This window comes from Euleptes europaea, chromosome 6, assembly GCF_029931775.1.
Source record: "Euleptes europaea isolate rEulEur1 chromosome 6, rEulEur1.hap1, whole genome shotgun sequence".
Lineage (NCBI taxonomy): Eukaryota > Metazoa > Chordata > Lepidosauria > Squamata > Sphaerodactylidae > Euleptes > Euleptes europaea.
In genome coordinates this window covers 100,120,056-100,192,144 of record NC_079317.1, presented here as the reverse complement: position 1 = coordinate 100,192,144, position 72,089 = coordinate 100,120,056, and the positions used below count along the sequence as shown (strand labels likewise).

Below are 72,089 nucleotides of genomic sequence, written 5' to 3'. Positions count from 1 at the left end.
TGGCTTTGTGTGAATTTTCATTGGGAATGTGTCCCCAGGCTGATGCCCGGCGTCGAACCTCGGGACTAAACCCCGCCCCCTCTGCTGAAGCAGAACCCCACTTACTGGAATCACCCGGAGAACGCCGAGGGGGGACTGGAGCGACGAGTCCGGGCGGGAGGCGCAGCGGCCGCGTCTGGCCAGTGCGGCTGGAACTTGGCCGAGAGATGGGCGGGTTCGGTGCAAAGGCGCCCGGCACTGGCCTCTCCCTGGTGACGGAGGCACGCCGGGAGCGTTCGGAGGGGGCCGGCTCCAAGCCCAAGGCGGAGACGCCCCAGGCCAGCGGCCTCCCGGGGGGGGGGCTGGCATGGCCGGGACCCGGTGTTCCCCCGAAGGCGTGACGGCCCGCCGCAGTGAGCGCGGGTGCCACAGTGAGCGTGCGGGCGGAGGGAAACTGCCCGCCCAACAGCTGATCGGCAGGTGGGCCTGGAGCCGGAACTGCCGCGCTCCACGCTCGTCAACCTGGGCCGAGCCAAAGGCGGAGGCTTTCGCCTCCCAAAGACTTGGGGGGAACTTCCGGGAAGGGAGTTGGGGCAGGGCAGGACCTCATGGTCTGGGAGGATAAGAGGGGGAGAGAGGGAAAACGCCAGGGAGGATTCGACTCTCTCTCGCTCTCTCTCGCTCTCAGGCGCAAAGGGAGCAAGCGCATCCCGGCTGCCGGTGCGAGCGAGCGCGAGAGCAGGGGCTCCAAACCAAGTGGCAGAGCCGCACTCAAGGGGCCAAAGAGCCACATGCGGCTCGCGAGCCGCAGTTTGCTGACCTCTGATCTAGGCTAGTGCCAACATGCCAGAAGGGGGGAAATCCCTTTTCTGCCCACAATGGGCGACCAGCTCATGCCCACTCTGAAATAAAGGGAGGGAGGATGGGTGTCTCCCTCACTGATGGTCAAAAAGAGGAGGGGGTAGACATGCTCTTATATAGGCTTCATCCCCCTCTCCCAAACCCATCACAAAGAAAGCAGCGTCCTGCTATTTGGCTCATCCTTCTGTTGTATGTGTAAAGTGCCGTCAAGTCGCAGCCGATTTATGGCAGCCCCTTTTCGGGTTTTCATGGCAAGAGACTAACAGAGGTGGTTTGCCAGTGCCTTCCTCTGCACAGCAACCCTGGTATTCCTTGGTGGTCTCCCATCCAAATACTAACCAGGGCTGACCCTGCTTAGCTTCTGAGATCTGATGAGATCAGGCTAGCCTGGGCCATCCAGGTCAGGGCTCATCCTTCTGTTACTGTGGCAAATTGTGCTCCTCCAGCCTCTCCGAGTTGCGGATTCAGGAGCTGCCTTTGAGCCCAAACAAGATCTCTTTTATCTTTTGACAGCCATTGCCTACAGCTGCTGCGTTGCTGCGGGGAATCCAGGTTGGAGAACCCAGATCCTATTATTTAAAAACAATCACATCTAATATGGCCCTAATAGCAACAGGAAGAGCACTGAGTTGAGAAAGTTTCCTTGAGAACTTCTAATGATACGGAATAAGTTTTATTAGTATCAGATGTACTCATGATACCAAATTCTTCCTCAATCCTCTTTCTGTTGTAGTTATTCCCTAATTGTGAGCTCTAGCCCTGCGGCGAACCCATAAACAGATTTCAGCAGACGGCAAATCCACGAAAGCAGTTTTATTGGTTAGAATCGACAGGTTTCAGAAGCCATATTCAAAAGGACACTAGTAAGGGGCAAAGGCAAGGTGCACAGCATATATGGAAAAGCAAAAGGAGATAACTGGTAACCTAGGCAACCCCCCTCCCAGAGGCAGGAAGGAGCACTTGGCGATTCCCACAGTATGGGAATCTATGAAGACTAAACACGGGGCACAGACTGGCCTTGGACAGAACAGCACAACAGCACCTGGGAGCAGCACAATCGCACTACCGCACACCATCCTCATGGCTTGCTCCTGACACTAATACATAATTGTTCTGTCTGGAAGTAATAGCCATATATCTTGAAACATCTTTGCTGGATTTAAACTCAGTCTAAACATTGCTGATCTTCATGTGCATTTTTTCCCACTGTCAGATGGTGCTGAGAGTTAATAACACATTAACTGACTAGTTCTGTGAAACATGTTGCCAACATTACATTAATAAGTATACTGTTAATGTTTTAACAAGGGGTCCCTCCTTTCTAGCTAGGGTTGCCAACCTCCAGGTACTAGCTGGAGATCTCCTGCTATTACAACTGATCTCCAGTCGATAGAGATCAGTTCACCTGGAGAAAATGGCCACTTTGGCAATTGGACTCTATGGCATTGAAGTCCCTCCCCTCCCCAAACCCCACCCTCCTCAGGTTCCGCCCCAAAAATCACCAGGTATTTCCCAACCTAGAGCTGGCAAGCCAACCCTATTTCCAGCCCTTCCTGCCTCCCTTCTGTTTGGATCTTTTTGGTGTTCACAAAGAGGGCAGGGAACCAGGGTTTCTGAGCCCTTGTTTTCCATTTATTTATTTATTTATATGTGTGCATGCATGTATGTATATATTCATAAGCATAATTGAAACTACAGACCATATCATTCGGAAACAAATCTATTAAGTTAAATTGCTGGGAATGTTAAACTGTTTTATTTCCGAAAAATATGCTATTGATAATATAGCACTCCATTCAGATTGTGTAATATGCAGAGGAGGCTAGTCAGGGCATTATTGACATGTGTGTGTGTCTGGGGATGTCCTCTCACAGAAGAAAAATATGAAAATGCTTATTGCCATCTGGTGTATTTTTTGGTGTCTATGAATTTAACAGGAATGAGACAAAAGTATTCATCAGAGATGGGGATGGCACATTAGGCTTTGTGGGAATTTGGTAGAACCTCTGAAAGTTCCTATGTTGTCTGTGATGAAGTATACAGAATTTCAGATTACAGTGAAATTCCAACATCCGAATATAGATCAGGAGTAATATTTTTCATTCTACATCGATGCTTTCTCTCAGCACTGAATGCACTAAGGAAGGAATGTAAAGAGGAACAGACATAAAGGCCTCTGTCTTAAAATTGCATTTCCATTATTACTTGTGTAATCCATGTAAATAACAATGTGCAAGGGTTTGAGAAAAATGGGGGTTTGGTTCAGGAGAATGTGCCAAAGTGACTATGGGGCAAAGTGGAATTGGTTAGGCAGAAAGACCTTGATGAAGCTAATTTGGTCGCATTAGAGCCATCCTACTTCGTGAGACCTTGGGCTGGCTGAGTGGGCTGCTTATCATTATTCTCCTATCCTATTTTCCTGGCCCCTACAGATCCAGGTGCAACCCCATGTGGGGTGGTTTGAAGGAGAGACAAGAGGTTGTTTGAATCCCCTGCAATTTGATCCCCCCTTCCTCTGTTATGACTGTGAGCTGTGCACAGGTAGGCATCCCATTTTAGAAATAGATATTTCCAGTCCACTTTCTGCAAAGAAAGCAGTCATCTGGAGAAGCCTTAACAACAGTAACCCATTAGCCAGTGTGCATGTTTCTCACCAGTTCCATAGTGTTGGGAAACATATTGTGTTGCAGGTCTTTTCCAGGCTTGAGTGGACCACTTGCATTAGAAGACTTTCTTCTGCTGCTGAATTTGCTTCTCTTCTGGTTCTTCCTGAAAGTATCACTAATGGCCATGGGCATGCTGAGCAAGCTAATAAATTAACAGCACAGCTTCATTTCATAGTGGCATCCTTTCAGAATATATTCTGTTAGATTTGTTCAGGGTTAAAAAAAAACAATCACTTTATTTTTGTGAGCAGCCATAGGCTACATAGCCCTCCCTAACAAACTGAAGACATTTCCTAAAGATGAAATCACATCCTCCAAGGAAGAACAGTCTCCAGATTGTGAAGATCCATCTTCTGAGACAGAAAGAGACCCATTTATAGGCTTTAAAATAGCAACCTGGGGATGAATGATGTTTTTATACGTATTCTAATTGCTGATTACCACTTGAATTGGGTATGGAAAGTGCATACCATCTGGTGTACATGTGAGTAAAAGTGACAATTTGTAACTGTAGTCAGGGTAATATAGTTTGGAGGATTCTGCAGCGAATGTGTCTTACCTGCCTTATCTGAAAGGGTAGAGGGCAGTGGTCACAGAATGAACAAAACATTTCTGGCAAAAACTAGATCCTATCTGTTAACATGTGGCTTGTAGGGGTTAAGAAGATATTGTATTTATACATTTCTTCTTGTTTTACTGAGACTGTTTTACAGAATCTGCATATCAGAAATGAGTACCACAACAGGCTTTAGACGTGGGCACTTGTTTGTTTAAAAGTTTTGGTAAAGTGAAGCCTGACTTGACATTGCTAATTTCAGATGGGGGACAGCACTTAATTTCACCAGAGATTGGTTTGAGGTTAAGAGATTCTTCCAGGCATAAGCCTCAGAAGCATTGAAGTCTCTGATACCTGCTGCGGCTGGATGGCACCACAGGGTAAATGGTAGGGGTGTACGTGGAAGTATTTTGAAATTTGCGGGGCAGTTTTGAGCTACATGAATTGCTAGGATTGCTTTGTGAATAGTGTGACCATTCTTTTACATTTCTTAAAATGTGGCCAGAAAATGTGCACATGTCTGTGTGTATAACTGGGACTCTTAGAACCAACTAAATTAAGGAAGTTGATAAAAGGATTGGTCTGCTGATATTTATCTGAAAACTGTTATGGAACCTTCTCGTTGTATGTATTGCCATCAAAACAATGTTGCTGGCCATTCCAAAAGTTAGCAGGTGGTCCAACCATCACAGAGTTGACAGAGATGTCAGTTTGTAATGCCTTGAAATATGTAGCATTCAGCCTACTGTCTGATCTGTGGGTGGAAATGGCAAATGCATGAGGAGAGCAGATCACTTAAAACCACAGATGTCCCTAGCATGCTGTCACTTCACAGCCTTGTGTAACTGTTGGCACCACAAGGTAAAATAGGTTTGGACACTTTGGATTGGCTTTCTGCGTGCTGTTTTGTGGAGGAGGATAAAAAACACTGTAAATTTCAAAGGGTTAAGAGTAAATCTCAGTTCCGTACATTGGCCCTGAACTAGCTCCATGCATATGGAGCAGCTGAATCAGATAATTAGTGATAGTACCAGTCTGAATCCAGGCCTCTCCCATACTCTCTGCCCAAACAGCCGATCAGGACTATTGCCAGTTTTCTAATCAGAACGGTGTGCACACCGCATGGTCCTTGGATCAGGGAAGGATTCAGATGTACAGCACCTGTTAGATGCATGGTTGTTTAACTGGCTAGGAATGTGTATGCTGAATCCCTCTTCCACCCACACCTACCCTCTAACTGGACTAAGGCAATTATTGCACTTCAATTAACATGAAGAAATGGGACAGTCTATAACTTAGCCTGTGTCCTGTCCCGGATTGTCCCTGATCATCTTGCTGGTAGATTTGCACCATCTTTTAAAAGAAATACCAGCATTCTTACAAGGCTGAATCACAGCCTTAAGCTGGATCAATTATTGTGGCCAGGTAGAGGGGGAGGAAGACTCTGGGCAGTTGTGCCCAGCATTGGCTCAGCTGGTGGGCTCTCACATGGCTTTCTGCAACCCATGTCTATTGGGACAGCTATACATCATGGAGGGGGCAGAGCCAGCAGATCTGATGGTCAGACCCCAACGTGGCCTGTGCTGCATATTTAAAAGAAGAGGGCTGGAGGCAAGCTGGACATTTGGGGCAGTCTGCTGGCATCCCTTCATTTGCTGCTCCTGGCTGACAGCATCTCCCATGACCCCAGAGAGATGAGATGAGGCCTCATGTACAATGCACCCAGCAGGGTTTATATCCAGTGTGTGTGGGTGGGTGGGGATTCTGTCTCATTGGCTAGCAAACAAAATCCAGCTGCTTCCCAGGGGTGAAGTTTTGGAGGCAGGATCTCTTGCTCTGCATTAGAGGGAGTTGCTTTGATGGGGTGGGGAAGCAGCAACACATCACAGTAAGTTTGAGGAGGTGTGTGATAGCGCCTCCTTCCAGCTCCTTCCAATTACATTGTTGAACTTCGACAGCCAGCTGCACATTGGGCAGCACAGCCAGAGGGGTACAGTTGGCTTCACAGCATGCAAAAAAGTGAGCTGTAGTGGCCAGATCCCATTTCTGTCAGTGAGGGAGTGGGAAGAGTCCATGTATATCAAGCAGATTTACTCTGTGTATGCATGCACACACACACATTATAGCAGTCAGATGTGGCTTCCCTCATTAAACCCAGAAGCTGGGCACTGTAGGGGGTTCAGTACTGGGCAAGGTTGGTCCCATCGGCTCAAAACAAATGCAAGTGGCAAATGCTAAAGAGAGAGAAAGGGGAAGAAAAAATCAGGGCAGAGTGGGAAATTGAAATGCCCCTGAAAATAACTGCCCAAGTGGCCCTCATGCCTGTCTCTGGTAAGGTTGAAGGTACAGATCCCAAGCAGATTAAAGGGTACAGTCTTGCGGTGTTCCTTACTTATAGTTAAATAAGATGCCACCAGATCCATCAACCTGCCTGTTCTCCAGTTGGTCCTCTATTTTAAGAAGAAGAGCTGGTTTTTATACCCCAGTTTTCTTTACCTTAAGGAGTCTCAAACCAGTTTACAATCATCTTCCCTTCCTCTCCCCACAGCAGACACCTGGTGAGGTAGGTGGGGCTGAGTGAGTTCAGAGAGAACTGTGACTAGCCCAAGGTCACCCAGCTGGCTTTGTGTGTAGGAGTGGGGAAACAAATCCAGTTCACCAGATTAGCGACAGCCGCTCATGTAGAGGAGTGGGGAATCAAACCCAGTTCTCCAGATTAGAGTCCACTGCTCTTAACCACTACACCATGTTGGTGTCTTTTCATCTCCTTTTAATGCTGAATTTGCTTATAGATATCCATTGACAGTACTTCTCTGTTGTAGCCTGAATAGTCTAATATTTCTAAAGGGTCTAGCACAGACAAAAGTGGCCCTATGATGTTTTTGTCTTAAGAGAAATCAGAAAGCGCAACAGGCCTGCATATGTACATACATTGCATGCTGGGTGTGATGGTAGAGGGTTCAGCAGATAGATAGATAGATAGTTTATTTGCAGCCCTTGGCCAGATAAAACAAGATACATGGACTAAAATGGTCTTACCGACAAAGGCTTACAGTCCGAGTCTTAAGTCACTTTAAAAAATTAAAAAAAATAAAATAAATAACATTCAAGTTACATCTGCCATTTGGACTAAGAGACTACTCTGTGGCAATGAATTTTCATTGCAGCCGTACAAAATTTTGCTACCTGAGAGGTGATTGAGGGATTATCTCCTTGTAGGAGCTTTTCTATCTTTTCTCTTTCCCTGTCGGGTCCCATTCTCAGTATGAGGGGCTCAATAAACTTAGAACAGGGTATAGTGTAAAAGTTATAGTTCAGGAGAACATGTTGAGTGGTTTCTAAATCCCCGGATTTGCAGGGGCATAGTCTCTCTGCCCTGCGTATCTTCTTGAATTTTCCCTCTAACTTAGCAGAGGGTAAAGCTGCTCACCTAGCCAAGGTAAAAGCCCTCCTATATTGGTTTATCTCTAAGTAACGGAGATAGGCTGCCGGTGCAAGGATAAATTTGAAGTTGGGGGGAGAGGGTTCAGTATATTTCTGGCTCTGTTTTCTTCAGAGGCTATAAGACCCTGAATGGAGGGAACCCAGTGACTCAGGGCAGCTGGGTCCCTTTGCACAAGGTTATTACCTGTATCCTTTCTCTCCTTCTTTGTATGTTCATCCACCCACACCATAAGCTGTCTTTAATACAGTCTAACATTTTACTGCCACAATATTCTCTCTCCTCTCATGAATACACAAACACACAAATGCCACCTGTTCTTTCTTCCATGTGCACTTATTCAACATTCTTGTAAAAGAATCTTATGAACATCGCTGGCATTGTGATATAAACCCTATAAACCCAGAGGACAAAGAAGCGCAGGTCATTTTCAGAATGTTTTTTTGCAACAAAATGACTAGTAAGGGGAGCCTCAAAATTCCTTGCCCTAATCCGAGACCTGTGTTCACCTATACGAAGGCGAATTTGTCTCATTGTGGAGCCAATATAAAGTAGAGAGCACCCACAAGAGATTGCGTACACGACCCAGCTCGTGGAGCAGTTGGAAAAATGCCTGAGTTGAAAGTGAAAATTAGAAGAAGGGGAATGAAATTCTTTGACAGGTAAGGAAAGGGGACAAACGGAACAACCACTGCATTTGTAATGACCATATACTGAAGGGCGAATGCTCATTCTAATAGGATCAGACCGAACTAAAGTGTCTTTTAAAGAGGCAGTGCAGCGCAAGCCAAATGTGGGCGGCTGGCTGCAACCGGGGATAGTACTCAGTAAATGCCAGTGTTTTGTAATGCTTTGCTGAATAGCATAGGAATGTTGACTGTAAGTGAAAGAACAAAAGATCTTTTGACTGGCATTCTGATGTTGTTTCTTAAATAAATCTTGACGGTCTTTTCATTCCACACGCTGTCTGGCATTTTTGATAACATGGTATGGGTAACCTCTCTTAATTAATGTTTTTTCCAATTGATTAATGGACCGAGCAAAGTCTTGCTCGCGTGTAGAATTGCGTTTTAGCCTGAGCATTTGACTGAATGGAAGGCTGTTTTTTAAGTGCAGGGGATGATTGGATGTGTAGTGTAAGCCAACATCTTTGGCTAAAGGTTTTTTATAAGATTTGACAGCAAGGGTACGATCATTTTGGATAAATATTTCCAGGCCAAGAAAAGCAATGTGATCAGGGTGACAATGTCCGGTAAATGTAAGATGTTCATTCAAAGTATTAATCCAACAATTGAAATTAGTGAAGGATTCCATGGAGTCAAAAATGAGTAGCAAGTCATCTACAAACCGTTTGAAAAATAATAATTGATGGGAAGAAGGATTATTATTGAAAATAAAAAGGTGCTCGAAATGATTCATATAAAGGTTGGCGATGGAAGGGGCGCAGGATGCGCCCATAGCCACACCTTTAACCTGAAGAAAGAAATCAGACTCATAACGAAAAAATTATGTTCAAAAATCAAATCAATGAGTTGTAATAAAAAATGTGTAGGTGGGGTAAGATCATTCCGAGAGTCCAGAAGTTGGGAAATAACAGATCTGGCTTCATCTAGACACACGTTTGTATAGAGTGCCGTCACATCCAGCATTGCCAAAACGGCATTGGGTGGCATTGTGAAGCCCTCAATATATTTGATAAGATCTTGGGAATCCAGAATATATGAAGGAGTCAACGGAACAAACTTTTGCAAAAAGGAATCCAAAAATTTGGTTATGGGTTCAATGAGAGAACCACATAAAGAAACAATAGGGCGACCTGGAGGATGAGTAGAATTTTATGTATTTTTGGAAGTGTGTAGAATGTAGGGACTTTTGGAAATTTTACAGTAAAATAGTCAGCAACATTTTGATTTATATACCCCAATTGTAAACCTTCCTGTACTACAATGTGGATCAATTTGGAAATCTTAGCAGTAGGATTATTAGGTAATTTACGGTAGAATTTTGATCAGAGAGTTGTCTTAGGTTTTCAGTGCGGTAAGAGGTGGCATTTAGAATGACAATAGCACCTCCTTTATCCGCAGGGCGGATAGAGATGTTGGGATGATTAGCAAGGTCGTGGAGAGTTTGTTTTTGTTGAGGCGAAAAGTTAGAATTAGGGGTCCATCTGCGCTTCTCAATTTTTTCTATGTCCTGGGAAACTAAAGATTGGAAAGTATTAATGAAGTGGTTAGAAGAATAGGGGTTGAAGGTAGATTTTGGTTTAAAGGGACAAGGAGTAGAAGGTGTAGAGTTGTCAATTTAAAAAAATTCTTTTAACTTGATAGTGCGAAAGAGTTTGAATAATTCCAGCCGAGTTTGAAAGGGAGAATAAGGAGAGGAGGGGACATAGCCTTAGCCTAGGTTAAGAACCTCCAATTCATCTTGGGAGAGATGACGTGAGGAAAGATTTACAACTAGTGTTTCTTCCGTTGGTTTGTCTTTGGATAAGCGCCATGGGAAACATTCTTATCTTGTCCATAAGACCGCAGTTGATATGATTTGGAAGAATAATTAAAACCATAGGACCCAATACTGACCTGGTCAGAACCAGCTGAGTCAGTACGGGATTCATATTGTCTTCTATTTCTATTTTGGTTAATGTTAGTGTAATCCTTCCATTCCCAATTGTACACCCTGTTCTTTTGGTAATCTTCCTTATCTCTATTATATTTGCGCAATTTAAAAGTTTTAATGTTGGAAACATATGCATTCAGATCTTTCTCTAGTTGTTCAACTTGCATTTTAAAGTCACTCTCAGACATCTCTTTTTTCAAATCATTTTTAGTTTTGTCAATATCCTTAGTCAAACCTTCAATTTCTATCATAGCTTGTTCAATAACAAGCAGCATAAGGTCCATGGAGCAGCGATTCAGAACCGCCGCCCATTTTTCTTTAAAAGAGTTGTTATCAAAAAACAATGCCGGACCTTTTTGAATGCGAAGACCCCTCGGTATAATACTGGTATGTGCATATTCAGTGAGAGATGAGCCATGCAGCTCAATGCGAGCTTTCTTTTTTAGTAAATTGTACAATCTATCACAGTCTACCATGTCAGTAGTTTCAGTATTGCTTAGCGGTGGTAAGGCTGGCCCCTGGCCTGCCCAGTATCTCTGGGTGTTGTGGTGAGTTGGGAAGCTGCTCCTGCGGCCTCAGGTCAGGCTTCCATCTCCTTGGAAGTAAGTGGGGGTGGGGGGGTTGACCCCAGACAGCCCATGAGCAGTGCAAGAAGGCAACAGACCTTGCTCCCCATCAATTAGTATTCAGTCGGCAAACTGTCTCTGAATCTTGGAAGTTTAATTTATCTGTCTTGGCTGATAGCCACTGATACACTTGATGTAAAACTCCTTTAAATCCTCAGACTTGGTAGCCAAGATCCTTCTAACTAGAGATGCCATGAATCTAAGGGTGAATTCGCATGATAAAAAATCCTTGTGGTCACCGCCAGAATTTTGTATCTCACATCCATCAGAAGTTCCATGCCTCCTGGTCACATGGGGGCTGCATTACAATCATGACCATGGTATATTTGAGGAAGGGGCTTGAGCCCCCCCCCCCCCACACACACACACCATTTCTGCAAACTGAAACAGCCATGGCAAACTGCTATTTGTTTTTTTGGGAAACATATGAGTAATGACGGCTGTATGTAATTTTCCAGTTGGAGCAAATAGCAGCTCTCTAGGAGCCCTGTGCCGCAGAGTGGTAAGCTGCAGTACTGCAGTCCAAGCTCTGCTCACGACCTGAGTTCGATCCCGACGGAAGTTGGTTTCAGGTAGCTGGCTCAAGGTCGACTCAGCCTTCCATCCTTCCAAGGTCGGTAAAATGAGTACCCAGCTTGCTGGAGGTAAAGGGAAGATGACTGGGGAAGGCACTGGCAAACCACCCCGTAAACAAAGTCTGCCTAGTAAACGTCGGGATGTGACGTCACCCCATGGGTCAGGAATGACCCGGTGTTTGCACAGGGGACCTTTACCTTTTTTTAGGCTGCTTCACTTATCAAAAATGGTAATGGAGGAGGAAAAGGCTGAAGCTCCTTCTCCATATGTGCTGCAGTCATGACCACAATATGGCCCTTGTATATGCAGGAGGCACATAATTCCTGGTTCATGTAAGATGCAAAGTTCTTGTGATGGCCATGAGGCCTTTTATTGTGAGAATTGGCTTTAAGACTATATATTTCTCAACACCCTGTGCCTGAGATCTTTTAACTGGAGATGCCAGGACTGAACCCAGGACCTTCAGCATAGCATATGTGCTACCACTGAGCCATGGTCCCTCTCTTTTTTAAACTAAACATGTAATTTATTTATTTCTGCATTTAAATTGTTGGGAATGAGTAACTTAGGGATAATGGCACAGCAGTGCTAGTACTGCACATGGCATCTCTCACGTCTAATGGGATATGTGTAAGCCAATTTCTACAACTTGTGTTCAGCTTTTGTATTTATTTGAGTACTTCTGCCACTAATGCCTGATCTAGTAGCAGGCTGGATTTAACTAAATCTCCTGGATTGATCTTTATGTCACTTAAGCAGGCCTCATTTGTTGCTGTTTACTCTAAGCCTCCACCCTGCAGTACTGCCCCCTCCTCCACTTTCTGCTGTACCCCAGATAACACCTCATAGAGTATCAGTGGCTGAAAAGGCCTGGGAGACACTGCTTCTTTTGAAAGGCCATTTCCTCTTTTACCAAGAAAATGGCCCCTTCTGCGTGTTCTTTTGTTTTCACGGTGCTGAAAAAGGACTGATGGCCCAGAGCCCTTCCAGTCTTTGCTCCAGCACTGCTGTGTCTGATAACAATCCATTGCCAAGAAAAGAGGATTTCTGATACTTATGGAGGATCTTGGGTACTCTGAAGTCACCCTGCTTCACTGCATTTAGTTGCTCTGATTTTCCAGTGGAGGAGATAAGGTAGCTTATATGCTGGGGCTGGACTTGTTGTCTGAGAGCTCCTTTCTCAGCCTTTTTGTGTCACTGAGTGACACCATTGCACAGTCTTACTCTCAGTCCTTCTTCCCATAATTCATAAACAGTCTCCCAGGAGCCGGGAATGAGGTCATTCCCTTCTAGATAGCAATGAAGATGTGAAAAAGTATGGAGAAGTCATGATCCCTGATTTTTTTCAGAGTACCCCCCTGTTGAATCAGTGAAAGTTCTGTCCCGGAGGGAGGGAGTTACAGGGCTGGTGGTGGTGATGATGACTGGCTTTGTCAGCAGACAGTTACCATGTGTTCTTTCCTCTTCTGCCTGGGGTTTTCAGTGGCTACAACAAGATTATGCTGATTCCTTCTTCACTCATGAAGTCTGCGCCCATGGACATACAGATTTTCCCAAGACGCCTTCTTGGGCCAGAAGAATGTGCTTCTACTGGACTGCATGCTATGTAAGCATTTCTTATTCTCATTGCTCACCTTTTACTGTGTCACCCTGAGAACCAAGTTTTCTGTTTAAACACATTTCAGCGTGTTTTTTTCCCTTTTAAACACGTGGATTTTATCCCTGGCACTGTGTAAATAGAAACCTTTCTATGACTTCCTCTGTTGTTGTTCATGATCTAATCTGGGTGCAAAGTCCCTCTGACATGTGATTCGCTTTCACTGTTCTAAATCTCAGGGCACATACTCATGATCATTTAACAGATTAGTTAACCCTTGAGATAATTTAACCACACTGTTATATTCACAGCCAGGGTGGTTAAAGTGTGAAGTGAGCGAATGCAGGCATATAGGTGAATTTGGATTGTAATCTGGTTGTGAGTACAGAACCAGAGGCGATGGCTTTCAAGTTTAATTAATTTGAATTTTTATGTTTTTATTTGCTTCATTTATACTCCACTTTTCTACCCAATGGGAACCCAAAGTATCTTACAACATTCTCCCTTTTTCCATTTTATCCTCACAGCAGCTCTGTAAAGTAGGTTAAATTGAGCTTGTGTTTGTGGATGAAAAACTGTGTAATGTGAAAGTATTCTTACTGCTCCTTGTTTTCTTACAGGATTTATAATTCTAGATAGCTGCCGGCTCACTAAATTTTTAGCACATTCCTAGGTTCCCAAATCATTGGATTCTTCACATATAAAACATGATTTGACACTTCCTTGAACTTTGTGTTATATTTTAACAAGTCTTTTTCATTTAGCTTTCCTGCTGTCTGTATGCTGAGGAAACCAGAAACTTCTTTGCTGAAAGATCAGATTGCCAGTTGCAAGTGGAACTACTCTTTCCTGTTCATTTTCATGTTATGTTTAATAATTTAACCCAGAACAGGAGTCGGGATATTAGCCTTATTGTGAATATTATACTTGCTAAAGTTAAACGGATATCCTATCTCAAAAGGCTACTTTTATCCCTGCACGCAAATGTTAGCAGGGCTCAAAGTTGCTGTGAAATATCATTGCTGGATATTATGAATGGTGACAAAATTCAGGGCAATTACTTGCTCAGGTAGGACGGTCATGAAAAGGTAGCTACTACATGTATGTTTACAAAGCTAGGGCGGTTGAGCTGAACAAATGCTGATCTTCAATAGATGGGAAGGAAAGGGCTAAGAATACTTGCCATCTTCTTTGGTGGGAAGGGATAACATGATGTAGAAAGAAAATAATAAAAAAAATGCCAGAATGTTAATAATGAACAGCATGGTAGGTAGTAATTGTTATTTCTCAAAACATCAGCAGTTCAATGGGTTACATAAGTTATTTTCCAAAGTCATTATAGAGTATAGAATCAAAGATGATTTATAGAAGAGCCTCCAAGAATGTCTGAAAATGCTATTGTTAAAGCCATAGCCTTCTTATTACTGTAGTAATGTATGAGGTATTTTATTCTTGGTTTCTGTTAGCCTAAATAATGTGCCTGTATATGAGAACTCAATGGTCATTAATGCAGGGGAAATTTGTGTTTGGTTTGCTGCACAGTTTTCTATTCCAAATTCTCAAACATTATATGCATGAGGGATTCTCCCCCCCCCCCAATTCCAGGAGTACCTTGTGAATCATGGAGCTTCTGAGTCCCTCCCTCTGAAAACTGAGCCTTGTTGCACTTTAATTGGAGGGGGCGGGTCAGCTGTTAAAGTGGTTGCGTGTGCTTTTGCTGGGTATTCCTCCCCACCTTTCTTCAACAGCTCCCTCCAGCCTGGGAGCTTCCTTCCAACCTTTGCAGCCTTCTTCAGCTTCTTCCTGCACATTTCATGAAGGTTTAACTCCCTCTTTTGTGCTTTGCTTTGAGGAAAGGGGTTGGATGGGACAGACATGTGGGAGGAAAAAGCCAAAATGGGCGAGGGGAGAGAAATCTGAAGTTAAGCATGGAAATAGAGGGAATTTGCATTGCTCTTGCCTCGAAGCAGTATTTAAATTTGTCCTAAAACAGGATTCTAGAACTGCGGGGGAAGAACGAGGCCAGAGCGAAGTCACGTCTGAAGGTTGGTAAAATCATGAATAATGCAAAAGAAGCCTCGAAGCAGTCCAGCAGGGACTGCGAACTAAATACCCCTACATAAATGGCCAATGAATGCCAATCTGACCATCATAATTTGGTTTATACAAGGAGTAGATCCATTAAATGCAAGAGAAAAGAGGCAGGACAACTTGCTTAGATTCAGTGGAGTTGCTGTTTGTGTCTTGCAACTATACCCCCGAATGTTTTTCTGTTTCCCTTTGAGGAGGTGAATTTGGGCTTGGGTGCACTGGAAAACACATCAGCTTTAAGTATTGGAGTGATGCTTTAAACTGCATTGATACGTTGGGAAAGGAATTCTCCCAGTACAATTCCTCCTTTTAGAACTCAGGCTGAAGGGAAGCCAATGGCAAGGGGACAAGATTTGCATCTGTACTGAACTGTGCATGGGGACAATTCACAAGTACAGGCCAAGGTCTTCACTAGTTTGTCTGCAGGGCAAGGAGACCCAGGGAATTTCAGCACACCATAGATGTTTCTCCTGTCTCTAGGGTCCCCTTCCAGCCCTGTCTCTTCTTCATTTGTGGTTCCCAGCACATCCATACAAGCACTTTGCAAATAGAAGCTGGGATGCTGAAAGACATTGTAGGGAGGGAGCAGTTTAGTTTTTGTAAGCTCTCAGGGGCTTGAACAAGCTAGTTTCCCCTCTCTTCTTTTCCCCTTTAACATCTTTTCACCTGCTGTCAACATTCTGTGCTTCCTGGAGCACAGTCATTCCTCCTCGGGCCATTGGAGAGGGTACGTTTTGGTTAATTTACAAAATCAGATTTTTCTGCATGCCTCAGAAGTTCCCTGAATGTGTAGCTAATCCTGCCTTGTATACAGATGGCCCTGTGGTGCTGTTTTTTGTTTGTTTTGTTTTTTATCATAACACATCAAGCCAGATTACTATTTGAAGGAGTAATGGTATCTATGGATAATTTTAGGTAGGATTTTTAAAACTAAAAGACTGTGGTTATAGTTTTAAGTGATATGCTGCTTTAAAAAACCACTTCTTTCTCTTTCTCTGGCTTGTTTACCATCTGGCTGTCCTGGGTTTCTCTTCTCTTCTTACAGTTTTTTCTTCTGATCTCTTCCCTTTTCTTTCTTTTTGCTATTTTGCTTCTTAGCACATGCATACTTTGTACTCTCTTTAATCATTTCACACATGCCCATCTTCAGAACCAAACACATAAGCATTCTGCACTTGCTATTCATATGTTTGCAATCATAGAAAAATATGTATAAACATTCACATTCCTCATATAAGCTCAGGTATATGTGAATTTATCATAGTAGGGACCAATGCACTCGCTCCATTAGTATTATTATTATTGGCCTTACTCTGAATGCCTCCACTTCCACTGATACTTTGTTCTTTTAGAATCATAGAGTTGGAAGGGACCACCAGGGTCATCTAGTCCAACCCCCTGCACAGTGCAGGAAATTAACAACTACCTCCCCCACACATCTCCAGTGACCCCAACCCTCCCCCCGCCATGCAGGATCCCACAATCAAAGCACTCCTGACAGATGGCCATCCAGCCTCTGCTTAAAGACTTCCATTGCTCATTACTTATTCATATCTTATTGCCAAGTTTGCTCCACTCCCTACCAGTGGGGAATTTCTTGGTTGCCTATCCTTAATTGATGCTCTGTTCAATGACTAACCATACTGCAACTAGCTTTCAGCACTGGCTGGAACATTCCAAGAAATTGAGCAGATGTGTGAAAGAGGATAAGAAAGCATTGGGATGTGGCCAGTGGAATGCCTTCAGGATGTACCACATCATCCTTAGCAACCGCTTCCACCTTCACAGGGAGGCATGCCTCACAATTGAAAAACTGCTGTTTAGGCTATCCTATGCTTACCAAATCACTGATAAATTCTGTCATGTGCAAATATAAATCTAAATATAATTAAGTTACTTTTTACGTTATTATGCAGAGTGAAGAATGCAGTGATAATTTTACTGTAGTGAGTAACACTAGAATGAAACTATCATATTAAGTGAGATTTTCGAGAGAAAATTTTGTTTAGTCATTCCCTGCTGGGTGGGTATGTGTACACTAAATCACATCCAACTAGTACATGTTGGGAACAGGGCTTAGTGAAGAGCAGAAAGGGGGAAAGGAAATACTTTTTCTGGGAGGAGCCTTAAGTTTAAAATTAATAAATACTATTATTTGCTATGTAGTATTAGCAGTGGAACTCAGAGTACCAGCAATTTTTTAAATACAGTGTTTGTATTATCTGATATAAGTTAATTTGAGTGTCTGTAGTATGGCTGTTGGAAGATTCTGGTTATCCTTAGCTTTCAGGTCATTTTACCAGGAGTGTTTGAACTCTTGAAAGCTCATAAGGATTTTAATTATAATTTATGTTATAATTTATATTTTAATCTTAATATATTTTGGTTGTTAGCTGCCCAGATTCTGACTTTAATCAGGAAAGGGTGGGATAGAAATCTAAAACAAACAAACAAACTGGAATTTGAACCTACGGTAAAAAAAACCCAACGCATTCAATAATATAAAGAGTATAAAATATATATTGCCAATTATCGCAGGAATATTTTATAATGGAAGTTCTGAAATGGAAATCGTGATTATAATGCAGGTAATATAAATTAGGTGGGATGTGGAATGGTATAGTATAGCCTAATCTTGTCAGATCTCAGAAGCTAAGCAGGTTCAGTACTTGGATAGGAGACCACCAAGGAAGACTTTGCAGAAGAAAGCAATGACCTCTGCTTAATCACTTGCCTTGAAAACCCTCCGGGGTTGCCATAAGTCAGTTGTAATTTGACAGCACTTTACACACAATAGGAATAGATGGTTTAGGTTTTAGCTTGCTGGGGGTAAAGGGAAGATGTCTGGGGAAAACCCTGCAAACAAAGTCTGCCTAGTAAACGTCGGGATGTGACATCACCTATGGGTCAGGAATGACTCAGTGCTTGCACAGGGGACCTTTACCATTGTATGAAATGGTTGAGACATCAATGAAAGCAACTGGGGATCAGCGCGGAGGGTCATTGATACCCGAAGTAGACCATAAAGACAGAATTCTGATGGAATTCTGCAGGGCAGTAAGAAAATCAAGACGAGGCAAGGAAGCTGGGAATAAGGTACAGGGCAAGAAAATAATGTATCTCAAGATTGACAAAAAGGGTGGCCACCCAGACCATGTTCAGGTACCTGTTGAAAGTTATTGTTAGAGCTGTTTGAGGATATTTGAGTTAGTTTTAAAAGGAAATCTTGCTAGGCAGAAGCGCTGAGCTGCCTTGTGGATCTAATAGTGATCAGAAGGCAAGATGTAATGCTTAAAATGAATAAAATATGGGTTGTGTGCATCAGGGTCATTTTTACTTGGAGGAAAATGGGCAAGTAACCCCTCCTTGTTCCTCCCCCCCCCCAAATATTTCTGCTGCTGCTCTTTGTGCACATATAGTTCACAATTGGCACTCATAAGCAAGTAGCCAGCCTGCAACTTGCTCTCTGAAGCAAAAAGCTGGGCTTCTTGTTCGTGAGAAGATCTGCTGGCTGGGAGGACTCCAGCATCCTCTTTGAAATGGAGCCATCTTTAGCTGGCAGATGGGCTGCATAGCTTTCAACTGTAAAAGGGGGAGGCTAGAGCTCTCTCTGTAGCAGACGTAGTTAGGAATAAGCAGCCTCTTCAGAGTGGTTGAACTCAATGTAAGGCAGCAGCCTGCCAGCCAATCTGATGTTCTCACTGAGTCTTTTCAGACATTGCAGGAAACAATGTAGGCAAGCGATGTTCCTTTTTTAAAAGGAATTTTCTTTCTCCACAACCAGCCTGGAAGTGTAGTGCAGATTAACGACTTCACCTGAGATATAATGCAAACACCACCAGATATTACCGGGTCATACAGAGGGAAGGAACTTGATACAGACAAGAATAACCTTCTCTGACGTCTGAAGTATTATAGCAATCATGTCCCAGGACAGAATTTGAAATCCATTGGCCGAACTGTAGGAAAGACTACTTGTACAGGAGTTGATGGCCTTGAAAAAAGGGAAGCAGGAGGGAAATAACTGGTTCCAGTGATATTCGGGGCCAAAAGCTGAAAAGGAATCATACTTTTTCTGGGAGGAGCCTTAAGTTTAAAATTAATAAATACTATTATTTGCTATGTAGTATTAGCAGTGGAACTTAGAGTACCAGCAATTTTTTAAATACAGTGTTTGTATTATCTGATATGAGTTAATTTGAGTGTCTGTAGTATGGCTGTTGGAAGATTCTGGTTATCCTTAGCTTTCAGGTCATTTTACCAGGAGTGTTTGAACTCTTGAAAGCTCATAAGGATTTTAATTATAATTTATGTTATAATTTATATTTTAATCTTAATATATTTTGACTTTAGCATATACATTGAGCATATATGCCCATGGCAGCTGTGCCTGTAAGTAAGCAGGAGGGACTGAAAACCACAGCTGCTGTTTGTTGTAAGAGCATTGAGAATAGGTCCCTTAGACACTGAAATTAAATGAATGGCGCTGCTATGCAAACTGTATTTGGGCCTGATTAATAGAGCGGTCTCTTACATCATCTCTACAGTTACACAGTGGGTTGCAGGGGAAAAAAACGTTTTTTTAATTGAGAAAAGGAATATATGCACAACTTCCGTACTGATGTGACTTTCATATCACAGGTAGAATTTTTGAACTTTTTCTTTAGTCACCAAAGAAGACACTTTGGAGAAAAATATTGTATGATTGCTGTACTTGGGGCAGTGAACCATTCAATCTTTCCCTATGTCTGGTTGAATCTGGTTAAACAGCAGTCCTTACAGAAGCAGCAATAATAGCCTTTGAGTTTCATACTAACGTCTGTCCATGAGGTATTCCCACTAGTCATTCTCCTAGCCCTTTACAAACCCCAGTAAAAAACTAAAAACAAAACCTCTTGCTCTCTGAGGCTTCCATGGCAAATCCTTCCTGCAAGCCTGGGATTTTAGGTATGACAGAAATGTCCTACCTTAATTTTCTGATTGTTTGTTCTCTATATGGCTTGGTGCAGACATAACACAACACTATGGTTTATTTCAGCTATGGTTACAGTGCATTCCTGAGCTGTATGCCTGCGCCAGGCTTAGGAGGCAACGCAGGCTGCACTGCCTCCAAAGGAGGTTTCGGTGCAAAAAATCCGTGCAACCCTCATATGCCACCTTTTATCTCGCCAAAAATAAAAAGGGGTGTTCCTGGCCTGAAAGGGCTTTGGAGGCTGCCTAAAGGTGGCCCCGCCCCAGGCCAGCGGCGGAACACCCCGGGAATGCCTCCCAGAACGCTGGTGCGGCCTTTGCTGCCATTTGGATGCCGCCGGAAGGCCCGTCAGCGTCCCGGGGCAGTGCTGCCATGGCAGCAGCTGCGACCAGCATCCAGGCCTTCCAGCTGGCATGTGGGCTTCTAATGGCGGCATAAGTTGCCTGGACATCGGTGTGGGGGGGGGGGGACGCCAGTGCGGGCCCTTCCCGGCCTCCTAAAGGGTTTTTGCTCTGGATGCCGGCGCGGCTCAGGAATGCATTGTTAGCTTGTGAAAGTAGGATTTGGTTCGCAAACAGTCTTTCAAGAAATGCAGACTTCATTGGCTTTGCTGTTTTCTCTGCCTCCCCCCACAGACACACTGATATTCCAGCTTGCATTGTGGGAAAGGCACAGTCAAGGAACAAACAAGTATTAATCCAGGATGTCCACATTTATACATCATGTGACACTAAAGTTGAAACTAACTTCAGTTAATTATCCAAGAATACCCTAACAAACCATCGTTAGTGGAGTGGCCTGAGTTTGGTTAGTATTTCTAAACATAGTTAAATGAAACCATGATTTTGCATGACGTGCACCGAGCCTGTATAACTTTCTGATCTTCTGAGCATATAGAGGAACATGAATTGTTTGTAGATCGGGCTCTTCTGTCCTGGACTTTATATGCATCATACAAGATGGGTATCAAATACATATCAGAGATATAAAATCATTACCCATTTCAATCGTGGAGGATCTTCAGAATGAATCATAAACAAGATTACTAAATGCAAATAAACTGGCAAAGGCAAAGCTGTCTCAGATTATAGAAACTGAACCCTTGCACGGAAAACAGCACAAACTAGGGGCCAACCGACATGTTTTTAATTAGTCGTGTCCAGTATCTCCTGACCCAGCTCACTTTTCCTGTAGCCATACAGCAGCTATGGGGAACATCCATTTAAAACTCTTGAGGAATCCAGTTTGGCTTGGGTTCATGGAGGGGAGTTATTTGGAACTGCATGTGCACTACTGTGTTCACGTACTACAGTAGAAAGGGAGAAATAACTCCACCCCGACATATTAAAAAGTCTTGTGTAGTTTGTCCCTTAATACTTGACAACCAGAACTCTGCTAAACAGTGAATTGCTAACTATGCAAGCTGGAAGAGATAGGCAAAAACATTCTTCTGGATTTCCTGAAGAATGTAATTGAAAATAACATATAGTGTATTCTTGGGGCTATCAAAACAGCACCACTGTTCGTTCTCTCTCTATCAAAGCCCAATCTTATGGCGAAGGCAAAAAAACCTGTGAAGTGCTGGATTGTGCTATCATTGTTCATTGTTTAGTTACAGTTGGCACATGTGTGTAGCTTTGTGAATATACAAGTAAAGTTTTTACATATGCCAAGAGAGTGGACTTTGTGGGGGATTACTTACATTGTAGACTCCAACAAGAGAAAAGAGGAGAAAAGAAGAGAAAGATGCAGAAAACTATGAGGTCAAAGAAAATTCCTGGCATTCTCCATGACTAATTGAACCAGCAGGAGGCTTTCCCTTTTTTTACTCTCAGAGTTGTAGTTACCACATGTAAACCAGGAAAATCTATGTATCAGAGAAGAGTAGTCTGTAGTATCAATTAATTAAAAATGTTGAGATAAACATTGAACTGCAATCACAAGGAAGCTGATACTAGGTTTTTAGGCTGTATACTTCCTGCTTTAGGCTAAAATTACTCAGATATGCATTGTAGACATAGATGTAATTGCCAGTCCTTTTTGGCAAATTCTGTAATCTGACTAGAATACCTTGCAGACATCTAGGTATCCTTTCATAAGAACTTGTATCATTACTGCATCAATAGCATATATGTCAGTCTTGGATAACCAACATCAGCAGTTTTTTCTAGTGTTCCCTGCCCTTTCTGGTTGCACCACAGTATCTTTCACAGGCGAAGAAGGTGGTTTGGCAGTTATATATGAAGATGTTACATATATCTTCGTGGTGGCTGTGCAGTCAGTCCCACAGGAGAATTGGGCTTGTGCAGGCGTCTGCCAGCCATGGAGAATAACAAAGCTAAAGATTTATGCCCCTCAGGAATATTTCCCACCTTTTTAGCATCTACGCATGGAAGAGCACCTTCCCTCAGTTCTTTCACTAGGGTGAAGTAAGGTCATTTCTTCATCATATTTGTCTGTAAGAAAACAAAAATGACACTGTTCTTTCTTTCCCCCTGTGGCTTTAAGGCCTTTGCCTTAAAAATGGTGCTCTTCAAAAATGTTTGAAGTGTGAAGGGGGAAAGGTACAAACTGTGGGCCCCCCACCCACGAAAGGGGCTCAATTTGTTGGAAGTACTCTTCTGCAGCTCATACCATAGCCATCCAAACGATACTCATCCACTGTGTGGGTTGCACCTCTACTGTTCTGTTCCAGAATGCAGTCCATTTATTAACGGGTTAGTTGGACTACCCATACGATTGTAGTGTTATAGCAACTGCACTGGTTATCTGTTTGCTTCAAGATGCTGTGTTTGACTTTGAAACCCTTTACGGTCTGGGTGCCACATACTTGAGAGACTGCCTCTCCTCATGTGAGTCTGGATAGATCTTAAGATCCTTATGAGGTTTGCTCTCTCATCCTTTCTAAAAGGTGGTAAGATCTGTGACTGCCAGGGCAAGAATATTTGCTGTAGCAACTGCGCCTTATGGAAAGGGATGCTAGCTGAACTAGGGTCTGCCTCGTCTAATTCAGTTCAGATGACAGTGTAAGGCTGTATTGTTTAGGTGGACTTTTTCCTGGCTGGGGTTTAGTTGTGTTAGTGTTTTAATATGTCAGGTTTCTGGTTGGCTTTTAATCTTGCTTTTATTATAAAGAGCTTTGAGCAATGAGGGAAGTATATACTACTGTGTGTAGTATAGAAATAATATATACGATGTCACCCTGTTTCATTACACAGATTGCAACTTAGAAACCACAGGAACATCATAGAGCTTCATCAGTGCAAACCACTGTAGTACAGACAACAGAAACATATAATTCACACACACTAGGGATCCCAGCAGATGGAGGTTCAAGTCCTCCGATATACACAGGCAGCTTGTAAACAACTGCTGTTAGGACAGAAAGACACACAGAGAAACACTGCAGAAAGAATGGATACTGCTGCCAAGTCCGATGATAATGATTAACCAACTTTCTTGTCTGAGCAAGGCTCCTCAGACTTTCAGCATTACAAGACGGACAGCAGGGTAACATGTACATCTTTTCCCTATCACTTAATTTTGCATTAAGCAACTTTCATAAGCATAGGAGCCCTGTTTGGCCTATCAAGTTATCATTTCTACAGAAGAATAGCTGGATGCACACTGGGCACTGGGGTATAGGATTGCATGTAAACCACCAAACTACTAAGTAAGTAAAAGCTTCCATATTTGCCCAGAAAGAGATCACTTACCATTATAGAATTTTGTAATACGATTCTAGCTAATCTTGTGAATTAGAATCCAGCAAGCAATAATTACACTCAGCATGGATTGTACACCTGTTTTTGGCTAATCCCTCTGTAAGCATGCTACTCTTTATATTTATAATGGTTTTTTGCAACACAAAAAAATGCACCTATAGCACTAAGTCAAGGTATCAAGAGAGTCCAGGAATTTATTTCAACCAGGTGGGAAATTCCAGAAGAGTTGGTTTAGTAATGTGCTGCCAGAAAAGCAACAGTTAGACTAGGGGCATCTTGAAAGCTAGCACATGTATTGTAGTGTGAGGTCTCTAGGCTCTGGAAAATAGTTTTGGCTTTTTTCAGGACATAGCTTGAAATTGTATAAAAACCAAAATAAATAGTTTAATCAGAGACTGATGGGTTGGAAAAAAATGAATATATATGTACACTAGGGCAGTGGCTGCTCTATGCTCTCACTTCTAAGTCTTCTGTCTGGACACTTCCTTTGTTTTATGATCATGGACTGAGAAAGAGAGAACCAGTGTGGTGCAGTGGCTAGCTAGATTGTTAGACTTGGAATGGGGAGCCTTCCGTTGAAATTTCCATTTAGCTGTAACCCTCCCTGGATGATTTTGGGCCAGTCACTTTCTTGCAGATGAACCTACCGAAAGGTTGCTTTGTGGGGGTGGGGGAATGGGATGATCCCCATGTTTGGTATGATGAGTTTCCTGAAGGAAGGGCAGGATTGATTTTTAAAAAGTGATAACACTGCACGAAATGTCATCAAGAGTTCTGTTGTCAAGGAAGAGCAAATGAAGTAGTTGTGAGGCCTAACCCTCTTACTGGGATGGTCAGAAACAGCTGGTTTAATTGGTATTTGTACTTCTGTTACAGAAGGTGAGTATTGTGCCCAGTGATCCTCCTCAGACCCACTAGCCATGCCAGGGATTGTGGTGTTCCGTCGCCGCTGGTCTGTAGGCAGTGATGACCTTGTTTTGCCAGCCATCTTCCTCTTTCTCCTTCATACCACTTGGTAAGTAAAAACATATACCTGAGAAGAAAGCTTCAGTGAATATGCTGATGAGCAGTGGTTTAGTTTTGCTCTGATACTTCCATTTCTGGTGACTGCTAGTGTTCTTCCCTGCATGGAAAGTGCAATTCAGATTGCTACATTTTTATACATCCCTGTGCTAAAGACTCATATGTGTATGTGGGGAATGGATGCATGAGGCTCCAGGAGGAAGAAATTATACAATTGGGCAGTAGTCAGTAAAAAGTCTTCTCCCATGAACTTCTTTATATGGACATGGGGCACAGAGAATATGCTGAACTTGGTGTGTTTATTAGCTGTTAGAGATAGCCACAAGACATAAGGTAAGGATTATTTGGGTGTGCAGGGTTTAAATTCTTCTAATATGTCTGGGCAACAAAGAGGGACTCAGTGCAAATATTAAAGTCTGACGTGTTGTTGATATTCTCAAGAGGTGGGTTGCTGCATGCTGCACCACCCACAGTTTCCATATGTTAGCAAACGTATGAAAACATGAAGCTGCCTTTCACTGAGTCAGTCCACTGGATTATCAAAGTCAGTATTGTTTACGGTGGATGGCAGCTGCTCTCCAGGGTCTCAAGCAGAGGTCATTCACATCACCCACTTCCCAGTCCTTTTCACTAGAGATGGCAGGAACTGAACCTGGGACCTTCTGCATACAAAGCAGATGTTTTGCCATTGAGCCATGGCCTCTTCCCAAATTACTACAAATCAGGTGTGGAATTATGGGAGGAAATGAATAATATGCCAGCTGTTCAAGTCTTCTGTTCCAAACAATCAAAACTCTTGCCTTCAAGTATACACAGTTTTTTAATAGTTGTTATGGATATAGCGTGGTGAGCGGGAGAGCACCTTTACTTTCAAATGTGTGTGTTCACATGCAACTGTATGCCTCCCATGATAAAGAAGGAGCTGTCTTCAAGACACACCTAGACCTTATGCTGATTTATTGATTTATTTGTTTACATTTCACCAAGTGGTTTTGCATAGCCCTCAGGGCGGTTTTCAAAAACAATGAAGCCAATAAGTCAGCCCCAAATCACCTAAAACACTTGAAATGCTGCAACCATAACACTAAGATAATTACAGGAAATAAAATAACAAAGAAATCACAATAAAATGACCCTTAGGCATACTCATAAGCTCTCAGAAGCTAGCAAATCATTTAAAACTAAAACCATTCCACCACCTGTTCAAAGACATTGAAAAAGAAGCCTTTTTATTTTTTAAGGTAGAATGGGCCTGACAGACTCCTTTAGGACAGGAGAACAATAACATCAGGGCCACTGCCAAGGAGACCCTTCCATCCATCCAAATCTAGCATCCAACAACCAAGGCCTGTTCAGCTGATCTTCATGCACAGACAGACTCATATGGGAGCAAGTGGTCTCAAAATTATCCTTGACCCAGACTACTGTGTGTTTTAGGGGTCAAAATCAGTGCTTTGAATTGCATTGTTCCAAAAACAAATTGAGAGCTAGGGCAGTTCTTTGAGTATAGATATAGTATGATCCTACTTATGGTTTGCATCAATTGAAGTTTCTGAATTGACTTTAAAGATACATCTGTGTAAAGTGCATTACCTCTGCCTGGAGGTTATCATGTGTGACAGTGGCCAAGTTGTCCTTCACAAGTGACTGCAGTTGACACAGCAATCCATGTTGATAAGCAGTACCTGCTGACATGAATGCTACCTGGGAATGTACAAACAGAACCTAGCCTTGTGGCACCTCTAGACTGTGGCTCATGGAAAGGAAGGGAGCCTTCAACTCCTGTATTGATTGGGCTGCCTACAATTAGTGTCTCTGAATAATGTAAAAAAAAAGCTTACATTATTCACCGATGAACTAGTTTTAAGCCAATTTGAGGAACTCTACGTATTCTAGCATTTTGAGCAGTCTCCTAACCTCCTTCAGGATTCCGTATGTTCCATGTGGAGAAACCATAAAGCTCTACAAGCACTGGCTTGACTTAGTAGCAAGTTATAATGTATCATTACCATCTTCCCTCCAATCATTTGTAAGTGCCAGAGAACGTGAACGGGGGAAAGAGGACGCGTACGTATTATGTTGGGCTTTGGCGCAGGCAGGAGCAGCACATGTCTGTTGTACTGTTTCTGTCTGCCCCAAAGTTCTGTGTGATGTGAGTGTGCGCAGTAACTATGGTCTTCTGGTTACCACCTTCTAGTTTTACCCCTTCTTTCAGTGACCTGCTTGGCACCAATTAGAGCCCAATCCTTTTCTATATTGGCTTTCATCTGGCTCCCTGAGGAGATTGCTATCTATATTGCTATCTATATTGGCTTTCTATATTGCTATCTATATTGCTATCTATATTGGCTTGCATCAGGCTCCCTGAGGAGATTGCTATCTTTAGAAGTTTTTAAGAGGCGTTGTAAGGTTATTTGTGAAGACCTTTAATGGGATTTAAGCTGCCAGCATTTTGGGGGTGGGGGTGGTAAATTAATTTATTTATTTACATTATTTATCATCTGGCTTTTGCACAGACTCAAGGCGGATTACAGTGTGAGTCAATACAATCAACAGATGGGACATTCAATAAACAATGCATTAGGATAAGTAATTAATGGAGAACTCAGTTGGAGGGGATGTGCATGTCGATGAGCGTCCCCTTAGAGGATCATGGGTACTTGGCCGTGGCAAATGAATTTGTGAAAGCCGGGAAACTCATAATAGTTTAATTGTGCTTCCTTTGCAGTATAGACATGCTCTCAGATAATGTGTGTATCATTATGTTAGCAATCCTAATATAGGATTACAATAGCATGACCTTGCTACATTTTCTCCAGCTCTTGTGTGAGTACTGAAAGCATGTACAGAAATATGTAATCTTTGAGTATGCTTCCCATTTCTGTGATGGAAAACTGGATAGATCTGTCAAAAGGTATTGCAGCCTCTGTGGATGCAAAGGAACACAGAGTGTGTTCTGGGATGTCATCCAGAAATCTGTGTGTGGGTGGAAAAATCCTCATTAGCAAACCATCACCATTGTACTATCAGAGCAAGACTTAAATGTATACTGCAAATAAATGGATGACATTAATGGAACATAGCTTTGCTGTTGGGTAAATGTGATACTTGCCTATGATCTGAGAAATCCGCGAGCTGCATATAGTAACGTGGGTGATATTCTGTTGATGGCTATGTTTGGAAACTCCATCATATTTATTTGACAAGGGGCAGCAAAATAATTGCATTGTAAATGAAATATTTAAAATGCTGGGATACCTTAGAGACGAGCTGGTTTATCTTGTATAAGCTTTCATAGGCAACATTTTATTTCATTTAAATGTATAAAGTTGGGGATGTTTACACAATAATTCCTTGTTTGTGTAGTGCTTAAAATAAATAAAGTACGTCAGAGAAATTAAAGAAGAGGCCCTTCCTAAAGGCTTGCAATTTAAATATTGACAAGACTGCCCTCTCCTTACCTCCAATGTTATTCAGTCACGAATGTGGTAAATCAAGGCTTATCGAGGAGAAAGAATGATGTCTCGCAAAAGACTATTTTTGGTAACTATGTGTTGCTTGTGTATGGCAGGTTCATAATTCTTTCCGTGGTGCTCTTCGGACTGGTATACAATCCCAATGAGACCTGCTCTCTTAATTTGGTGGACCATGGCAGAGGCTATCTGGGTATTTTGCTCAGCTGCATGATCGCAGAAGTCGCAATCATCTGGCTCAGCATGCGTGGCAGCATCCTGTACACAGAACCTCGGGATTCGATGCAGTATGTGCTGTATGTCAGACTTGGTAAGAGGCAATGGCCAGTGGACTTTATAAATATTTGACCTTAATGCAGCCATCTGTCGCACTCTCAAAGGATTCTCCCTTTGGCACACTGGTAAACTGACACAGACCCTAAAACTCATTCCTTTAACCCCTCCTGTAAAATAAGAACACTCAGCCCCCGTTAACTTAAAGGACTTCTTATCCAAGGGCATTGCCATGGATGGATCTCCTATGCATGGTGTTAAATAGACAGGTTGGAGAGAGCTGTTTTTTAAGAGAGCCGTTCTAATCATCATTGTAGTTTCATTTGTTTTACAGATGTGGGAATGCTGCGGTCTACTTAAGATCCCCTTGTGAATGTGGTTTATGTTTGCCAGATGCCTCTATGAGGTCTACATCACTTTACCCTGTGTAAAGAGCTCTCTTGTGCTTCTGAACTTTTGACCATCTAAATTTTTTGGATCCTTGCCACCTTCTCCTTGCCCCGTTAAGTAGTTTACAAATTACTGCATTTGTTGCCTTCCCAGCAACTCTTTCATTCTTCTTCATTACTGAGACAGAGATGTACATTTATTACTGTTAGTAATAACTAAATTTGCCTTGCCCTTCTGCATAAAAAGAGCAAACATGGTAGGTAAAACAAACTACCCTCCTCTCTCTTGCCTGAAACTTCACTTATAAAAATTAGTGAAAGAGAAATGTATGCATTAATGTATATATACCCAAGTGCCTAGGAACTGAACAGTGTTTCTCTTCTTGTTCCCCATGTGTGTCCACTGAATATCCAAAGGCCTGTCTCTCATCTATGATATGCAAATGGGATCCACTTCATCCTTGGAAGGTTGCATCATTTCTTCATGCAGTCCTCTTCAATACATCTATATCTGCAAAGAAATGTCACGCAACAATGGAATGGGCACTGCTGTCCCACAGTGTTTTCAACTGGCCTTTCATACATACTATAATGTACTTGAAAATAGATCTCATCCTCCCTAACTTTTTGGTAATCTTGGTTTGGGGCAAAGTTTTTATTAGAATTTGTTTTTTTTTTAAAAAGCATTGTCCCAGCAAGGATGCTGAACCAGTTTCAAATATAAAGTAACCTAGTACCTCCTTCTCATCTTACATCTTATAGCCTGGGAAAATTCTTTATGAAGAGATTTGTTATTGCTTTACTGATTGCTTAATGAAGGCAGTAAAGTTTACTCTTTCCATTTCTTTCACATACTTCAGCCTCCCCAAAGAAGCTTAGCCTGAGAATTCAGGCTAAGTGGAGTTGAAGGGGGAAGAGAGCACACAACATCCCTGTCCCACTCTAGAAAACTTCACATGAAGCTTTCTGTGTGTAATACGTTTTTTCCCCTGATGAGTGCTCCCCTTCCTATGTTTTCTTTTTCTTTTTTTGCTATTCTCCCTTTTCTAAAGAATTTTTTTATATATGTTGCGTCCTAATAGTGTTCAGAAAGAAAAGTTTGTATACACAGCTGTGCATGTAAAGGTTTCACTGCATCAGGGCTTATAATATTCCCCTCCCCATGCCTTTAAGATATCACTTCTGTGAACATTAGAGAGAATAGCCTTGCAAGTGTTGGTCATTTCCCTGTTGCCAGCAGGCTAAATGAATGTCCCTGTGTTTTAAATAAGTAAAGAAGAATAGTCCCTTTAACATTCATAAAATGGGGTGGTTCCAGGAAAGGAATGCTGTCTCTTATTATTTATTTAATTTATTTAAAAGCGTGTGTTATTACTCAACTGTCAGGTTCCCTCATCATTGATAAAATGAGGTGCTGTCCCATAAAAGCCCATGGGACATGTGCAGGCACATTCCTTGCAGCAACATTAGAATTGCTTTTCTGCAGTAATACAATATTGAAGATTGAGTACTGATGTTATCCTCACAAAACAAGTATTCACTCAAAGGGGAATAAATAGCCTTCTCTGTAAAGTGCTTGAGTGACTGTTACACATTTATTGCAAGAAAACGGCTCTGACTGAACTTTGGCTGTATATGGACAGTGATTTGCTAGGAGCATTAGGATGGACTTACCACTGTTGAGTCAGTTAGTCTGATCCAGCAATGGTTGTTTCATAACTGTACCAATGTAATTGGGGTCACAGTGGGGGGTGTCCTTTGGGGAATAGTAGCCAATTTCACTCCTAAGGAAAACCAAAATAAGCCAGGAGAAAAGAAAGACACAGAAAATTTAATTGAATGGCAGCGTGTTTATAAAATGAGCCATGGGGAGTTTCTTCTTCTTTTTAAAGGAGTACTCAAAATTAATTAATTAAAACAAACTGCTGAAGAACATTTCTCACACTGCTTCAGGCACCGAGTTGGCAGTAATGAAGTATGTTATTCATCATGAATGCTATCCAGAAGGTGCTTGCAGTAGTGAATCCCTAAACACATGTTCCCTATCTCTGCAGTCTATATGTAGAACATATCATAAGGAAAGCTGGATTAGATTAGATGAAAGTAGAGCAAATATTGGTGGAAGGAACATTAACAATGTGAGATATGCGGATGACATTACTGGCAGAAAATAGTGAAGACTTGAAACAACTACTACTGAAGGTTAAAGTAGAAAGTGCCAGAGCAGGATTACAGTTTAACATCAAGAAGACAAAAGTAATGACTACTGGGAAATTACACAACTTTAAATTTGACGATGAAGAAATTGAAATTGTTCAAGATTTTGTATTCCTTGGCTCCACCATCAACCAAAAGGAAGACTGCAACCAAGAAATCAGAAGAAGATTGAGTCTGGGAAGGGCAGCCATGAAGGAGCTAGAAAAGATACTTAAATGTAAGGATGTGTTGCTTCTGAGTGAGATAATTCATGCCATAGTATTCCCCAGTACTATGTATGGGTGTAAAAGTTGGACGATGAAGAAAGCAGACAGGAAGAAAGATAATTAATTTGAAAGTGGTGTTGGAGGAGAGTTTTACAGATACTGTGGACCGCCAAAAAGACAAATAAGTGGGTTCTGCATCAAATGAAGCCTGAACTCTTCTTAGAAGCTAAAATGACTAAACTGACTTCTTAGAAGCTAAAATGGCTAAACTGAGGCTATCATACTTAGGTCACATTCTGAGAAGACAAGAGTCACTGGAAAAGACAGTAATGCTAGGAAAAGTTGAAGGCAGCAGAAAAAGATGAAGACCTAACATGAGATGGATTGACTCAATCAAGGAAGCCATGGACCTCAGTTTGCAAGACCTGAACAAGGCTGTGAACGATTGGACATTTTGTAGATCATTCATTTATAGGGTTGCCATCAGCCGAAAGTGACTTGATGGAACTTAACACACACACACACACACACACACACACACACACACATGTATTGCAGCAATTCTGGTCACACTTCTGGGAGCTAGTTTTGACTTATTTGCATGAGGTAATGTGAAAAAGAAATGGGTTGACTTTCAACTATGGAATAATAGAAGAAATGAACATGCATAGCTCTGTTTCTTGATAGCTCTACAATATCACCTTCAGTCTCTGAAATGTTGTATGTAACTTATGTTAACTTTTTTTAACATTTGGCAATTAAAATTAATACAATAAGCAATGAGTATGCTACTTAATAATTATGTTATATGAATTAGATATACAAGAGGGTTGTTATTATTTTGCAGTGTTGTGTCTTAGTTGCCCCTTGCTCTGCTTTGGGTGCAAGATCCTGCCATCTAGCCTTTGAGAAAGTAAACCACACCAAGTGCCTCATTCAGACTTAGGTAAAAACAGGGGAAGGGATAAATCTATTTCAGATTTGCCAGACGAGCTTTTTGAGGTCAATTTCTCTTCTTGGTAATTGGCAAAATTAGTCAATATTCAGAGCAGTTGGAATGCCACAATGTAAGACATACCCATGTATGGGTAGAACCATATACGTGTATGTCTTATATTGCTAGTGTTAAACATGTCCATATTCTTAGGAGAATACTTATTTGGCATGATGTTAAATGGGTTGGATCTGGATTTATACCTTGAGCATTACTGTAAAAACGGTCTAAATTTCATTTTCAGAACGTCTTCTGCTAGAAAAGAGGGTGTTACATTTAACTTGTTTGGAAACAAGTTGATTTTGCTTGGAGTGAAATAACAGTTTGAAATGGGTATTTTTCTCACTGCCTGAGGATTGCTGATAAGAAAGACTATGGTGGGATTGACAGCAACATGGCCATTAGGCTGCCTGTCTCTGACATCCTGTGAAATGAGGTATTCTTTTGTTGGAATAACGCTGCTCCATTGTGCATTATGTTCTTATTGTTTCAGCCATCCTGGTGATTGAGTTTGTCTATGCTATTGTGGGCATTGTTTGGCTAACTCAGTACTACAGTTCCTGCAATGACGTGACTGCCAAGAGTGTCACTTTGGGTGTGTATGTGAGGCTTTTTGTATGAATTTTTCTACTTGTATAATGTTCCCCTCACTCCCAGTGCACAAGAACTAAATATGCTCTAGGAGCACAGAATGTTGAGAGAAGGGAAAAAGAAGGGAGGGAAAATTAGCTGCTCAAGCCCCTGAGATCTTACAGAATCCTGGAAAGGGAGATTTTTTAATTTGTACCCTGACTTTTCTTTTACCTCAAACAGTTAAAACATCACAAATTAAAACCAAATAGAATAAAAGACCCCAAAAGACCCCTTTTGGCTTTTTGATCTGGTGCGAATTACAAATTATTACTCCCTCTTGTGATTCTTCATGGTTTTTCTGCTTGTATATGTTTTTAGTGTGCCTATACACACATACAAACACATACATATACATGTGTGTGCACACACACACGAACCTCCCTAAATCCTTTAACTCAATTCTATTTGCTGTTGACATTTTTAAATAGCCTTTGAATCTATCAAGCAATCAGAAAATGTACATAAGAATGGCCTTTGCTTTAGCTGGTGAACATCATGTAGAATAAACTTCATTGCTATAGAACAGCCATGTTCATAAAACAAATTTAACAGGTAAGCCATGTCTGCTTCTGCACTACGTTTTTTAATATTTCTGTGGTATTTCACTAGGAATGGTTGTCTGCAACTGGGTCGTCATTCTGAGCGTTTGCATCACTGTCCTATGTGTCTTTGACCCAACGGGACGCACTTTTGTGAAATTACGAGCCACAAAGAGGAGGCAACGCAACCTGAGGACATATAACCTGAGGTAGGGTAGCACTGGAACAACTCTGCAAGGAAGTGTGAGTCTAGAATTGGGTACACTGTGTGTGTTTGTAACCCAGGAGCTATTTTTATTGACTTGTTTCGTGATTAACTGCTTTTCCTCTTTTGCATGAAGCATCAGTTTTTCTGTACTGCTGCTGCAATCTATTTAAAAAGAAGTATGTGATGAAACAGTTTGTGAGGCTGCTGTTGTGGGGGGTGCTGATTGCCTGTGATTTCCACTTCTCTAAATCAAGACTAGTAACTGAAAGTATTTGGTCTATGTTTTTGTTATGCAGAAATGTAAAGTTTCTCTCTCAACATATAGTTAAATGAGTTCATTTTTTCAGGGGCCTTGTTTCAGATGCCTCCTTTTCACCTTCAGCCATGTTTTCTTTTGTAGTTCTTCATTCTTTATGCATCATTGCAATAGGAGTTGCAATAGAGACCTGTAAGAATGTAAGAGGTACTCTGCTGAAACAGACCAGTAGACTATCTAGTTCAGTACCCTGTTTCACAAAGTGGTAAAACAGTTGCTGTAGAAGGCCGACAAACAGTACATAAAGACCAGGGCCTTCCCATAATGTTGCTTCTTATCAGTTATAGTCACAGCTTTACTGCCTGTGGACATGATGGTTCCCTGTAGTCATCTTGGCTAGTAGCCATTTGTAGACTTATCCTCCATGACTATATCAAATCCTCTTTTAAAGCCATCTATAAGACCATGAAAATAATATATTATTTAAATAAAGCATATGATTACAGGACTTTTTATTGAACAGGGATGAAGTTGTTTGGTGTTATCTAGAAAAAACAAAAGTCTACGGCCAGTCATTTCTGCAAAGATCAAAGTTTGGTAAATCTAGTAGAAAACCCTTGACGAGTTTTTTTCCCTAAAAACTTTTATAAGGTGATATTTAATATTAGTCTTGGAAATTCTGTTTCTAGATTAATCTTTATTACAGCAGTAATCTGACACATGAGGCCTATAAGCTTTAGAAGCTTGAGAGATAAAACCATAGCCATGATAGAAGGGATCCTCAAGGGTCTTGCACCCTCAAGAATGTTTTAGATTTTTTTCTCAGTTTCATGTTTGCTTACCTTGAGCCAAATTCCATATAAAACTTCAGCAATCTAATGTGCATTTTAAAAGTTGTTACATATTACATGTATTCCAGCATTCCATTGCCATTTTGTTCTTCAGAGGCTATACATTGTGCTCCTGTGGACTTTAATACCTTGAGATTTGAGCCCTCACTCATTGTGAATCAATATTCATTTTAATGCTATTATAAACACATTTATATCCTCTTGAGTCCTTTTTTAACTTATGGAGATATAACAATATATATGCAGACAATTTTTATCTCCAGCTTCACAGTAAGAAGTAAAAGTGCTGCTAGCTTTCACTCCTGTAACTAGTGAGTACAAAGTCATTGCGGTTGCTGATGAACTTGGGGATAAAGTAGTTTTTAAAGATTGTTAATGTTTAATTTTGTTTAAAATTATAAAATTAAATAACTGCAATTATATCAAGACTGCTTGGGTTTTGCTGTTTTATATTGGCCCAGGCTAGACTGATCTCGTCAGATCTCAGAAGCTAAGCAGGGTCAGCCCTGGTTAGTATTTGGATGGGAGACCACCAAGGAAGGCCAGGGTTGCTGTCCAGAGGAAGGCACTATCACACCACCTCTGTTAGTCTCTTGCCATGAAAACACTTTAAAAAAAGGGGTCGCCATAAGTCGGCTGCGACTTGAAGGCACTTTACACACACACATACACACACACACACACACACACACACACACACACACACACACAGTGTATTGGCCTGCACTGTACTCTTACAGTGCACTCATAATAGTTACTCCCTTCCAGACCACTTCAGTGGATTTAAAGGAGTGTAACTCTGTTTGTGATTAGACCATCAGTCTCTTCTCCTGTCCTGAATAATATTTCTGGCTACTAATGATGGTGAGCGTCTCCTCCTTTTAAAGGAGGAATGTTTGGAAATTCTCCCATTCCAAACTTCGGTGGCATCATTATTGGCTGTAGGTCTATTGAAAGCTGAAGAAGTAGTAGCATTCATTAAATTTGCACACCCATAATTTCTAGGGCTGTTAGATGCTACTTTGCAAACATTATATTTCCAGAACCATACATGTATGTATCTATATCATTTCTGAGGTTGTAGTGCAGAATTTGTTGATATATTTATCCTTTGTTAGGATTAATCTCTGTAATAGGCACTCTGTCAGTGCTGTTTTTGTGTTTCTTTTGGTTTCCTTCTGAGCAGATGCTGTGTATCCACTGTTCATTTATAATCTTTCCATCTGCTTATTCTAGGCACCGTTTAGAGGAGGGACAGGCTAGCAGCTGGACTCGACGGCTTAAGGTTTTCCTTTGCTGCACTCGAACAAAAGATTCCCAGTCAGTAAGTAGCAACTATCTTTTCCATCAGAGTGTAAATTATTTATGGCCAGTCAAATTCAGATCTTCTCAGATCATTGCACTATGAGAATTGGCCAGATCATTAGTAACTCTGTTTCAGGTAATGTCTCTTGGAACTTCATGAACTCTTATCTTGAATGTGGTCTGTCAGACCCTTTGTAGTCTGGTGCACTCATGGTTCTGTTTTATGTCTGTACTTGCCCTTAAATGCTTACCCTCCATTTCAAGAACCTTTCTGCATGACCTTTTCCTGTGGCATTTGTTCAGCACATTAACAAAAAACTGGGTGTAGAAACAAGACAAGCAAGCACTTAGAAAAGTAGGATCCATTCTTTCCACTTTGAAAATATAACACTCGGTGTTCTTACAGTTGCCTGGGTATACTGCATGGATAGGTAAAAAATAATGAGAGACCATTATGAGCCAAGGATGCTATATGTGTGGTGGGTTCTAACCTGCATTGGATACTCCTCTGCCCTTTTGCAGATACAACAAATGCTGGTTAACAGTGGGTAAGGGCTTAAATCCCTAAGAAGCTGAAGTTGCAAATTCACAGAAATACAAGATACAATCTTGGAAGAATTAAAGGGATGACAAATTACCCAGTCACTTAACTCCGTTTAAAGGTCGTTATCTTATTTTTTATATTCCACCTTAAAGAGTCCCAAAGAGGCTTACAGTCACAATCTCTTCATCTCTCCACAACAGGCACCTTGTGAAATAGGTGGGTCTGAGAGAGTTCTGAGGGAACTGTGAACTTGGGATAGCCCAAGGTCACCCAGCAGGCTTCAGGTGGAGGAGTGGGGAAACAAACCTGGTTTACCAGAACAGAGTCCGCCACTCTTAACCACTACACCACACTGTATCTTGAACCAAATTCCATATTAAACTTCAGCAATCGACTGTGCATTTTAAAAGTTGTTACATATTACATGTATTCTAGCATTCCATTTCCATTTTGTTCTTCAGAGGCTATACACTGTGTTCCTGTGGACTAATACCTTGAGATTTGAGCCCTCACTCATTGTGAATCAATATTCGTTTTAATGCTACTATAAACACATTTATATCTAAAATATATTTCTGGATTTGTTTGTTACATTTAGTGATTCACTTTCTGCCTTTTGGATATTCCTTTGGGATAACCGTCTCTTTGCTTGTGTTTTATGTTTCATCGTAAATTAGTATAGGCATGTTCCACTTGCACCATGGGGATAGCATCCATGTATGAAAGATTCTGAAAGAGCACAAGGGCAATGTGTAGACATTGCATCTGAGCATTAGCGGAGGTTTATGTCAATTTCCAATATCCCATCTAGCCCCCACTCTGCCTGATGCAAGTTACTTGCCCTCTGAGCATATACACACTTTATGTATTTGCAGCAGAAGACATTGGTGTAACACTTCAGTACTCACATGTTGCCTTGTAAAATGTGGAACTCCCTGAGTGCCTCAGACTGTTCGCCATCAGAGTGACAAATACTGTAGACAAATAGCAGGGAATGCCTACTTCCATTGTGAACCGTCTTGTGAGCTTCCCAGGGGCATCACACTGGCAACTGTTGGAGACAAAAAGCTGTCCTAGTTAGAACTTTTAGACAGCATTGTATAATGGATAGCATGTTGGATTTGAGAGACCCCAGTTGAAATCTCTGCTTAGACATAATATTCAGTGGGTAGCCTGAAATAATTCACTTGCTATAATCATATATTACAAATAAATAAACTCAAACTTGGGTTATTTTTCGGTTTGTGTAACCCTTTACTTCTCCATCCCTCCCCTTTGCATGGAGCAGTGCTTGAAAACTTCCTGGATCAGTCCAACTCCATTGTATTGCTTTGTCAAAGCTTGGATTTGCCTCTGTCACGAGTCCCATCCTGGTCCCTGTGTTAATTAAGCTCCCAAATCAGGCAGTCCCTTTGTGCAGCCTCTCTAGCAAAAGTGGGAACAGGCCAGTCAGTAACAGAGCCCCACATAAATGGATAGGGTTTCTCCTCGAGGATGGAACACTTGATTAGCTTAGTATTATCTGGAGCAGGAAAAGTGCACTATCTATGTAAGGACAGCTAGCTTCGAGTCCAGTAGCACCTTAGAGATCAACAGAATTTTCGAGGTATGAGCTTGTGACAAAGAGAGCTTTGACTCTCAAAAGCTCATACCCCGAAAAACCTGTTGGTCTCTAAGATGCTACTGGACTCCAGACTAGCTGTTCTTCTGCAGACCAACACATCTACCCTGTAAAACTACCTATGTAAGAGGGTGTGATCACAGAAAAATGATAAAACTCTGAAGTGAGGGTTATATTTGTCTTTCCCAGGAGCAAGCAAGCAAAGAGGAGGTCCCTTTTTTGGGCGGGCCTGTGTCAGGCTGACATGGCACAGGATCTGTAAGCCACTGAGCTAGGGAACTAGTTTATTCAGGTTGTGTTAGCTTTCTCTGTTTTCTCTGTTATGCATTCTCCCATGTGAATTAAATCCTTCCATTGTCTTCATTTCTCCCCTGCAGTTGCATCCGCCTTCCCTTCTTGTTCTGTTTTCCCCAGATAAAAATAGAATTTGTTGTTTAAGAGAGCCTGTGTCATACCCAGCCCACTCAGGTATAAAAAGGACTGGATTATGTGTAGGCCAGCTCTTAAGTGAGCCAGGCTGCATGTTTAACTGAATGAAGTGTGCGTGACAGAGAGAGGTAGAAGTAGGCCTGTCAGACTGCCTCAGATCTCAAAGTGACAGGTGGCAGCAGCTACCCAATGGGTGTGGGTAGGCTAGTGTTTCAGAGGCAAGCAATAGCCAAATGAGCCCCAGGGAGGCTGGGGGATTAGAACCCTCCACCTCTGGTTCCCCTTCTCCTTTCCAGAGGGGCCTGTGACAGCCTCTTTACTAGTAACTGGAATTCTAGTAACTGGAAGCACAGGTGGGTTACCATTGCCTTCATCTGCAGACCCTTCCTTGGTGGTCCCCTTCCAAGTACTGACCCTGCTTAGCTTCCAAGAGCTGATGAAGTCCGTCTTCTCCCCCTGGAACTGGGATTCTAAACCAGGATTAAAGCATTGTGCAGAATCCCAGTTACTGGGAAAGGAACAAACTACAGTTTAAGGTAGGACTGTTGAATTTTAAAAAAATTGGTATAATTCGGATTCAGGTTTAAATGGCCTTTTTTCGGGAAATCCCAAATTCCCCTATATCGGCATAGGTAGGAATTTGGGTTTAAATTCGGGATTCCTGAATAATTCGGCCATTTAAAGCCATTTAAACACATTTGCGGCTTTCCACGGCTCGGGGAGGGGGGCGTTTGTGCAGGTAGAGGTCCCAAATTTTCAGAGCAGCTTGAAGGGACTCTCCTTGCAAAACCCCCCAAGTTTGGTGAAGATTGGGTAAGGGGGTCCGACGTTATGGGGTGTGGAAGGGGTCGCCCTCATCCTCCCCCATGGAAATGCATTGGCAAAGTGGCTGTGTGACTCTTTAATCTGATCTAATGTATCTCAGTGGGGAAGCTGGGCTTTAAATGGTGGGTGGGAAAGCTCACCCGGTGCCTCCATAGAGATACTATGTGATACACTTTGTCTCTATGGAGGTGCAGGGTGAACTTTCCCACCATTTAAAGCCCATCTTCCCCATTGAGATACATTGCTACGGTCACATTAAAGAGTCTGAACACAGCCACTTTTCCAATGCATTGCAGTGGAGGAGGATGGGGCGACCCCTTCCAGACCCCATAGCTCTGGACCCCCTGACCCAATCTTTACCAAACCTGGGGGTTCTTGCAAGGAGAGTCCCTTCTAGCTACCCTGAAAATTTGGGACCTCTACCTGCAAAAATGCCCCTGCAGGAGCCACAGAAAGCCGGATATTCGGGAATGGCAAATTCGGCTTTGCCAACCTCCCGGATTTTGCTGATTTGGTATACCCGAACCCGAAATTTACCGAATTGGCATTTATTCAGTATTTTTTTGGTTCGGTTTTTTCCGAATCAACAGCCCTAGTTTAAGGTGCCATGATTATATGTCACAACACATTGAAGTTAGACTTCCATAACCAGAAAATGATGGCTGTGAGTGCTTGCGAGGAAAGGGCAGTAGGGAAGGAGTGTTTGATACTGAGAGTAAGCCAGGCTTATGCTCATCATAAACAAATTGCTGTATCCAAGACTGATAACATTTTAAATGCCATCTTGAATATCTTGGAGGAAAACAGGGATACAAACGCGATAAATAAATTCCTCTAGCAAGGTTCTAAGATAGAATCTATAAATAGTATACCTCAAATAAATTAGAAAGTTAAGTAGGTGAAACCTGGTTCCCTATTTCAAAACAGATGTTTATGGAAGGATGTCAGTTAAGTCTTGAACATCAGACTGGTGTCTTCTTGCTCCCACATTTTGTCTTAAGTTGATTTTTCACTGTTCTCCTTCCTTGGATTTTTCAGGATGCATACTCTGAAATTGCATATCTCTTTGCTGAGTTTTTTCGAGACCTTGACATAGTCCCATCTGATATCATAGCAGGCCTAGTGCTTCTACGTCAGCGGCAGAGAACAAAACGCAGTGCAGTGCTGGATGAAGTGAGTATATGGAATGTTTTTTGAGTGCTTTTTCATTTCTAAAACACAGAGATTACTAGCATGCTTATCTGGCCTAGAGTCACTTGTTCTGATGTGTTTTATTGTTGAAGATCACCAAATCTTTTCCTTATTCTTGTATAACAGCCAGTTATTTGTCTGTGAAGTTTTGTAATAAACTCTGGAGTTTGCAAAGCTTCCCATTTGGTGATTTAAACTTCAGAAACATTTTGCTATCAGAAAGGGAATAATCATGATTTTTTTACATTATGCTTTTAGCTCTACTGCATCATGAAACATGTTATCAAATCTGTGGAAAATTGGTCCCATGTTTAGCCACGCAGTGGCTTGGATCCACTGGCACATTTCCTTGTATAGAAGGATTTCACCCTGTGGATCATGACTTTCTTATTTTCCCCTCCCCCTGAAGTCCAAAATGTCCTCTGAAATGTTGTTCGGGGGGCAGGGGTGTCCAGTGGCATTTCTAACTACATGGGGAGGCGAGAACGTTGCATTCTGTGTGCAGAAATCATTCATCCATGGCAGTTCTCCAGAATATCAAGCCCGTAGTTGCTTGATTTGTCTTGAGCATCTACTCTAGGAAAAATGTCATGGCATTACTAAGCAGAGTAGTGGCAAATGCCTCAAATGATTATACTATGTTTGGTTTGGAGTATGTACCTGGAAGCATGCCATATATGTATGCTTAGCTTCCATTTTTTTATATGTAACTGTCTACAAGATGGAACATCCATGGTCAGCTTCTTTCAGCAATGGAAAGAAGGATGCTGCTGAAACTCTGGTGGTGGGGAGGTAATATAAGCATCAAGGCAGAGACCAAACAAAAGTTACTCAATGGTCATTTATTCAGGGTTGAATCTGACACTTGCTCAAAGCTGATTTTTTAAATTCAACCTGTAAAGTAACTATTCGTGGTCCTGATGTAAGAGGAGAAAGTCCGAGGCTGGGGTTATGCTTGTGAAGCCTAATGCGCAGAACTCTGCCCCGATTGGGTTGGACTATCTTCATTGTAACCCTCCTACAGCCGTTTGCCCACTTTGGTGAGGGCTACAAAGCCCTGCCCCTTTCTCCACCTTCGGGACAGGCACGTGTCGCTCAGCTTCCCCCCCTCTTCCTTCCCTCGAAAACAAATGTTTATACTTGGTGGAGAAAGTAGAAAGGTGGTCTGTATCTCTCTCTCCCGATCTCACCATTCCAACCAGTATTTTTTATTTTAAAGGTAAATACAGCGATAGATCAATACAGTGATAATCAACACATGCAAATACACCTCAGAGAATAGTAACTACGTGAACCCCTGGCATCAACTGCTCAGTATTCATAATTTTAGATGGAACACACATGGATGCCATCCTCCATATGTGAGCCAGCAAACCCCTGAGTTTCAGCCCATCTCCAGACTAGTACAGAGATCCACAGCTCACCACGTCTGCATGAAAACAACCTTTGTATTTCTTTAGCGTGTTGTACGCGATATAGCGATTTTTCAAATTGAAGACCTAGAAAAGCCAGGACTAGGATAGAAAGCCCAACAAGTTCCCCCCCTTCCCCTGTTCACTGGATGTACTAAAATGAATGACAGGATTGCCATTAGAAACAATGGGAGAAGCTGCACAGTCCATTGAAGATAATGGGATCCAGGATTGCCCATTGACTTGCATGGGCTCCATTGAAATAGGTTACAGCACAAAAAGAGTTGGAAAAAATAATTGGGATGGATTTTTCATTCAGGTCTCTGGGACCAGATACACTACTTTAGGACTGGAATGACATTCCCCAGAGTGGAATGACAGCCCCCAAGAGTGGAATGACAGGCCTCGAGACTAGCAGAAGTGTTCTGGGACTGAAATGACAGTGCCCAGAGTGGCCGTCATTCCACTCTGGGGGCTGTAATTCCAGTCCCAGAGTAATGTATCTAGACTCAGAGACCTTAATGGAAAAAACATCCCACATTTTCTTTGCAACTCTTTTTGTGCTGTAACCTATTTCAATGGAGCCCATGCAAGTCAATGGGCAATCCCACCTCCCATTATCTTTAATGGGCTGTGCATCCTCTCCCATTGTTTCTAATGGGCAATCATAGAATCATAGAGTTGGAAGGGACCACCAGGGTCATCTAGTCCAACCCCCTGCCCAATGCAGGAAATTAACAACTACCTCCCCCCACATCCCCAGTGACCCCAACCCTCCCCTCACCATGCAGGATCCCACAATCAAATCACTCCCAACAGATAGCCATCCAGCCTCTGCTTAAAGACCTCCAAAGATGGGGACTCCACCACCCTCTGAGGCAGTGCATTCCACCATCGAACAGCCCTCACTGTCAGGAAGTTCTTCCTAATGTTTAGGTGGAATTGCTTTTCTATTAGTTTAAATCCATTACTCCGTGTCCTAGTCTCTGGAGCAACAGAGAACAAGCTAGTTCCCTCATCAACATGACATCCCTTCAAATATTTAAACATGGCTCTCATGTCTCCCCTCAACCTTCTCTTCTCCAAACTATAAACAAACCCAACTCCCTAAGTCTCTCCTCATAGGGCATGGATTCCAGACCTTTGACCATTCTGGTCGTCCTCCTCTGGACAAGCTCCAACTTGTCAACATCCTTCTTAAATTGTGGAGCCCAATCCTGTCATTCATTTTAGTATATCCTGCCATTTACAACCAATGCCACAACTTCTTCTATACACAACGCTAAACTGAAAAGTGGCAAGAAAATACAGTTAAGACAAAACATGTGATTCTCTGTTTTATGTATCAATGCATCATAATATTGCCACTTCGTTATATTGCATAAGTGGGTTTTTAATAATAATAAAAACAGGAGTACGAATGTGATGTGCCTCTGGGAAAAAGATTTTCCCTATCCATTAATTTGTTCACTGTGCAATGACAGACAGTAATGTTTCCTCGAGCAAATCATTAGTCTGCAAAACCCTGGGAATGTTCAACAACCAGGGAACACATGAATACCTACAGACCCGGAAACACCGTTCCAAAGAAATGTGTGGGGGGTGTTGGAGTCTCTACTGGGATGTGAACTTGGCATCCATGAGTGGGAGGTTGGCTCCGCAAGGAGAGGGAGGGGAGGGAAGGCAACAGTGGGCGGTGCAGGGGTGTCACCATGAAACCCCAATGCGGCATTCTTCATGGGGTTGCCTCACTGTGGGGCCAGAGCAAAAGTTAGAGTCGCGTTCAAAGGACTCCCAGGAAGCGCAAGGCAACAGTACGCTGGCTGCACAGTGTCTGCTGAAGACAGAAGTAATCATGAAGAACTCCAAAAACAAAGTGGGGTACTTCAGCCTGGAACATGCAGCTCATTTCCAAGCATAAATGACCAATGACAGGTTCACTGACTACTACTGATTGTTATTCTCAGTTTTGAGGCTAAAGCTGAATGACAAGACTATATTTCAGTAATTCTAACGTGTGTGTGTGTGTGTGTGTGATTTTTCAGGCAAATAATGATATTCTAGCCTTCTTGTCGGGAATGCCAGTAACCAGGAACACCAAATATCTGGATCTGAAAAACTCAGTAAGTCATCAGCTCTTAATGCTAACTGAACACAGTTAAACAGTGTACACTAGCTTAACAGACCAAATCAATCATTTGTTTTAGCTCTGATGGAAACTCTTTTACATTAATCATACAAATCAAAGATGAATTAGAGTATGAGCACCCATATAATTTGCCCTTTGCCTAAAGCAAGGAGCAGATTTTGTTTGGTAAGCTGATGAGTATCAAATGCAATATATTCTTGTTTCCCCTTGCCCATCCACTGCCACTGCTATATCACTAGTTCCTCCATAGCTCTCCCAGGTGCGTGTCCAGTCAATGAAGCTGGAATGAGCAGCACAAATTATCCTGTACTGTATTTTCAAGCTCAGTAATACAGCATAGCATCATCTAGTCTTTTAAAGCAAATGAGACAGCAAGTTGTGTATACAATCCCCATAGCACTGCAAGCTGGAGGTGACTTTGCAGATTTGCTCATGGTCGCTTTTTTTCAGGTGTCTGAAATGTTTCCAGTTATCTATCAGCTGCTGCAAATAACTGTCCATGTGAGCAGTGTAGCACTGGAACAGCAAACTCACACAAGATCTCCCTTTTATTCATTGGAATCAGCTGTTTCTTGCTCCTTATTAGTTCTTACCCTCATGGTCATTTTTGAGTCATGAAATGTGATTCTCTAAATACACCATTCCAGCCAGGCTAGTTATGATTCCGTAGGCCACATATTTTCTTCCTTTTACTGGTGTGATAGTAAGGGTTCCTCTGGCTTGCTGTTAAATAATGTACCTGTGAAAAGCAAACATGGTTAGATCTAGGAAAAACTTTTAGCCAGTAAAGAAGCCCAAACTAACTTCCTTCCCAGTTGGAGTCATTCTTTGCTAGAGAAACCCAAAATAATTTCATTGTTATTTCTTGGCAACTGATGAAATTACGTTGTAAATCTCCAGTGATGCTATTAGGATACTTTATTTCTCTTGTTTCTTCCAGCAAGAGATGCTGCGCTATAAAGAGGTCTGTTACTATATGCTTTTTGCATTGGCTGCTTATGGCTGGCCCATGTACTTGATGAGGAAACCTACCTGTGGACTCTGTCGCCTGGCCAGATCCTGCTCGTAAGTACTCATCCAAGCTTCCTCTGTTTTCTTATGATTTCCTTTATTCTCTCTCTAGCTTTTCCTCACTTCTCACTTCCCTTTCCTTCTTCCTTTATTACCAAAATTTCTTTAGCATATCTAATTTCTGTCTGAGTCTGTCATTATTGGTAGAAGCCACCTCTTGAAGTTTCCTAAAGAGTGGCAAGGTGGGGCTGGGGGTAGAGATGTTGCCTCCAGGTGCTGTGTTACTTGTGCATATCCTCATTGTCCATCTGGACAGGGATTAAATAGCCCCCTGTGTTGGTTAAGAGTGATCAACACTGATTCAGCATACCAGTCACCAGCAAAGCCCTTCGTCTGAAAACATCCTACATCTACAATCCTACTTTCAGGTAATGGGCCCAGGTACTTAAATGAATGGATGGCAGGTTTACACACTGAATTATTTTGCTACAGTCAGTCTTATGTAGAAAAATGAGCAGGAAAGAGTATTTATCCAAAATACTTCATAGATTTAATCAATAGCTGAAATGAAGGAACATTGGTGTCTGAGTCTGGGGGCTCTGGGATGGAGTCTGGGACTGCTGCGCCATCCAGGGCTCCTTTTTTCTCAGCAAAGCCTCTAGAGGAAGCCTCAGTACAGCGAGGGGGAGGGGTGTTCTTCTCCACCCTTCTCCCTCTTCCTTGCCACTGCCCAGTATGTCCACATGCTCCATGGTCGAGGCCTTGCCCTTCCTCCTGGGTTTCTCCAGTCTCCTTCCCAATAAGCTCAGATTCCCTGACTACTGGTCTTGTTTGCCAATGGGAGGCCACCCAGGGATTCCTGTCCCTGAGCCCCACCTCTCTGGGAAGCCTTAAGGACTCCCATTTTGAGGCCAGCCTGCTCCCAGGAGGTCTGTGTCTTCCCAGCCTCTTTCTGCCCCTCCCTCCAAAGCCCCATGAATGGGTGGCCCAGTGACCAGCCTGCCAACATGGCCAACTTCCCCCCCCCCCAGTCTCTCTGATGCCACCTGCCAGCTCTTCAGCCACGCCACTCCCCCTGGCCTCTGCAGCTGCCACACCAAGTTCCCTTGAGGCACTGGGCTCCCGAAGCCCTGTGCCATTCCTAATGCCTCCGGCTGCCTCTTCCTGGGCTGCTGTTGCTCCCTGCCTTTGTGTTGGGCTGAAGCGCCCCAGGCCTGTCACTGCTCCCTGATAAGTGCAGGGTGGGGAGGGGATGCTGTCACTCCTGGACAATTAGTTAGAGGGCATCAATCTTTTTGAACATATAGTTGATTAATATTGATTGGTCTTCCATAGCATCAGAAATCTGCAATGTTTGCAAATGTGACTTGGTCACAGTCCTGTCCTGAAGGGGGCAGGGTCTAGTTTCTGACATCATGCTGAATTTGAGAGGCAAGAGCCTCTGAAGCTCATTTCAAAGCCAGGGACAATTTGCAGTCTTCCTCTGCAGCTTCAACCTCAAGAGGAGGGCAGGGATCATCTGTGTCTTGCTGCACTTGGAAGGCGCTCTCAAAGTGAAAAACTATGCAGTCTCTCTCAACTCTCTGTGCTCATCCTGAGGTTAGTGCTGGAGAGGGGGCCTCTTTGCAATTGTTTTCTCCTTCCCCTCTCCATCCACCTCTCTGCTGTCTCTGTATCTACCTTCTCTTCTCACCCTTTAGCATCCCAGCAAGTGCAGTGTATAACGGCAGTCGGCCTCTGCCTCCTTGTTGACACTGCTGGGTGATGGTACAGCTACTCTGATCAGCCCAGGATGAAAGTGGCCAGGGTGGCACAGGTTTCTCAGCTGCTGGTACTAGGAAGGGAAGTGAGGGAAGAGGAGGTTGATGGTGTGAGCGACAACGGTGGGTGCTGCGATTAGGAAAAGGAAGCCACAAGACACATTCCCCAAAGAGAGGAGGGACCTTTGTTATAGTGAGTGGATCTGTGGACCCTTACATATTGTCAGTGATGGCACCAGGAGAGCAGATTCCGATCACTGAGGTCAGTTGAAAGAGCCTCTGATAGGAAGGAACATGCTGTCCTGAAATTGGTCCTTTATAGTCTCAGGCTTATCTTCTGCATCACAAAATCTGTTTTGAGGATTCTGTCAGGACAGGATGATCAATTCCAAGATTTTTGGAACATGTGCATTAATAAGGTTTCTAATTTAAATAACTATCTGGGTAATATAAAAAAGTTATCAGAAATCTCCATTAAAATCTGAGGAAAAGGTTCTTTCAAAGTTAAGATAGATGTAAGTTTAGTGATTGGAAGCGAACTGCTACTGTCACCAATCTTCTCAGAAAACTGATTTTGGACAGTCAATATACAGTAGAGGAATGGTGGGAGATCCCTCCCTCTCTGATGCCCCCAATTTATTTCCTGAGTTTTGGAAATAAGTTTAATGCCTGCTTAAAACTAAGTGGTAAACCTGAAGGCATAGGCATGCAATGTTTGCTTGCTTTAAGGCTTTATCTTTTTTAATAAGTGAAAAGCTGAGATATTAAAAAGGGGGCTCTGTCTGCTGATCTTGGATTAAACATTCAGGGATATATATGTAGTGAAAAGCAGATATTGACACACTTCTTTTTATCATTAGATATTTGTGTGTCTCCCCCCCATCCCCCATGTATTCATAAAAGGTTTTACACTTGAATCTTCATGATGTATGTTGGAACAGTGGCTCAGTTCAGATGTCACATTCCCAATCCTCCAAGCCATGAAGTACTGGAAACATTCCATGTGCGCGTGGGCTCCCTCCACCTCCCTCCCTCCTCCATTTCTTCGTTTATAAAATTATAGCACATCATGATGTCTACACTGGGAAAACTTTGGTTAGTGCTAAGCAGGAATTGCTTCCAAGCCATGATTGGCAAATCATCTTCAAATCGTGATTTACAGGCATAATTTGGAGACATTTCCTACTTAGTGGTAACCGTGGTTTACTTGATTTGGATGTCAGGCCAAAATTTTATTGTGCAAACCAGGAAGGGGAAGAGGGAATGCCAGTGTGAGAGACCAGATGGGGGAAGAGGGAGTGCATGATCCTCCAGCATGTTCCTGATCTATCAAACCATGGTTAAAGGTTTGGGAAGTGGATGCTGGAATTAAATTTAATGTGTTGACAGTGGGGAAATCTTGCTTCTTTTCATGGGGATGTTGTTAAACCTAAAATAAATACATTATAATCAATATACCATCTAACTTCTGCTGATAAAATTAGCAAGAATGTAGAGCTCTGTACTGTCTTCCATGTGATAGTCTTCCCTAGGTACTTCATATTTCCTCCCTTTACAGGTGGTAGTTTAACCATACTTTTTCCTTTTAAAGATGCTGCTGCCTCTGTCCCTCTCGGCCCCGGTATGCTCCTGGTGTTACTATCGAGGAAGATAACTGCTGTGGCTGCAATGCTATTGCCATTCGTCGCCATTTCCTTGATGAAAACATGACTTCTGTGGACATTGTGTACACTTCCTGTCATGATGCGGTGAGGACTGTATGGGACCTTCCCTGTCTTGAGGAACATTGTTGAGGCAGTTCAGGGCAATGTGCTAAGCAAATAGATTTAGTATATGTGTTTAGCATATAGCCACCTTGTATATACTTTTGTAGAATGCATGGGGTATAAATGTTTTAAATAAATTCAATAGAATTTTTAAGATCTTCCAATAAACCTAAAGTTGCCATTGGCATTATTCAAATAGGTCATTACAAGTGGGGGACCCTCAAGCACTTGCAGGGGCATCTCATTTTCCCTTCCCCAACTATTTTCATTTTCCCTTCTCTGAATGCACTCATAGCTTATCTCCTTTTCCTGCTTCCTTCTCTCCTTCCCACCTACCAGCCCTCCTTCCAACCTATCAGCCAACCTGCCCATTTTCAGCTTTACCTCCTTCCCTCCCCCTGGCAGCCTTTCCCTGAGAAAATTCTGCTTGATTACGGGTTCTGAACTGGGCCAGGCCTGCTTACACAGTGTCAGCCACTGGTCTGGGACCAGTTGTGAGGTAGGGAACATGCAAGGACTTGCAGGAGGCCCCTTGCTTTCCTCTGTATCCCCCGCCCTACACTGTTCCTTCATTCCTTCCTCCTGGCAGCCCCCATATCCTCACCTTTTCCTGCTTCCTTTTCTCATTCCTTGCTACCCACCAACCAACCTTGTATCTACCCCCATCTTCAGCCATATTTATTATTTATTTACTTTGTGTGTACTCCACAATGAGGACTCAAAGCAGCTAATAGCATTCTCCTCTCCTCCATTTTCTCCTCACCACAACCCTCCAAGATAGATTTGGTTGAGTATGTGTGATTAGTCCAAGGTCACCCAGTGAACTTTCAGACTCGTGATTTGAACCTGGGTCTCTCAGATCCTAGTCTGAAACTCTAATCACTGTGCCACACTTTCTTTCATGCTGGTGAACACTAGTAAGCAGCTAGGCCTGGGTGAGTCATGTAAGTTGGGTAGTAGCACTTGGAGGTTGCTGCTGGGCCTGGCCTCAATGAGCCCTATCTTAAAGGCCAAAAAAGTGCTGCAAAGGGCCTTGCCCCACCCCTGCCTTCTACTGACAGAAACCAAATCTTCAACTGGCAATACTGTTGTAGTTGCCTAGCAACAGCCACAGAGGGCATTTGTTTTGTAAAGCTACAGGCATTGCTTCTATTGTTGGGAGGTGTTAACCCCTGTGTGTGGGTGTTTTTTTAAATTAAGATTTCAGATTTTTCTGCAAACCTGGGGCTTTTCTCAGGCTTGTAGAAAGATCTGTTTGTCTGTTCATGACTCCAGTCTCTGGAGTCCACAAATTTGGCCATGTTGAAAATTAGATATATTGATGATGATGGTGGTGGTGGTGATGATGATGATGATATTGTACAGGTGTAAAGTTAGCTCAAAAGTATTGCTCTTCTGTTAGACTTCATAAGTCAGGTGGTTGTTTTACATGTTGTATTTCCTTCAGGTCTATGAAACTCCTTTTTATGTGGCTGTGGATCATGAGAAGAAGAAAGTGGTCATCAGTATCCGAGGAACTTTGTCTCCAAAGGTAACATTTGTGTCCTGCTTACACTTCCACATACACCATTTTGTGCTCTGTTCCTAGGAAACTGCAAATATACAAGCAAATCATAAGCATCTGTAAGAGATTCATCTTCTGTTCTGTTTGGGCCTTCCCCCTCAGGATGCTCTGACTGATCTGACTGGAGATGCTGAGCGCCTCCCAGTGGAAGGTCACCATGGCACTTGGCTTGGGCACAAGGTATTTAGAACATTCTTCTGATGTTAGTTAATTAACCCCTCATTTAAGCAGAAAAAGAAGAGTTGGTTTTTATATGCCGACTTTCTCTACCACTTAAGGAAGAATCAAACTGGCTTACAATCACCTTCCCCTTCCCTCCTCACAACAGACACCCTGTGAGGTAGGTGGGGCTGAGAGAGCTCTAACAGAGCTGTGACTGTGACTAGCCCAAGTTCACCCAACTAGCTTCATGTGGAGGAGTGGGGAAACGAATCTGGTTCACCAGATTAGCATCCGCCGCTCATGTGGAGGAGTGGGGAATCAAACCCAGTTCTCCAGAGTCCACCGCTCCAAACCACCGCTCTTAACCACTAAACTCGTTTTCCTTGAAAGGCATTTGATTTAAAACAATTTTTTATCATTGCATTAAACATGCTACATGAGTGCAACTTGTTACTAAAAAGGTTGAAAAACTCTGGAAATTGTGGTTGTTCAAGCTACTTGTCGAGAGAGAGAGAGAGAGAGAGAGAGAGAGAGAGAGTGTATTATTAAATTGCTTGCTCTAAGTAGTAGCCTCGTTAGACTATTGGGATGTGGAATATAATTCCTTTGATTGTCCATTGGAAACTTAATTTGAAATGGAGGTGGCAAAAACCAGTGTTCCTGATGGAACATAGTGTCTGCAGTTAAAAAAAACATTCCAGTTTGTGTTCTTGCAGCCACATCCACTCTAAGATCTTTGGCTAATCCAACAATGTTAGTTGGCCCAAACATCACAAAGTTATTTATAGATGCTGTAAAACCCCTGATGAAATTAAGAAAGCGGTATCTTGTATATAATGATAAGTATAAAAGGTATGGGAGAGAAAAATAAGATTTTTTTCATACATGGTAGACATGTATTGAAGTGGGAACCTAGAGTGTTTACTCCTAGAAAGGAGTAAAAACAATGATGGATATTACAAGAAATGATTTGCCATTAAAGCCATTAACAATTATTTTGGGCCATATAAAGGGAAATATCAACACAATCACAGGGGATTAGTGTTAAGCTTTTTTTGTAATAGGTAGAACTGAAATAGCCAGGAGATGGAAGACAGCAGAGGCATTAGAGGAAGACTGGATGTGGCATATAGAAAACCCTCTAATGCATATAGTTACATTTAGGGAAGAGTGAGAATTAGAGTACATTTTTCTTAGAAAAACTGAATAAATTTATTATCTATTGGAATTTTAAATACGTTCAGAACATTTCTCTTTAGAGTTGTCATGTTTTTATTATGGTAATATGCAACAGCTATTTTTTTATCATGTGCATCATAATGAAATTGTATAAATGTCTTATGCAATACCAACACAGAGGTCAGTGGTGGATGATTTGCCTGCCCGAAGGCATTTAATGCACTATAAAACCAGAGGTGTCAATAACCCTACATAACAGCAAGCTTTTATAAAGCAGTTGTAGCTGAAACAACTGTTAAATTTGCTGCAGCTGTTGCTATATCAGTGCATATTAACCAGTGTAATCTCATGGCTGTGGAAACCTATAAAATGAAGATGTTACTCTGACAGATTGAAAACGTCGCACTTGTGTATAGAGAAATAGACCTAAGTAGGTTCTTGCCTATGTTAAGAATAGATGCCTCTTTGGAAGTAAGTATAAAGGATTTGGACACTGTGGTGGGCATTGCATTTCTGAAGTTTTTGCTTTTTAATGATGTCAGTGAGATGAAAATCATGCAAGTTGTTTCACAGTTTCAGCATTTTGAAGGCACAAAAGTTTTCCGCTTTACATTCAATAAATTTGTTTGAAAGAATTATAGTTAATAACACTTCAAAACCACTTTTGTAAATATGCAGCTGTTACATGTACTGACAGAAACTTTCAGTAAGATTTTTCTTTCCTCTTTGGAAATTGCTGTTGGCAAGGGCATTCTTGTACCATCTTAATTGATTCCATCCGATAGCCATTTTCCACTTTCAAATGATGGCCATTTGTACCCTTTCTCCCTTATACTATGAAAGGTCGCCCTTTCACTTGTTCCTAGAGGTTATAGCAGAATTGTATGGAATATCTAAACATTTATATCTGTCCATATTGTAATGTTCCATTTAGGCCAGTTAATTCATATTTCAGAATACTGACATTTTCTAGTTCTTACCATGCGGCCCCATATTGGTATGTCACAAAAATTGCATAGAACAGCCACAATACAGTACTTCCAATATCAAAATATATTCAGCATGTGTGCTCTAACAAAATACAATCCACCAACATCCCAAATGTTCACATATACATATCCTATGTGTGGGTGTTAAGTGTATGTGTATATGTATGTGTATAGGATATGTTGCCATGAGTCGGAAGCGACTTGACAGTAGGGCTGTCGATTTGATTCGGCCCGAACTGAAAAACAGCCGAATTTCCCCTGATTCGGCAGTTTTTAGTTCAGGACGAACCAAACTAAAAAATGGCGGGAAACCGGGGGAGCCGAATTCAGCGAGTTCGGGAGTTCACTAATAAATTCGGCAAATTCGGAGCGTCAGTAAGCAGCATAACCGTCAGTAAGCAGCATTCTCCTCCCCCGGCCAATCGGTGGCCAAGCTGGGTCTTCTTCTGGCTAATCAGTCAGGATTGAGTACTGGAGGAATCAGCTGCTGAGCGGCCGGGCCGGGGAGAGAGAGAGAGTGAGAGAAATCCTCATGGGGGGTGGGGGGGTGCTTGTGCACATTTGCTCCTTTCCGTGGCTGCAGGGGGCACATTTTTGGGGGTAGAGACCCCAAGCTTTCAGCGGAGCTTCAGATGAGCCTTCTTAAGAGACCCCCCAAGTTTTGTAAACATTGGGTCAGGGGGTCCCGAGATATGGGCTCCACCCCTTTTCCCTCCCCCTTTTCCATTTCCGTGGCTGCAGGGGGCGCTTTTTTGGGGGTGCAGCCCCCAAACTTTCAGCATAGCTTCAGACGAGCCTTCTTAAGAAACCCCCCAAGTTTTGTAAAGATGGGTTCAGTGGGGGCAGAAATATGGGCTCCCCCCTTTTCTCTTTCCATGGCTGCAGGGGGTGCATTTTTGGGGGTGCAGCCCCCAAACATTCAGCATAGCTTCAGACGAGCCTTCGTAAGAGACCCCCCAAGTTTTGTAAACATTGGGTCAGGGGGTCCCGAGATACGTATGGGCTTTCCCCTTTTCCCTATTGGGATGAATGGATCACCCGATCGTGCATGCATCTCCAGAGCAGCAAAACCTTCCGTGCTTAAATGGAATCATATTGGATTACCCAGTCCTCCCAGCCCCTCCTGATGGAACAGAAGACAGCCACAGTAAGACCCCTTTGGGGGCTTTAATCTATAATTTTTCTCCTGTGTGTGTGTGTGGGGAAAGCAGAGTCTGTGTGTGTGTGGGGAGGGAGCAGTTTCTGTGGGTGGGGGGGAAGCCAAAGGGGGCTTTCACCTGTTCTGCCTGGGGTGTGTGTGCCCCCTCGAGTCTCTCCCTGGTTTGAGTGGGGGCTTCAGTTGTGTGTCCTCAGGTTTTCCCTCATTCATAAGATCGGTTAGGTCTATTTTGATGCTTGCTCAAAACTGGTTTTCAAATGGTTACTTAAAGAATGCATTTGCCTGGTCCCGGGTCCGATGCAAAAGGGGAAATTCCACCCCCTCCTGCTCATTATGCATAGCTAGCTGCCTCTGTCCCTTCCCATGGTTTGCAAACTCCCAGGTGTCAGGTGTTGCTTTGCATGGTTGCAAACGTGATGCTTTGCAGTTGTGTTGCTTTGCAGTGTTGCTTTGCAGTTCTGTTGCTTTGCAAACTTCTTAGCACCTGCCCCGCCCTTGCTCTCAGCTGTTTGTCGGGGCTGGGAGCTTTGTGCTTGGGTGGCAAGCTCTGCTCAGAGATTCACATTAAGGGTGGGGGGACCCCTTTCGGGGCCCATATCTCAGCCCCCCCTGACCCAATCTTTACAAAACTTGGGGGGTCTTGCAAGAAGGGTCCTTTGAAGCTCCGCTGAAAGTTTGGGACCTCTACCCCCAAAAATGCCCCCCCCTGGAGGCACGGAAAGGCACGGTTGTGTTTTTAATGGCTTTATTCGGCCAATTTTTTTTTCCGAACTTTGAATTCGCGCCGAATTGCACGGACCCAAAGCAGGGGAGTTCAGACTTTGGCATATCCCGAATCCAGACGGGCCGAATTCGGCCGAATCCGAACTATACCGAATTTTTTTTTCAACAGCCCTACTTGACGGCACTTAACACACACACATAGGATATGTATATGTGAACACTTAGGATGTTGGTGGATTGTATTTTGTTAGAGCACACATGCTGAATATATATTGATATTGGAAGTACTGTATTGTGGCTGTTCTATGCGCCTTTTGTGACATTGTTGTAATTGCATAGGTTGGTGTATATTTTTCTAGCGCCATATTGATAGACAGTTCCTAGGATTCCTAACTGCCCAAATCCAGTTACATTGCTTGAAACTAAGCCGTATGGAAATCAAATGAATTAACTCCCATGTAATTTTTGTTAGGACTGGGGTGTATAATATATCTACTGAAACTCCCATACACTTTTTGTTATTACCTGCATGTATATCTTTATGGAGAAATGAAAAGTTTATAAGGTCTTAGCCCTTTGAGTCAATACATATGCTTCAAAATGCTGAAGCAGACTGTGGTGCTCTGCTAAAACTTTTCTTTTCCCTTCTGCTTGCTGCTTCCTTTTTAGGGGATGGTGTTGTCTGCTGAGTACATCAAAAAGAAACTGGAACAGGAGATGGTGCTCTCTCAGGCATTTGGCCGTGATTTGGTGAGTCTTTGTTGTTGTGCAATATGTTCTGGAAGGACGGTTCACACTTCCATCCCTGTATTTGATCCAAACCCCCACAAGTAGAACTTAGGTTGCAGAAGGGATCTTAGCTTCCTTCTTCCCCTTCCAACTTGTCCCTCCATGACAATTTCAGCCAATTTCCCCTCCCAACAGCAGCCTTCCCCCTTCGTGCATCCAACATTGTTCTCAAGGGGCCACTGATCTTTAGGATCCATTTTAAAGGATTGTAGGGTCTTTGAGAAAGATGGGGAAGGCAGCTAAGATCTCTTCCATGAGTTGTACTTTGCTTCATTTGCGGAAGTTTGGATCCAACCCCACAATCTCCTGTTAACTATTGAATGTTATATCTGAATTACTAGATCCCACTATATCTATCTCAAAACCTGGAAGAGTTGTTGCTGTCCTTGGCCATTAGATGAATAATCCATTGTCCTGAAAAACAGTTTCTTGAAGCAGTGCAGGAAAACTTAAATAATTGAACTTAGAAGGGAAAAGGGTTGTAGAAAAGTTCTTGTCCCAAAGTGCTAAAAACAAAGCCAGAATTCAGTTCTGCATCCTGTTCAAATGGTTTGCTTGAGCCTTGCTAACAAATTGCACACAAGCGGAGTAAATTAACCTTTCCATTATATCAGTGTGCATGCAGTGCCTTGACGTTTTTTATTTGGTGATAGTGGACTATGTGTATATTGTCTAGAGACAGACTGCAAGTTCTTTAAGAACTTAGCAATACTCAGAAAAAGAAAACAGCCCATGAATGCCACAGTCAAATGACAATTATGAGGCAATCCCATGGTGCTCTGCAATCTTTTGCCTTTCTTTTGCATCAGACTACATGAAAGAGGTGGATGGGAGAGAATGCATGTGATTTTGTTGAGAGAACAATATGTTTGTGTTGAGCTGTTTCTGTACATAAGACGCTTGTTAATATGCAAGTTATGAAATTCTACTAACAACAGTTACTGTGAAGATCTTGAGCCTCAGGTGTATACTAGGTAGAGCTTGCTTTCTGTCCATCCTTGTTGGAGATGATCAGTGGGCTGCCAGTTTCTAAAATCATATTTGGAATTATCAGGAGAGTCTTTGAAAGATAAAAACAGGGCATCAGGAAACTGCCCTTTGAAAGATCTGATCTCTGTTGGCTGCCGTTGTTAGATGATGGTCATAGGGGTGCTTGGGTGTGTACTAGAAGTGACAAGCAGTATGTATGTATGGACAGAGTATGAGTTCATATATGGAAAGGATTTCCAAATCCTTCAGGTGTCTTAACTGGATTTTTGTTTTTCAGGGCAGAGGAACAAAGCACTATGGCCTCATTGTAGTCGGTCATTCCCTGGGAGCAGGCACAGCTGCCATTCTGTCCTTTTTGCTGCGTCCCCAGTATCCATCTTTAAAATGCTATGCCTACTCTCCCCCTGGTGGGCTCTTAAGGTAGGTGTTTATATTTAGTAAAAAAAGAGACTGGTGAATTGCAGACATTAATAGTTACTTATTAATTTCTGTTGTGCCTTACCTAGAGACACCAGCAGTATTGGGTATAACATTCTTCAGATAAGTAATTAGAAATAAATGATTGTAAGAATTTTAAGGAATTTAAACTGGACCCAACTGTGGCTCCATTCAGTTGTCATATCACCTTATCAAGCTGACATGAAGCCAGAATGTTCATGAGTGTCTTTCTTCTGAGCCTGATGAAAGAATCCTGATTTAAAACTAGCACGGTGTTTTGTGTCATTTTGGTTGGTCCCAATAAAAGGTATTACATTGATTTTGTTCTTGTTTTTTGAATTTTACATGTTTCAGCACATCTGTTTACCACTTTTTTCTGGCTAACTGTGGCATACAAATGCAGGTGTGCAGCTTCACTGGAATTTGTTTCTCTCTCACAAACCAGAATTCTAAGCCTGGATTAAGTCCTGGTCTAGAATGCTGGCTTGTGAGGGGAAGCTAACTTTAGTTAAGCTGCTATTGTGGTTTTCTATCCTGTCAATCTTTGAAATGTTTAGCATCTCCCTATACGGTCTGCAAAACATATAGTTAAAAGATTATTAGCTAATTTCGGTCTCTTGTTTTCTGTTGCACAGTGTTATAAAGATAGTAAAGTGTCACTATGCATCTAGTCCAGCTTCACTGGATTTGGTTTAGACTACTATTTTAATTCAAACTAAATCACACAGAATAATCTGTAATACTGGTTATTGTTTAGGTAGTATAACAATAACTCTGTTATATTTTTAAAGACATTTCTTGTGCCAATAATAGGCCAGTTATTTGAGCAGAATAAACTCTGAAAAGCTCAGTTCAGTTGCATGGATTTGTATTGCATCTGTTAGGCATGAGAGGGACAGGGAGCTGGACCAAGCACTCCCTCTTGTCTGTTTCAAGTGTCACTGTGGCTCCTCCTGCCTTCTGAGATTTGTGCAGTCACTGTCCACACAGGTCTTTTATGCATGCATGGCTGTTTCACTCGCTGTCACCCCTCTGACAACTTCGGGACTTTGTGTTGATTATGCATGCCGTTTCTGACAGTCAGAGGTTGCCTCGCTCTCCCCCCTGCTTTTCCCTGCATTTTGCAGGTCTTTGAAAACGCAGGCAAAATGCACACAAACGCAGGGGGAAGGCAAGGCGACCTCTTGCAGTTGGAAACAGCATGCATAATCAGTATGAAGACCCGAGGTTGTTGGAGGGTTGACAGCGAGTGAAACAGCCATGCATAAAAGACCACACTTTCAAACTTACCACTGCAACTTATTAAAATGTGCGCTGCAATTCTCAGGATGTTTATGTTCCCTGGATGTTGGCTTTTGCCCTTGTGGGGTGGGAGCTAATGCTGCCTCTGTCCCAGAGTGGAAATTATTGCCCAAGAAAGGAGAGCTCCTCCTTCTGAAAGCGTAGAAGCATGCCCCTGATTGGCAATCTAAATGGGCATAGTTGTTTATTACATAGTTAATGATGCGGATCACTACAGGATATTTGGCCATGGAGTCTCAAAGGAACTATTCAGTAGACTCATCCTGAAAGAAATTAAATTCTAGATGGTCCTTTCCTATTATATATCTTGAGGGTATGGTCCTTATTCGAAATTGAGGGGAGTATGCTGCCCTGAGCACTGCAGAAGAAGGACAGAATAAAATAGTACTACATAGTTTATGGGCACATTTTATTGTTAATCCTAATCTTAGGATGTGCTTTCATGTTATGTGCTCATGATGTGTCTGTTTGGGGTCTACAGGGTCATATGATTTACCAGTTCCAGAGCATTACAGTCTTATTAGAGTACTGAGTAGACTACTAAGTAGACTTCAGGCACTTCATTTTATTTCATGCTTTAGAAAGAGATGAATGGAGAAATAGATTTGAATGATGAACTGATGGTCGCTTCACTGAACTCTGCAATACAGGTTATGCATTGTGGGGTTGACATTCTGGTATTGCTCTCTTCCTTATTATCTGGTAGGTTTGCCATTTAAAAAGGAATAGAATGTTCTTTACTTTCCATCTTTTTAATAGGTTGTGGATTTGGATATATGTCAGATAAAGGGTGATCTAATGCATATTTCAGTTGTACTCTAGATTAGTAATGTGTAAATGCCTTCTAAAACAGACACTGGCTCTGTTCACAGATAATAACAAGCCATCATTTGTTATTAGAAGAGCATGCCTTGAAGTTCTCATGCTTGTGTGCTAAGCCCTCCAACAACAGATCAAAGTTTGTTATGATGTTTGAATCAGAGGAAACCACAGTTTCATTGTTACACAGAAACTGGACCATTTTTGATTCAGATAATTAACTGGATATGTAGTGTATCTTTCTGCCTGTCTATTCTTGCCAACTTCTTTTTTGCCCCTGTTTCTCTTCTAGTGAAGATGCCATGGAGTACTCCAAAGAGTTTGTGACTGCAGTTGTTCTGGGCAAGGATCTAGTACCTAGGCAAGTCAAGAAGTCTGGAGCTTCTAATTTCAGCAAGCAGTTCCCTTATCATGTACCAAAGCTATCTGTATCTTAACTTAAATATCCTTGTTTGTATCTGTTTCCAGTTTCCCATTTATCAATCCTCATGTGCTTCTCACTTATCCCTCTCTTCCTGTATCTTCCTGTAGAACCTGTGTCTTTAGCTGAACACATACATTGATGTATCATACACCTGTGTATTGGCATGTTTCTCCCCTATATGTTGCCTATATAAGTGGGAAAAGCCAATATTTTGAATCCACAGTTATTTTCTTTGTGGCAACTGATACATCTGTGCCATTTCCTTAGTTATCTGTGCTGTCATTTACACCTTTGTACTCTCTCCCAGGTCACTTCTTCTGAGCCATCTTACTTCTGTGAACTGTCGCCTGGCTATATCCACTGTGTCATCTCCCACGTGTGCACTATATCTTGAGCTATGAGTGTTGTCACTTCACACCTGTCTTTGTATTATGTGAGCTGTGTCATCTTACACTTGTGTACTGTGTGTTGAGTTGTTCATATTGTGTCATCTCATCTCACACTTATGTGGTTTTTTCTTCCTTACCTTGTGTGTGTTTCATCTAACACAATCTCAGAGTTGTGTATAATTTTCTTTTCATATCTTACATGCTTGGCCTAGGTGGATAGACTGTAGTTAAGAAACACTTCATAGTACTTTTAATTGGTAGAAGTAAAAGTAATTCCCATGTCATTCTCAAGTGGCTGGTTGATAATTTGGTGTGTGGAGGCAAGTCTGACTGCCAATAAGAATGCAGAATAAAGAGCCTGGGAGTGGCAACGTTCATTGTGGATTGTAGTCAATAGGTGCACCCCAAGCCAAGTCAGAATTCTGTTAACAGATCATCCTAGCAAGAAGGTAATGAAATGCTTTCGAAATCCTTACTGTTATTGGCCCAGAAAAAAATATGACACCGTAGTAATACTTGTCCAAGGTTATAGACTAGCAGTGTTCCATTGACTTCAGATTAATCAGTCACATCTATATGCTTAATTTCTCCATGGAGATAGAGATACCCCTTTTCTTTCACCTTCTAAGTTCTGTGCATGAAAAATACTGAAAGTTTATTTTTATTATCTTATATGAAAATATCTCTTGCACATCTTTGGTGATTTGAATAGTGGACCTTTAGATGTTCATACTGTGTGAAATCTGAGGTCTCTGAATCATTTTCTTGGTTACATGAACCTGTTATCCCCCCCCCCATTTCTCTAGCCTTTGTCATTTCACACCTCTATGTCATAAGTTTTCTATATTTTTAGTTAACAGCCTTGCTTATTATGCTTGTGGATTTTTATGTTGGGCTACCTGCAGTGTTACCTGCTTATGTCTTTCTGATGGGTCATGGAATTCCTGCAGTTGTATTTTACCATATTGTGTGTGTGTGTGTGTAAAGTGCCGTCAAGTCGCAGCCGACTTATGGCGACCCCTTTTTGGGGTTTTCATGGCAAGAGACTAACAGAGGTGGTTTGCCAGTGCCTTCCTCTGCACAACAACCCTGGTATTCCTTGGTGGTCTCCCATCCAAAAGTAACCAGGGCTGACCCTGCTTAGCTTCGGAGATCTGACAAGATCAGGCTAGCCTGGGCCATCCAGGTCAGGGCATTTTACCATATTACCTTTCATATTTGTATGCACTTTTCTTGTGCTATAGGGTAACTCTTCTCTGAACCAACCTCGCTATAGTTTCTTGGCTATATGATTCTCACAATAGTTACACTTGTCCTCTTGTCCTCATTGCATCTGATATTATTTGTCTCACAGGATTGGTCTCTCACAACTGGAGGGATTTCGCCGGCAGCTTCTTGATGTTCTCCAGAGAAGTAACAAACCAAAGGTGAGAAGAATTCAAGGCTAGCTGAAATAAAATGATTTTTTTCCATTTAAATTCCTAAAATAGCAAAAAAATGATGCTCCTTCTTCAAGGTCTCCATTGCAGTGTGACGGTAGGGGTTCTGTACCTGTACAGAAGGAGCTATGGAATATTTTAGATCTCCAGTCAAGGAACTGGTGTTTAAATCCCCTTCTCGAGGAAGCGTTTTAACCCTCCATGCATGCCCAGAAAAGAGGAGCAAGCACCTTCCCACTCAGTTCTCTTCTGACTGCCATGTCAGAATAGGCACCTTGATTGGTCTCCATATGTCTTTCTGCCCAGAAATATTCTTCATCAGCTTCATCAGTAGTCCCAAGGGCATAAGCAGCACCGTGCAGAAATGAAGAAAGTAAACACATAAAACCAGGAAGTGGGTAAACAAAGGCCACAGCTTTATTGATTACAGCAGATGGAGCACTGGCGAAGCATAGGGAATGGATCCAGGCATCGGGTGTCCACCCTGTCAGCTGATGAAACAATCCCCAATCTGAGTGTTGGGGGACAATCATGAAGTACCAAATTAGTGGTTCCACTAGGACAAAGATCTCTAAGTGGTACCTTTGCCACCTGTGAGTGGAGCCAAATGATGCCCCGAACTGGACATCAGCAGTAGAACTCAACTCCAAGACCCCTTATGGAGGTCCCCAAATAGGGGAAAGCAGGCACATCTTCCCCATAAATGGATCCAGCCCAATGCCAAAACTGCTGAAAGCTGTGACGAAGGAACAGAACAAAACCATTAGAACATAAGGAGCGAGGGTGGGTGTCTGCTGGGCCAGCACACAAGGCTGAGCGCTGGTCGGGTGAGGGCCTAAACAGGCCAAGTGGGGCAGAAGTACGCAGGTGTGCCTGCATCATGCTTCCACCCCCCTTCCCTGAGCAGCAGCCCACCCCCCTCCACCACAGCAATATGCTGCTGGCTGAGGAGGGACGGATCAACCCAGCAAGCACGCGGCAGGGTGGAAGCAGCCAGGAGAAACCTCCCCAGCTGCTAGGCTCCATTTCCTTCTCATAGCTGTGCCCTGCGTCCATAATGGGCAGCTGTTGGTAAGTCTTGGCTGCGTTTTTTCTATCTTTAGCTTAGGCTTTCATTTCTACATTAGAAATAGGTAGGTATTTGTTTTCAGTTCACTTGTTTGGGAGATTTTTCTATATTTAAATGTTACCAGTGGAAACCAGCTTGATCTCCTGACTGGCACAATTTTTTTGTGTTCTCTACTTGACACAGATTGTGTTCTTATTTTATTTTTGAATTAATAAGATGGCTTAAGGAAACCGAATGTGTCACCCCACATATACATTGTGAATAGACACTTGTGTTTCCCTCCGAGTACTACATTTACCAGAAAGGAAGAAGGCCCCCTAAAAAAAGTTGTATACAACAAGTAAGAATGTAAATTGCCCCCTGTTACTTGATGTTACACTTGCGGGTGGGGGTGGGGGGAACACTAGTCTTCCTTTTGGTTAAATGCAATATTCATTCCGTTGTCAATGCCTGACTCACAGTATAATCTTAAACAGAGTTACACCCTTCTAAATCCATTGATGTCGATGGGCTTAGAAGGATGTAAGTCGATGGGCTTAGAAGGATGTAAGTCAGGGGTGTCAAATATGTGGCCTGCGGGCTGGATGCTGCCCGCGGAGCTGAGGCAGCCAGCCCCCCTCCCCTATTCCTTTCTGGGCTTCCTGGGGCCATGGCAGACCCACGAAACCAGCCAGCCACTCTCCCCCGTCCATTTTTGGGCCTCTGGGGCCGCTCCGGCCTCGCTTGCCCAGCCAGCTGCCCTCCCCCGTCCCTCTTTGTGTTTCTCTCCCTTTCTCTCTCTCTTTCATTATCTTTTTTACTCCTCTCACTTTCTCCCTCTTTTTCTCTTTCCCTCTTTTTCTTTCTCTCTTTCTCTCTTTCTCCTCCCTCTTTCTCTCTCTTCCTTCCTTCCTTCCTTCCTTCCTTCCTTCCTTCCTTCCTTTCTTCCTTCCTTCTTTCTTTCTTTCTTTCTTTCTTTCTTTCTTTCTTTCTTTCTTTCTTTCTTTCTTTCTTTCTTTCTTTCTTTCTTTCTTTCTTCCTTCCTTCCTTCCTTCCTTCCTTCCTTCCTTCCTTCCTTCCTTCTTTCCTTTCCTTTCCTTTCCTTTCCTTTCCTTTCCTTTCCTTTCCTTTCCTTTCCTTTCCTTTCCTTTCCTTCCTTCCTTCCTTCCTTCCTTCCTTCCTTCCTTCCTTCCTTCCTTCCTTCCTTCCTTTCTTTCTTTCTTTCTTTCTTTCTTTCTTTCTTTCTTTCTTTCTTTCTTTCTTTCTTTCTTTCTTTCTTTCTTTCTCTCCCTCCTGTCTGCTTCACTCTTTTTGTCTCTTTCTCCCTGTCTCTCTGGACTGGGGGAGGGCTGCAGGCTCACCAGCAAAGGCAGCCACCCCTCCCCTAGCCCAGATTTGGGCTGGCAAGTCCACTTCGTGCTTGCCAACCAAGGCAACCACCCCCACCTCAGTTTAATTTTTAAAAAAAACAAAATTAATGCCAGGGACCAAAGATACAAACTTTATAGAAGACACAAGCAAAGCCATTTAATTATATTAATTCTTACTTTATTTTTTATTTAAAATACAAACATGCTTCAAACAAACCACTCTTACAGTATTTTCTTTTATTTAACAGTGTTATTGTTTTAAGCATGTTTGTATTTTAAATAAACAATAATATCATTAATTGGCTTTGACTGTGTCTTCTATAAAGTTTATATCTCTGGTACCTGGCATTAAATTTTATGGTACAAATGGCCTAGCACAACAAAGTGACATTTATGTCATATTCAGCCCTCATAACAAATGAGTTCAACACCCCTGATGTTAGTCTTTTTAAGATTGCACTGTCCAGCAGCATGCCTCTAGAAGCTCCTTCTCTCATGGAGTAGATTCATTATATCCTCCTGAATATCACCATACAGAGTGTATTGCTGTTACTCATGAGTAAACCATTCCATCTGTAGTATTTGGACTTGATCACCTGAGGTTATTCACTATCGACCTCTGCACCTTGCAGTGCTTGTGGGTTTTGTTTAAGATTTCTTGTTCTATTTGTAGCTTCTCCAGGTCTATGATATATTTGTATTTCAGCTATTGCCTAAACAATATATTTTCATTTATCTAAAGTGTAGGTCCTATCTATTCTGATTGCTTGCTACCCAGCACAATATCTTATGAATTTAATGTGCATCTGCCCTGTGTGTCACCTGTACTGTAGTCTGTGACCTATTTGTTAAAAACTGTCTCAGATTAAATTTGGATTTGACTTTACTGCTTAAATGTCTATTGTAATAAAATGAGATTAGATAGAAATCTCAAATTGGCCTCTGGGTCAGTTGAAGCATATTTGCACAGTAGGTTATATGTCCTGGTGCCTTCCCTTGACTGCTGCTTTGCCTTTGGCCATTTACACATGGCTGTTTCCTTGCGGTCACCCCACCGACTACTTCAGGGTTTTGCCTCGATTGTGCATGCAGTTTACGACCGTAGAGGTCGCCTTGCTCCCCCCGCCTGTTTCTACGCATTTCGCCTTGGTTTTCTGGATGCTGGCTAAACACAAATCCAGAAAACACAGCAAAATGCATGGAAACGCAAGGAGAGAGTGAGGTGACCTCTGACAGAGGGAAAATGCATGCATAATCAAGGCAAAGCCCCGAAGTAGTCGGCGGGGTGACTATGAGGAAACAGCCATGCATAAATGGCCATTGTCTCCTCCCTTTTGACTACTCCTGGATTAAAAGATTATGGCTGCCTGACTGAATATATTTTTCACATGGTTCGCAGTATCCTCTTTGTTTGTTCCCTGTGCTATTGCACTAATTAATACTCCACCAAGGAGCCAAGAGCCCCGTGGTGCAGAGTGGTAAGCTGCAGTACTGCAGTCCAAACTCTGCTCACGACCTGTGTTCGATCCCAATGGAAGTTGGTTTCAGGTAGCCGGCTTGAGGTTGACTTCCGAGGTCGGTAAAATGAGTACCCAGCTTGCTGGGGGTAAAGGGAAGATGACTGGGGAAGGCACTGGCAAACCACCCTGCAAACAAAAGTCTTCCTAGAAAACGTTGGGATATGACATCACCCCATGGGTCAGGAATGACCCGGTGCTTGCACAGGGTACCTTTACCTTTTTAAGGAGCCAAGAAGTCTTTAGGAGGCTGTTGCAGTTGTACATCTCTCATGAGTTTTTTTTTTTTAAAGAAAGCTGATAGTCATGTTTTGTAGGGCATTCTCTGGCATAACCCAATATGAGAAATTCAAAGCAAAAGAAGAAAATATGAAATAGAGGATCACATAAAACAGCAGAGATTAAAACAATGAGGTGTTGTTGAGATGCAAAGGAATTATATGCTGACAGTAATTTTAGTATTCTTCTTGATCAAAGTGCAAAATGTTTTTGATAATGTGAGGTCTGAGAAGCCAACAGTTAAGTTTTCAGCTTGCTTATTTTTAGGTTATCATTTCTTCAATATCTTTGCAAGAAAGGCAACCTATAAATGACATAAATAAATACTTGTGTGCATTTATGCACGTTTTCTAGGAAAATGTGAATGTGAATTTTTTTTTTTACTCTAAACAGATAATGTAAACATTTAAATAATTTTAGCTATATTTAAATAATTTTAGCAAAACCATGTATAAGCACTTGGGTTTGCCCATAATTCGTATCCCACATTTAGCCCATCTAACATGGTTGATTTGCAGCACAACACCCTTGACAACTGTAAACAAACTTCCTATATTTACATATGTAGGGTGGAAATATTTCCACAGAAAAATATAGCATCAGAAAACTTTCTGGACATTTTTCCACCCCACATCACTGTGTGCATATTGGAGATTCCATATTCTTCATCCATGCATATTCTTCATCCATGCACTCCAGATATCCCCTGTTAAATGTTAACTACCTCCCAGAGAGCAACTTTTCTTCTTTTCTAATGATGTCATATTGCTACACTTTTGTCCAATTTGAACTATAACTGAAAACTGATAGATTAGCTCACATACCACCTGACTCAAGGCATCACAAGCTGCAAGTAAAACTAGGAGCTTTGTTCCTATAGAGCTAGATGCAGTTTTCTTTGATATAATTAGAAACTTGAATGAAACCTGGGTAAATTCCTTCCCCGTGGCACCAATTCAGGATCAAATATGTCCAGTTCCATGAATCAGTTTTCAGTAAGATTCTTTATTCTATGCTTATTTTAAAAATAAAGATAAGGAAACAAGGAAAACGTGTATCTTTGTGCCTTCCTTCCTGTATCATACACATTAAATCCAAACGTAAGACTCATCGTTTTTAAACAGTTACACCTCTTTAATTCAATTCCTGAAGCAAATAACAGAATATGAAATTAAATGTTTCCTTCCTTTTCTGTCTCATCTGTTTTTGCTCCATGTTATTTTTTGTGGAGAAAAAAATCTGCTTTCCCTTTTCTTCCCTTCAACAGTGGAGAATCATTGTGGGTGCAACCAAATGCATACCCAAGTCTGAGCTCCCCGAAGAGCTTGAAGTGAATTCAGTGACTAGTCATCGTCTCTGGACCCATCCCAGTGATTTAACCATTGCCCTGTCAGCCAGCACGCCGCTCTATCCTCCCGGGCGGATCATTCATGTGATTCACAACCATCCTGCAGAGCACTGCTGGTAAGTGAAGCTGGGAATAAAGCCAGGCTTGATGTTTAATGACAACATTAGAACTCCTGCTATCATGTCATTACTTCCCTTGGCTTCTTGGCACTTGCATATGATGTTACATAGTATTGGATAATACTGTAGAAGGGAGGAGATACTTTATGAACCTTAAACCAAGTAGACACCTCTGGTATGATGGACCCTGTTTATTCCTGCTCTCTGCTTCTGGCAATCTATAACACAATGTTGGTTAAGTTGTAGTGAAGGTTAATGCGTAGCTAATGTGAGTGTGAAATAGTACTCTGAGAATTCTGCCGTAGGAGATGGGGTTGTGTGAGCCATCCTTTAAGATTTCTTCCAGCCCTGTGATTCTCCTTCCTTGCTTTTCCTTGACTGCCTTTCATGACATCTGTTTCAGCTGCTGTGATCAGGAGGAACCCACCTATTTTGCCATTTGGGGTGACAACAAAGCTTTTAATGAAGTGATCATTTCCCCAGCAATGCTGCATGAACATTTACCATATGTGGTCATGGAAGGTCTTAACAAGGTAATATTGGCAATCTGATTTTGGGGTACCAAGTGTGAGAGAAGAAGAATCAGAAAGATTATTCTGAGCACCTTGGTGTGGATCTTTTGGATTGGACAAGTGAGTTAGAATCACACATAGAAACATTGATGTGGGAAGGGCCTTTCAAGCCATTAAGTCCAGTCTCCTGCAGGAAATGCAAGGTGGTATAATCTCCAACAGATAACTGTTCCAGCCTCTGCTTGAAGACTCCAGTGAGATCAATTTTGCCCCCCAGTAACTGGTTCCATAGTCAAACTTCTTGTGGTATTAGGATATTTCCCCTAATAATAATCTGAAATCTACCGTGCTTTAACTTAGGCTCATTAGATACAGAGAGGTATATGTGTGTGTGTAAAGTGCCGTCAAGTCGCAGCCGACTTATGGCGACCCCTTTTGGGGTTTTCATGGCAAGAGACTAACAGAGGTGGTTTGCCAGTGCCTTCCTCTGCACAGCAACCCGGGTATTCCTTGGTGGTCTCCCATCCAAATACTAACCAGGGCTGACCCTGCTTAGCTTCTGAGATCTGATAATTATGTCTCTGTGGATCACTGAAGTATGAATAGGCAGTATGGTAAAAGAATTGCATCTTTAGATTGTAGTCCCAAGAAATGTGCAATGTAGATCTGCATTTGCAAAGCCAGGTTTTAAATTCAGACAAATGTCAATGTAACTTTTACAAAAACTTGGCCACAATCCAGAGATTGCTCAAAGGCTTGCACGTACTGACAGGCTAACATTTGAAATTTTTTTGGCATGGAATAGCAACTGTACACGTACTGACAAGCTAACTGATAGAAGAGCCAGCATGGTGTAGTGGTTAAGAGCAGTGGACTCTAATCTGGAGAAATGGGTTTGATTCCCCACTCCTCCACATGAGTGGCGGATTCTAATCTGGAGAACTGGGTTGGTTCCCCACCCCTTCACATGAAGCCTGCTGGTGACCTTGGGCTACTCACAGTTCTCTCCGAACTCTCTCAGCCCCACCTACCTCACAAGCTGTCTGTTGTGGGGAGAGGAAGGGAAGGTGATTGTAAGCCAGTTTGAGATTCCTTAAAGGTAGAGAAAAACTGGGCTATAAAAACCAACTCTTCTTCTTCTAACATTTGAGATTTTTTTTGTCATGGAATAGCAATGCTTGGTCATAACTACTTTGGGAAAGTCCACCGTATTTCAAAATTGTTTACTGTGGTTGGGTGGGAGGGTGAAATGGCAAAAAATAATCATATGGTTCTCTGGATTGTGACCATTGTTATTATTAACCTCTGTAGATTTGTGGGGGGGGGGGAAGAGTAGTCAATTGATTTGCAAGGTGTGAAGACAATTCAGGAAGTGAGATCAGACACAGTAACTGAGCAAAGCTGTTCTCCACTGATTGCTTTGCACAGGTTCTGGAGAATTACAATAAGGGCAAAACAGCCTTGCTTTCTGCAGCCAAAGTGATGGTGAGTCCCACAGAAGTGGATCTCAACCCGGAGTTAATCTTCCAGAATCAGCCCCTGCCTAGTAGACCCTCTGTGCAGATTGGGATCGGAGACATAGCAGCGGAGAGAAGGAACAGCAGCACTAAGTAAGGATATGGCTTTGGTTTCCCAGAGAGATCTACCCAAAGGCCTTTGGCAGCCTTTTCCTTCCTGCTGTGTGATAACTGCTGTGATGTTGGTGGATATCGTGATGTCCTAAGTAAGGAGTCATGTCCGCAGTGCTTCTTTGTTTTGTTCTGGTAACTGATAATGCAGCTTTGCACGAGTCTCACATTTTTGTATTCTCCTTTTGCAGGATTAAGGCTCATTCTGAAATCAGTTTGGAAGGGTTTTATGACCCCAAGCTTCTGTCTCCGGTGCAGAAGGATCCTGTGGAGCTCCTGCTTCTAGACACCAAGGAGCGCCTGTCTGTAGAACTGCAGGACCGGCGCGCTCCTCTTGCCACTATGGAGAGCCTGTCAGATAATGAGTCAATCTACAGTTTCGATTCAAGGCGCTCCTCTGGTTTCCGTAGCATCCGTGGCTCTCCCAGCCTCCATGCAGTCATGGAGAAAGATGAGACTCACTGTTTTTATATTGATCCAGCAATCCCTGAGGAGAACCCCTCCCTCAGCTCAAGGACAGAGCTGCTTGCTGCTGACAGTCTTTCCAAACACTCCCAGGAGACCCAGCCTCCTGAAGCCCTGCACAACAGTGGTGGCACCTCTCCTCAGCGGCAATGCAGTGATGAAGGAGCTGGCAGTGACATAGATCGTGTCTCCTTCACTGCTCGGGAGGAACTAACCCTTCAGAATGGGCGGCTCAGTGATGCCCCCAGTCCACAAGTGCTGGAGTTTGCTGAGTTTATAGACAGCCTCTTCAATCTGGACAGCAAAAGCAGCTCCTTCCAGGACATCTATTGCATGATGGTATCAGACAGCACTAGTGATTTTGCTGAGATGCCCAAGTCTGTCAGTGATCAGGAGATCCTGCTTAGAGCACAGTATGAGCCCAACCTAGTCCCAAAGCCTCCCAGGTTATTTGCTGGCTCAACAGATCCCTCCTCAGGCATATCGGTTTCCCCTTCTTTCCCTCTGAGTTCTTCAGGAGAGCTTATGGACATCACTCCTACAGGCATGAGTAGCCAGGAATGCCTAGCTACTGAGAAAATCCGGACTTCCACTCCCACTAGCAACATGGCCAGCCCTGCCAAACAAGAGGACCTTGTGATCTCAGCCCTCTAGTATAGGAGAGAAGGGGTTGTGGCTCAAACGGCCAGTCCCGTACACTGAATCATGGAGATAACACTTGGAGGGGCTGGTCATTGATCAGGTTGAGAGTAAGAATAGATGCATGGGAAAGGGTGGCATTCCATCCTAGGTGCTACGCCAATGGCACTTGAGTGGATGTCAGCATGAAGGATGCCACTCCTTGGGTTGTGTTTTTTAGTTAGGGAGAAGATCACTGCTTAACACAGCCTGCTGTAGTTAGAGGCCTTGTTCGCTGAAGTTGAACGGTCGGTTTCCCTACCTCAGCATGTTTGATTAATCAAAGAGGCAGAGTCCCTGCCTTTCCTGCTGAAATTAGGAAGTTACTGTCTGCAGGCTAGAGAACCAGAGTAACAGAAGTGGAGGGATCAGATAATATCCCTGCAATCATGTCAGAATCAAGGGAATTGTGACTTTGAGCCCTATTGCACTAGCACGTCATGTTTAATTCTAGCACCCGTTCATAACTGTCATCGTTGTGAGGTAGTTTTTTTATTGATACACTTTCCAGTTATAAAGCCATTAAGGCTGTGTTCTGGAGGAATGCAGTCGTCGCCCCCCCCCCCCCAACTGGGTGCAGTGAGAATTGGGATGGGCTATACGTTTTGCTCTCCTGATTTGCTCTGTGTTCAGTGATAACCAGACTTCTTCTGAGAAGAAAGCAAGCAAGCGCATGTTCTGGAGATCTGAAGTTCATTGCCACGTTTCTTCACCCACTGGAGGGGTGAGAGATCTCTTGGGTTTCTCCATCATCACTTCGCAATTCCCCAACCACTATGAACTTCGTGACATTACTGCCCTGGCTGACAGGAGTTTTCATCTCTATTTGCATGGATTGATTGATTTAAACTATATTTTTTGTTATTCAATAGGCTTGCCAGTAACTTGTATTACTCTCCATAATCCCTGTGGTGCCTGGAGCCACTTTTTCCTCGTTCCCAATCTTTTATTCACTTGCAGCGTCACGGCTTATTCACTTGCAGCGTCACGGCAGACCAAAGGAAGTCTGCCCCTGAGTTCAGGAATTAGAATAACTTTTACTGCCTGTTGAATCCTCATGTATGTTTACAAAGTTACTTAAATACTTTGGGAGATATTTATTAAGCAAATGGGGGGAAATGTTCCTTCCCATGCCTCCCTCGACATGGTATCAGAAGCTACCATGGAGTGGAAACATGTTGTTATTCCAAGTCCTTATTGGAAAGGGAGGACAGAGCGAAGGGATTAATCCTTATGGCACACATCCCTTCACCAGTCTCCCCTAATATCAGGCACATATCAGTGTCATCCAGTTGTATTACTACAGTTTATGAAATTACATCTCAGTTATGAGTCCTGTAGCTTGATACTATTGACTGAGATATTTGGTAGTCGCAATGGCTTTATGTAAAATTGCAGGGATTTCCGAATGATGAAAGTAGGAGTGAAATCATATTTAATTTACATACAAAGATAAGCATACTGTGACCTTCTCAAGTCATTATTCTAAAAATATGAGCATGTTGGATTAATGTGGTACAAGAACTTTACTGCAGGCCTATACAATGTGCAGCCTCAGGACTAAACAGAGCGTACTAGCCATACTTGTTTGATGAATCCCCTTTTTTCCAGTAGGGGGCTATGAAGCATCTGTTGAGCTATAGTACATGACTAGAGTTCTGTGTGTGGCTAGGGCCTCCATGTAGTGAAGACCTGTACAAGGGTGGGAGAATTTCCTTTCTTCCCAGTGACTTAGCTTTATTACCCCAGGATGCTCTGTAGACTCACTTTGTTGTTGCCTTACACTGTAAAGGGTATGTGTACCTTACTTGAGAACAAGTCCTATTGAACTGTTTGTGGCTTCCTTCTGAGTAAACGTACATCCAATCAAGCTGCAGATATGTGGGTGTAAAACAATATACGGGCAGCCCATTCCTGAGGAAGTGGGTATTTCACGGCGGCCGGTAGCAGCACATCCACGCTGTCTCCTCAGAGGCT

At 42.5% G+C, this 72,089-nt stretch overlaps 1 protein-coding gene across 1 annotated transcript; it reads left to right on the top strand.

The window, feature by feature from the left end:
- The first annotated feature begins 24,612 nt into the window (after positions 1–24,612).
- DAGLA (diacylglycerol lipase alpha) lies at positions 24,613–70,162 on the top strand. The gene is made up of 19 exons (XM_056851300.1): positions 24,613–24,722; positions 28,302–28,513; positions 32,776–32,877; positions 33,525–33,663; positions 36,006–36,093; positions 40,532–40,666; positions 44,142–44,219; positions 45,186–45,310; positions 48,608–48,764; positions 50,230–50,313; positions 50,449–50,526; positions 55,228–55,308; positions 56,615–56,757; positions 59,189–59,257; positions 61,064–61,136; positions 66,630–66,826; positions 67,233–67,362; positions 68,770–68,951; positions 69,161–70,162. The coding sequence occupies exons 1-19, from the start codon at positions 24,628–24,630 to the stop codon at positions 70,086–70,088; spliced, it is 3,096 nt and encodes a 1,031-aa protein (XP_056707278.1). The 5' UTR covers positions 24,613–24,627; the 3' UTR covers positions 70,089–70,162.
- Positions 70,163–72,089: the final 1,927 nt, after the last annotated feature.

Excerpts from the sequence above, each read along its gene's own strand:
- DAGLA (XM_056851300.1), top strand. The coding sequence starts at position 24,628 with ATGCCAGGGATTGTGGTGTTCCGTCGCCGCTGGTCTGTAGGCAGTGAT. Across the intron at positions 48,765-50,229 it reads ACACTTCCTGTCATGATGCG|GTCTATGAAACTCCTTTTTA; the intron begins GTGAGGACTGTA and ends TATTTCCTTCAG. Across the intron at positions 59,258-61,063 it reads GGCAAGGATCTAGTACCTAG|GATTGGTCTCTCACAACTGG; the intron begins GCAAGTCAAGAA and ends TTTGTCTCACAG.